Source organism: Diachasmimorpha longicaudata, chromosome 20, assembly GCF_034640455.1.
Source record: "Diachasmimorpha longicaudata isolate KC_UGA_2023 chromosome 20, iyDiaLong2, whole genome shotgun sequence".
Taxonomy (NCBI): Eukaryota; Metazoa; Arthropoda; class Insecta; order Hymenoptera; family Braconidae; genus Diachasmimorpha; species Diachasmimorpha longicaudata.
Genome location: NC_087244.1, coordinates 177,131 through 247,373, shown reverse-complemented (window position 1 = coordinate 247,373; position 70,243 = coordinate 177,131). Strand labels below are relative to the sequence as shown.

Here is a 70,243-nt window from a genome sequence, read left to right as displayed (position 1 = left end):
AAGATTCTGGCCAAGTTGTTCGTGGCCAGATCTGAGATTCCTACTCAGTAAAACCCTAACTCCTCTACTCTCCTCGTCCCCGGGTCCCCGCGGGACCGCTGTCAGGCATTACTTCGCGGGGGGGGACTTCAGTGACTATCCTCGTCACACCGTCTATATTCGGGCACTCAGTGCGGCCTCCATGGCTCCTGTTACTCCCACTCCCGACCGGCGAGCTCCCTCCGGCATCGCTCCTCCTTTCTCAGGTCCAACATCACCGCTGCCGCGAAGTCGTTAGCTGCCTCCCATGTAGCCTTCGATGCCAGCATAGTTTTCACGAACTCCTCCGGCATGATACGGCCCCCCGCCACTCTTTCCCATTGGTCCCGGTAGCTCCCAAACCGTGGGCAAGCAAAGAAGACGTGCTCAGCATCTTCTGCTGAGCCTGAACAGGCTGGGCAGTCCGGGGAAAGTAGTAAGTGGGCACGATTGGCGAATTTTCTTCCAGGAATCGCCCCCCTTCCCCCCTTTTTCCAGACGTGTCCGAACACGTTTTCCCCATTGTTCTTTGAGGAGGACGTCGCCGCTCTAGGGCCCCTTGGGGTGAGGGTCCCCAAAAAATGTCATTGTTCGACAGGAAGTGTGTGGTGGGTGGGGGGTAACGGTCACGTGATCCAAACGGGAGGGTGGGTGGAAAATGGGTGGTAAGGGTCACGTGATCCAAACGGGAGAGTGGGTGGGAAATGGGTGGTAAGGGTCACGTGATTCAAAAGGGCGGGGAGTGGGGGGAAAGTGGATGGCGTGGGAAATGTGGGTATATATGGGAAAATGAAATAAATATGTAATACATAATTTATTGAGTATATAAATCATTTATTCAGAAATTATATTTGTATGAGGGGTGGTACATAATATTAGGGATTTAAAAAATAGTAGTAATCAAAATTATTATTATTATTATTATTATTAAATTAATGCAAATGGAATATATTTTTTTTTAAAGACCGCTGGTTACAATGCAAACTACCTTTACCAGACAAGTTCTGAAAAGGCTTACTTAAATTTCTACGATTACAATTGCGTTTTTGAATAATTTTGTTGAACATTTTCATAACAATGCGATCGTTACGTTTTGTGTCTGAAGTAAATAGTTTATGAAAGGACTGTAAAGACCGATCATTGAACAACCAGTGAAGCACAACAATGCAGTACTGCCCACAAACATCAGACGATATATCTTGGAGTCTCTTCTGGCTCCATTCATAAACATTGCAATTTCGCTTAAGGCGCTGAGAGATTCTTGTATCGAAGGGTGGCATTCCGAAGCTGTCGAAATAGATTCCTCGCCTATTTGAACCGAGGTAAACGGCAACCCAGTGACTTCCTGCCTGATTGTGGTTGTCGGTGTTGATGATGATAGCACAGGGCCGGGGCCATGTCCAGGGGACACGGTCGGCAGGGTAGACACCTCCAATGCATGCATCTGTATGCGGTAATATCTCCAGGAGCTCAAGGGTATTCATAGAACGTCGGTAATCCGGGAAATGAGCGTTGGTCTCGTTCAGCAGGTTGAATGCAACTAATGCAATCTTATGCTGCGCTCCCATTAAGTAGCCCTCCATTTTCATCCACTGTAGTCGACAATAACCTGCCTTGTGGAATCAATTTCTAGCAAATTGTCATATTCGGCGTACAACAGACAATTTACATTCTGCTCTGTTGCTCTATTGAAGCGAACTTCAATGCGAATACTTCCACTTTTCACCAGATTCCAATGGCCAGCGGAACTTGCAGATAAATCAGGAGTCAGATCGAACGCGAACAAGCAAAATCCATCGGAATAGGCCGGACGAGAGATGCTATTTCCATGGTCGCTGAAATGTGTTCCAGTACCAGCAAATAGGGTGTTGAATGCCTCCACATCTAGGCAGGCACCAGAGGTGAAACTTGGCTGCAGAGGTTTTGTAGGTACTTGGCGTCCATCAACATTCAGGCATAAAAAGTTTATCCCAAAATTTTGAAAGTTGAAGGGGTTCTTCTTTCTCGATCCGTTGAAACTGACATTGTCAACAAATCCCAGTATGATTCTTTTAGGTAGTTGACCCAAAATGGCATTGTCTATTGTCTCCCCCATAATCCCCCGATGGAGAACAAAAGATTTGACCTCCACCCGTGTCAAAGGATATTTCGCAGTTGTCTTTGCAAGCGTTTTAGCGTGAGCTATCAAAATTCCAGGGCTGAGTTTCACACGGCGAACTATCAAGGAGGCTTCTTCTATATGCACCTTATAATGCAGGGGAGTGGAGTCCATAAGGCAAAAGTCGTCCTTTGCACGGATAAGACGAACGCGTAGCTCTACGCCATTCATCAAAAACTTGTCTTGATTGAACACGTCACAATGTAAATGTCCCAGTAGATCAAATGCTTTTCCACCTTTAGTAATTGCCTGACGTACGGCTAGTCCATCGTTGTTTCTTGCATCAGCCGCCGTTACAGCAATAGAATCCATTGCACCATAGCTATCCGTAGCCCAAAGAGACATTCCAAGATGTGAGGACTTTGCATCGGTTCCATAGTTTAGTAATGTTTCAATGTATGCTCTATAAGCGTACAGGTTATTTGGAGGCGTAACAACTTTTTGGTTGAAATATACATCCACTTGGTTAAACATTGAATGTAAAAAGTTATTCACAGGCCCAACAGAGTCGTCTATACCAGCAGAGCCATCGGGTATCAGGATTCTGGCGCGAACTTTGATCATGGTATGTGCCAAATCAATATATTCTTCTCCATGGCCTGGTACGATGAATTCAATTGGGGCATCGTCCGACAGCGTAGATACAGGATTATAATAAACAAATTGAGAATTTTCAATACTTGTTTGGGTAGGTGGTATGGTAAATAGGTCCAGCTCCGACTTCACACACTCAGAAGAGTGCGAATGTAAAAACGACATGATGATTAGTTGAAAATATCGTACAAATCACGAGTCTTCCGCTTTGATTTATGTCTCGGTACTTTTTTCACTTTCTTGCTTCTTTTGTTTGCAACGGGTCTTTTCTTTTTATTCTTCCGAGTTTTGGATGTCTTGGCAGATCCACGGCCAGTGAGCTTATGAGAGGCGAGGCGTTTACGCTTCCTCTTATAGCCTGAGCCACGCATCATGGTCCCAATTTTGTCCTGGGCCCTCCTTTTCAATTTCAGCCCAGACTCGGCTAATCGGTTTTCCAGCGCCATCTTTAAGGGCTTGCCATTTGTCACTACATCCCCAACAACGTTAATACCCGCATTGAGAGCTTCTTTACCGACAGCTCGGGCTGCGCTTCCCAGATAGGGCAGAATGCGTCGAAACAGACCTCCAAGGAAAGCACCAATTCCATGACCTCGTTGATAAGGACTTCCAACGAATATCCTTCCAAAATCATTATATCGGTCCACTGTTCCTCCACCAGCTTGGTTTGCGTAATATGCAATGTACGGGCTCATTTTTTAGGCAATCAATCCTCTTGAAATGAAGTGTCACGTTCAAAGGACCATACTCGAATGGAATCATATCACCCTGATTGCATCTTATATCTATTTCAATTGTGCGAAATGAATACCTCATCAACGGAATATAATGAGGAGTGGAAAACGTAGTACAGTGCATGGCCCCATAGGTATACGTAGAAGCGCTGAATGGTATCACTCGTAACAGAGATGACTGCACGTCACCTGTTACGGAGGGTACACAAAGATCGCTGTAGATGAACAAATTCGCAGGTAAACCTCTGGCCAAACTTGCTGGTGAAGATCCTTGACAATACGGCCTGGCGTTTGTGAGGCTGTGTATACCTCTCTCAAATCCCAACATATCGGATACTTTATCGGAAAAGTCTATTGTATGAACTGTGCTAGTGCAGTTCCTGGAGTTGCAGTGTTTTACAATTTTCACAAAACCTTGTTGCGCTAAATATTCAAATCGGATATGAGTACTCAAAGACGGAAAAGTATTCATGAACCCCACTAAATCTGTTATATCTTTGAAAACTGCAGTAGGTAGAAAAAATGTTTGTACCGAGTTTGTCTTGGTCTTTTTGGGGATTGGATTACTAATGAAATTGATTGGAGAATCTTTTCCATTACGTATATGTAAAAAATTGCAAGGAAACTGTATTTCACTCAGACCCACTACCCATTCTCCTTCCAGTTCAACTTGTTTTGGAAGCAAGGTCGTGAATTTCGATGCTGTATTATCAGGATGATAGCTCATGCTGCTGTTGCTGGGGAGCACCATATAAAATTCGTTTCTCTTCATTTTTTCCCAATTGCATGCAGTTCTGCAGCAGGTATCCAAGAATCAAACTTATCAGGATATCCTTCCCAATGAACAAGAACCTGCTTATTTTTTCCTTTTCCCTTGGAGCGTATGACACGTTCCACTATGAACTCGTCCTTGTCCGTTGGTTTATTGACAAGCACCAATTCTGGTTCGTAGAAAAATCCCTCAATTGGTTCGTCAGCAAAATCCATCAACTCGTATATCGGCAATGATTGTTTGAAAACGGCTTTCGTTATTTTGAATATTTCTTTACTCCAATTAGTTTCATATCCTTTCTCAAAGATGTCTTTCGTTCGACTGATGCGTACATAGTCACCAACTTTATATTTAAAGGATTCTTTACGTGGTTTCTCCGTCTTGAATCGACTTTGTATATTACGCCATACGTATGGTGCATTATCTATAGTCACAGCCGCAGGCGCCATCTTTATTGAAGAATGTCGCGAGTTGTTATAAGACTCGACAATTTGTTTCAAAACATCTGTATACTTATATGTTCGACTATGTGTAAAGTAACGCCACATACGTTCCTTCAATGTCCGATTGAAGCGCTCCACAACTGCAGCTTTTATGTCGGGATTACGTGCAACACGAAATTTTATTTTCTTATCAGAAAAAAATTTTTGGACACTGTTGGCCATAAATTCTTTTCCCTTGTCCGTTTGTATCGAAACAGGAATGCGCCCTCCATTTGAATCCATTATACGTTTGAAAGCTTCAAGAACCTGTGATGCTGATTTGTCTTTCAATGGCTCTACCCAGGCAAATTTACTCAAGACATCAATAACTACAAGTAAATATGAAACCCCATCATTATATGTTTTTAATGATCTCAATTCAACTAAGTCAGCCTCCCACACATCATCAATGTTGGTTACTGTATAATGAAGACGCGGAAATTTACGCTTAATGGGTCTATGAAGGGTATAAGTGTTCTGAGCATTAAGCCAATTTTTTATTTCACTTTCAGGTATTTCTTTCTTATATTTTGACAAAATATTTCGAGCCCCTGTGTATGCCTCAGGCTCTGGAAGGTCAAAATATGTCCTCGAGAGTTTTTCATTGTTCAAAACGGAAGCCATGATGTAACTTTGTCGGTTTTCGCAGTGTAGGGAGAACAAAGCCGGGGTTTTTTCGAGTTTTTACGGGGGCGATGAACAGGAGGAGTGCGTGATCTATAGCTTTTCCTTCTTCTATCTTCGTCTACGGAACTCTCGTCCTCTGAAATTTCAGGTTCTCTTCGATTCCTAATGTCTGGCAATGCTGGTGGAGACTGATGAAACTTGGGATTACCCAGAAACTCCCGAGGGGTGTTCAGGCTTTGGAGATAAACGGCAAAATGCTCCCATCCTTTAGCTGAATATGTTTTCCGTGCTCTGACAACATCTTGTATGAGATCCACAATATTGACACCAGGAAATGTCTGTCCATCCAAAGTCACTTGTCCTTTTGAATTCCATTTGAGTCTGTTAGCAGTATCAATGGCGTCAATGTATTCTAGTATACCAGCGGCTTTCCGCTGATATACTTTAGGTACAGTAGCAACAATAGCTTTTGGGTCGTATCGTTCAGCGGTTTCAGTTTCGACGTGGGCCTCCGTTTCTAACACCGGCGTTTTAGTTTGTTCTGTATAAAACAAATATCGCCTCAGAACGTCGTTATACAACTTCCATTTTTCATGGTCATCTCTAGGGCTTTTCGAATTTAAAATTTCCAATAGCTGGGTATCTAATCTGCTTGTAACAGTGCCTGGAGTTTGCGCTGATGGCTGAATTTCTTTAGCCAATTCCGTTAAAACATGGTGAGCATCAGCATGTGAAGAATTTTTTTTTTTTAGACGCTCCACACTCTCCTCTGGTTCAAGAATCATTTTACGTGCATGTTCCATCCTTATACAATGGCTGAGATAAGTGCGCTTATCAGAGGACCCAGTAGCATCGGCAAAATTGAACCACCTTTCTGATTAATGATTTTTTTCTTGCTGCTTAAACTTTGTTTTTTATCGGCAAGTTTTCTCAATAGTTTTTTATGTTTGCACAGTTTTGATTTCTCACAATTTTTCAAAGGAATATTTCCGTGTAATAAATTCAAAGCACACTCGCAAATGCAGCGAATTAAATCTTTATTAGCGTGTTGTATTATTACCCGGCGTAGCCTGGGTGGTGCGTAGATGAGAGCGTGTAATAAGGCTGTATTCTTTTCCCCAAGCGACTTGCGAACAGAGCCGCTTTCAGAACGACTTCTCGTTGCCATCACACATGAACGACTGGTACACTCCGTGATGCCCCTCCTCCTTTTATATTGCGATCCTTGCGCGGAATATAAACATAATGATGGGGATCACTGGGGAATACATTGGTTCGAAACCTACAGTTTTCAGGAGTCGATTGTTTCAAATCTAACAACAAATAGCCATGAGCTGCCGACGTTGCATCAAAATAGGCTTCTTGCAGAAATTTTGGATCTTCTGGATATATTTGACGAGCCAAATGGGCAATTTGTGCACGATCTCTGGGATTTTTAAATACGACGATGTAATTTGTATTCAATGAAATGTCTCTCTGTCCTTTTCCTTGGTGGAATAAATTTTGAGATAGAAACATTACACTGAGATTTTTATGATGGCTTCCTTTTGTAAATAAATCAACTATTGCACCATTCGAAGATTCCCGCATCAAATCGTCCACGACAACCAATTTTGGCTTATTATCATCAAAATCTCCAGATCTTGGTAGGCCTTCACGAAATTCGACAAAATTATTATCATAATCCGAATATCCATTCTGCCACTCAGCGTAATAAAAGATCACTTTTTCAATTTGTGTATCGCACATTTGCTTAATTTCCTTCAAAAACCTTTTAACAAAAAATGTTTTTCCACAACCCGTGGGACCACAAATCATTGCAGTAAAGGGATGTTTCCACCTCGTGTCCATATTGCCTTCTGATTAATCATGCCTAAAATCTCATCATTTTATACAATTTTACGATATCCGAAAATATGGATTTGAAAATGCTAGAGAGGGGCGTGACGTAATGCACCTGTATTGGGGTCAAGTGGGCTTGCCTATGACTAGGACAAGGACAATGCGCGTAGGCGGGGGCAGGTAAAAAAGGCGAAGAAGTGCAGTAGCCCCCCTGTGGCGCCAACAGTAAAACCCCTGACTTTTCCCAATATAGCCCGAATTTTCTCGCACTAACTGCAGTCGTCCAAGGGACATTCACAATGTCGGACCCAAACGATTTAGCGGGGCCCAGTGACCCGACCGAAGAAATTACTACACCTCCACAGGGAGATTTTGATTGGATAAATAATTTTGATCTTGAGTTATTCGGTGATTTTGCCATTGAAAATAATTTTGATGGAGATTTATTCGAAAATTTTAATTCTGCGCTCTTTGATATTCAATGTGGTGGTGGTGAAAATGTTGTGAGTGACCCTAAGGTTTTGGAAGCTGTTGAAGAGTTTAATCTAGATTTACTAGATCAGCAGAATGGTAAGTATCTAGCTTCATACCTTTTTATAATACCGAGAAAAAATTTTAGGCATATTTTTTTATTGAAAAATACTAAACCCAATTTCAGATCAACAAAATGGCCGCGAAGAAGAGATTGAAAATCGATTGCCGGCCTTAAGGACAATACGACGATCACGCCAGAGACTTCCACGTTTCAAACTCGACACACATGTGATGGAGTTTGCAATCAACCCTTTACCTGAAAGTCGTGACCCTGCCGACTGGGTTGAAGAAGCTTTTCGTGATGTCTATAATAAAATTATTGAGGCTGGAGGGCGTGGTATGAATCGAATGTGCCTTACATTCAATTTTGCAAATATGCAAAGAGACAATGCCTGGATAAGTCCACGTGCGATCAAAGGATATGAGTTTCAAGATCTATGGAATCTTGTCAGCTCTATCGCGCAGAGCGCAAACGGTTTCGGATGTGCCGATAAGTTTTGGATCAAACTTCACGTGGCTGAAGCCCCGGTAGGTCAAGGTTTCCTTGAAAACGGCATGAAAAGAGGGTTTAGTAGAAAATGTATCCTTCAGATTTCGAATGAAGATGGCTTGTGTCTAGCCCGATCACTTGTTGTGGCCAAAGCACATGCAGAAAAATTAAAAACCAGAGCTGATAAGGGCAAGATCCACGAGGTATGGCAGGCAATCCGGCAATGCAAGGGAAAAATGCAACGTAAGGAGGCCGAAAGACTAACTCGAAGGGCAGGAGTCATTGCTCCTGACGAAGGCTGTGGTCTACAGGAAGTTGCTCAATATCAGCGATACTTGGCTGAAGAAGGATGCCTTATCAAGGTCTATTCCCTCATGAGAAACGGAAAAGATCACCCTGTGCTCTACGATGGTACACCTGAATTGATTAGCAGAAAGATGACCGTCCGATATACCTTACCGATTGTGTATTATCCTGAAGAGAACCACTATGAGCCAATCCAAAATTTACCTTCATTCTTTGGCGTGAAGTATTATTGCGAGCATTGTAACAAACCTTACACTACGCAAGGACATGTTTGTGATAGGACTTGTGATAGGTGTTTGAAGAATCCTCCGTGTGACTCTACGATTGTTGATAAAATAGTGTGTGACGACTGTAATCGGGAGTTTCACGGGCAATTGTGCTTCGATCAACATAAGAAACCAGGATCGTTCAGCGGAAATAACCCCACCGTCTGTGACTATATAAAATTGTGTGGTCAATGTAATACGAAAATTGATCATCGCAAAATTCAGAATCATGTGTGCCATGAATATTATTGCAACGTATGTCAAAAGGACGAAGATATTTCTCATCTCTGCTATATGCCCACCTTAAAAAGCAAGAAAAAATTGACTTTGAAACGCGTGGCGTTTGTTTTCTACGACTTTGAAACCAGACAGGATGAGCTTCTGCAAGGAACTACAGACGTCAACGTACACATTCCTAATCTTTGCGTTGCCCAAACTGTGTGTGATCGTTGTGCAGATATGACCGACGATGACATTGTGAACGCCAACGATAATCACGGAAATCCGTGTGGCGTGTGTAAACATCGGGAAAATGTTTTCGATGGTGAGGATCCTGTGCGAGGATTTGTTGATTACATCACGTCGATGGGTAAGACGTATAAAAAAGTAGTTTGTATTGCACATAACGCGAAAGGCTATGATTCACAATTCGTTTTGAGAGACGTCATGAAACGCATTAACAGTCAAATTAAAGCGATAATTAACGGAACAAACATTATCTTGATGGATTTTGGGGATAATAAATTTATAGACAGTTTAAATTATTTTCACATGGCTCTTGCAAGTTTACCGAAAGCTTTTGGATTGGGGAATATAGCGAAAGGCTATTTTCCACATTTTTTCAATACAAAAGACAATCAAAACTACGTAGGGCCTATACCTGATAGAAAATATTATGGTGCTGACACTATGGGAGTACAAGATCGTGAAAAATTCTTATCGTGGTATAATGATCGTGTCGAAGAAGATTATGAATTTGATTTTCGTAAAGAAATTCTTCATTATTGCAGACTTGATGTTACAATTTTGAGACGAGCCTGTGTTGAATTTCGAAAACTGATTATGAATGCTGGAAATGTCTGTCCTTTTACTGAATGTGTAACGATTGCTTCTACATGCATGCGTATTTTTCAAACAAATTTCTTAAAAGACAAGCAGATAGGCATTATACCTCAGGGAGGTTATCGGTTAGGGAAAACGCAGTCGAAAATCGCAATTGAATGGCTCTTGTGGCGCGAACATTGCGAGAATCATCGAATAATACATGCCGGACGAACTCGTGAACACAGAACAACTTCAGGCCTGCGTCTAGATGGTTTTTGGGAGGATACCGCGAATAATAATAAGAAATATGCATATCAGTTCCACGGATGTTATTGGCACGGATGCCCACGGTGTTTCAAATTCAATAGAGATAAAGAGTTAAGTCACAAGTATACACTAGAGAGCCGATATGAGAGAACAGGGGCGATTACACGGGAATTGCGACACTCGGGTTATGAAGTCGTTGAAATGTGGGAATGCGATTTTATTCGTCAAAAAAAGACAGATCATGTGTTGGCGAATTTTGTAGAAAACGTTGATCAGCAAATGTTTATAGCGCTGGATCCGCGTGATGCATTTTTCGGGGGACGAACAGGAAATACCGTAACACATTATGACGTAAAAGATAATGAGAAAATTCGCTATGTTGATGTTTGTTCGTTATACCCATACGTTTTAAAGACAGGGGTTTTCCCGATTGGCCATCCCACTGTCCATGTGGGGCGTGATTGTCAGCTTATATGCCCTAATAATAATATTTCGCGGATAGAAGGTCTCGTGAAATGTCGCGTTTTACCCCCTCGTCAATTATTTCACCCTGTTTTACCAGTGAAAGCCCATGGAAAGTTACTGTTCCCTCTCTGTCGATCATGCTGCGATGATCTTGTACAAGACAATTGCCCTCATGATGATCCCGCTGATCGCGAATTTTTGGGAACTTGGGTCGCTCCAGAACTTCGTAAAGCCGTAGAAATGGGGTACAAAATATTAGAAATCAGTGAGCTTTGGGAGTATAAGAGTACTACGCGTTATAATCCTGTGACGCGAACAGGTGGATTATTTGCCGAATACATTAACACTTTTTTGAAAATAAAACAAGAGGCTTCGGATTGGCCTGCTGAGTGTGTAGATGATGAATCAAAGAATAGATATATTGCTGAATATGAGACGCGAGAAGGTATAAAACTTGACAAAGATAAAATTCAAAAGAATGCCGGATTAAGAGCCGTAGCAAAACTTTGTTTAAACTGTCTCTGGGGTAAATTTGGGGAGAGGGAGAACTTGACAAAAAAAGCTATTATTCGAACACATGAGGAATTTGCAAATATAATGTTTAATCCTGAAATTGAAGTAACAGGACTTGTTCCTGTCGATAACGACACTCTCTTCATGTCCTGGAAACATTTAAACGAAGCCGCGGAAATGTCCACTAAGGCTAATGTCGTTATTGCGGCTTATACAACCGCTCACGCGCGTCTAAAGCTATATTCTTATCTAGAAAAACAACAAGAACGTGTTTTATATTATGATACAGATTCGGTAATTTACGTCAGCGATGGATCAAATGAATTACCGCTAGGGAATTTTCTAGGGGATTTGACCGACGAAGTAGAGGGCTACGGAGAAGGAAGTTTCATTACTTCTTTTGTCTCTGGGGGGCCTAAATTTTACACTTATCGCGTAAAAAAACCGGACGGCAGTATCGCGGAAGTTAGTAAAATAAAAGGGGTTAGACTGAATTATGAATCGCGTAAACAAATTCATTACGACTCGATACGCGCGCTCGTTGTCGATAAAGCAGATCCCTACCAGATCGACTATCATGGTATTCGTCGGACAGTGTATCATGACGTCATCACGAAACCTGAGAGTAAGATCGTACGTGCGACAGGCCCAAAACGGCGGCTTGATGGTTTCGCGACACTGCCCTATGGTTTCAAAAAACCGCGATTGAACCGCTGCTAGTTGGCGCACTGTTTTTTAAAAATTAAGTATTTTATGCATTTAGATTGATTGTTGTAGTTTTGTATAATATTGTTATGCACTAAAAACGTTTGTAGGTCTTCATTATTTAATAATTAATTAAACAATTTAATGAGTAGGGGCTATTCCTCCACTCGCTTAATATTTATTTGTAGACTCGAATAGTTATTATTAAGGGATAGGGAATCGTTTGTTGATAATTAATATCCAAATTACATATTTTTAAGTTTATTTGTTCATTAGATATTAATTTTTAAAAAATGGGCCCTACAGTGTTTACATTTGCGCAGAGCCTCCTGGTGTCAGGAGGCGGCCCTACGGTTTTACCGACACTGTGGAATTCTGGGAATGTACGTTTGTGGGAGGGGTTACCGACTGTCAGGGGGGCGCCACCGTCAACTTTGACGGGGCGGGTTTTCAGCCGTTCGTATTTCGAATTGAAATACGAAGTTTCAAAAACCCGCGGCCCGCGAAAATGAAAATTAACTATAAGACAAATGTATGATATATAAAGAAAAAAATAAATAAATAAATAAAATTAAAGATTCCCTTTGATTTTTCCCACCCAATTCCTATTTAATAATAATTTAAAATTAAAAAGAAGTAAATGTTTAAAAAAAAAAAAAGGTACACAAATATTCATTTTAAAATTTTTTTATTAAAAACTTAAAACTAAACTACAAGTTTTTAAAAAATAATAATCTTAAATCTGTGACGTTTTGAGGTTTGGCTACCCCCTCTTTTGGTGCTTTGGATAGCCAAACTGATTCCTATTATTCCCAGTGTACTCACAAAGGGGTTATATATATATTTCTGGATGCTACTAGCGGTTACTAGTAGCTGGTGTATATATATATCCCCTCTTGGGACTGATGGTGATGGGACACTCCTGTGTCTTGTCCCCTTCTGCTGGGCCGTCGTGCCCCGTCCGGCTAGATCTCGGTGAGCCCTTCGGGTTCACTCTTCTAGGAGGGGTGTCTTGGTGACGGGTTGGGAACAACACTTAATAATCTCACTCGCGGAATGTATTAAATGTATATATATATATATTTGATCTTAATGGTATACACTCCTTGCGCGAGTGGGTCGGTATCGCGTTATTAGGTGGTTATGAGTTGGACTTGGAGCGCGGTTACGAGCAGTGGAAGACCCCGTCTGGTCTGCTCCTGGAAGGTATCTGTCTCTCTGCGAGTCTCTAAATCTCCTCCAAGTCCAAATCGCTGATCTAAGCAGTTCCACGGCTTTTTGCACCAATATTGTCTTGTGTCATCATTGACGCAAGACTCATACAGTCACACAGTATACTGGACGTGCCAAAAGCCCTGAAACTGCTTTATTTAAATCCCTGCTGTGGCGTCATTTGGGTGCTGACAATGGTCTAAACATCCGTTGGATTGTTCAGTCCCTTGTCCAAATGGCGTTGCAGGGAGCAAACCGATCCTCCAAACACTGGGGCAGCTGACCACAGCGTCTCCAAGACATCGTGGGACTGCTGACCCATGTCTGGGCATCGATTTTCAAAAACGACGCATTGGCGGAGGCCAATACGTCACACTCCCCTGATAAAACTATTGCTACCCTGGTTCACAATCAGGTGGCAATAGTACTAAACTAAAAGAAACGAATTTTAATATAGTCTGTGCCTTAAGGGCCTCGGCTTATGCCAAAAGGGCTATCAACTTCCCTGCCATAAGGGCCAAAATCCCTGCTATATGAGCAGATTTAAAACTATCCCTATCGACCGGACCCTTACAGTTTTCTTATTGCTAAAGTCCTTATCAAGAACAGTATTTAACTCCTTTCGGATAAGCGTAAGAATAAGTTAGCGAGGTCGTTGATAGGTGCTTTCGGGGTTGGTTCTGCTGGTTACCATCCTCCCAGGTCGTGTTGGAGGGGTGGTCTGGAGTAAGACGTCTCCCCGTTCCAGTATGGGCTGACGATCTGCCAGCCCTGGGCTCCTGTTCGTTCCGGCGGCCCGATGATCATCGGAAGGGCCTGATATTGTTGGGTGTGCGTGACTCGATTTTGGGGAATCAGCGCAAGCTGAGTGGTGAGGGGGGCGGCTGTCTCGACTGGGCGACTTGGTTCGACAGGCTCCAAGTGTTCGTCCAGCTCCACAATCTCCGTGATGGTGGCTGTAGGCCCCGGTCGTACTCCTCGAGCGAGCGTGTTCATCGGAAGGTGTACTTCTTGGTTTGTTTTTCTCGTGCGTGATCGTCGTGGTGGCCCCTGCGGCGATGGGGTCCTGGTTCTCGGTTGGTGGGGCTCGTTCTCCCTGTTTCGAGTACCTGAACAAAACCTAACTCCCCCACATAGCGTCGCGACCTTCGACCATAGGGAGAATTTCCAACATGCCGCGGCAATCACCCCAAGAATTCCTAGCGAAATCCCCGCGTATCCTAACCCGTGTTCAACCCTCCTCAGTCTTCTGTTTGTATCCCCTTGTCTGGACAGCGCTCGGGCTTTATCGATAATGACTTGCAGCCCGAGACTGTCCCTTGTGACGCTGTCCTCGTCGTTCTGTCCAACCTGTACCGTTTGTAGTAGGCCTATATCGCCTAAGATTTCCGTCAAATTGTTCGGTCCGAGTCCGCGTATTGTCTTGTTTAGTAGGGTCGGTATGTCGAAGACGGCTCGGTCCACGAATTTTAGGTCGAACTTCGACGTCAGTTCTTGGAATGGGGTGAGGGTGACGGATCGCGATCGAATCTCGCAGTCCGGCGCTAGGGTGACTGTTCCGGTTCCCGTAATGATGATCGTGGCGGGTTCGCGTCTTGTGCATTTTACCCGTATTTCGTCTTCCGTGACGACGGAAAAAACCCATGTGTTGGAATTTCCTATTCGGGCCCAATATGTTCGGTCCATTGATTTTACCCGTACATCGCATATTTCGGAGCTCGAAAAACGGGGATTGGAGATCATTTGTACCTCACAATCCTTGTTCCCATTGACCTCGTATAGGGGTCGTGCGGTCTTGCATATAAGGCCGATCATTCCCGTTTTACAGTGGTTGATGTCTTCACTGTCAAGCTTGAGATACGTATTGGCTTCCTCCGAAATAGCGGTGTAGGGATAACTTGGCGTTATAAAGGCCACTAGAGACGTTGAGGTATTGTTAATTTTGGTCGGCACTGTCAAGTGTCTATACACGATATATTTTGTTAGCTCAAGTATCGGTATCGTGATGACGAATACGACCTTTTCCTTATGAAAATAGGCCGTCAGATCCGCGAGTTTCAATAATTCGGTGATATATGGGATTTCTAGGGGGACCGGGAACTCCGCCCCCCGATTATGTTGAATTACTTCGTTAGCCGCGTCCAGGATATTTTCTGGCGACATAATTGACGGGTGCAATTGTCCTCTTTTCGCGAATAGGATGGCGTTAATCAGCATTTGGGTGTCGAGCTCATATTCGCTCAGTTCCGCATCGAAAGCTGATATAAGGCTCGCCATTTTCCCATTAATCCCTATAGTGTCGATACGTTCGAGGATGTTTCCGATGGCTACGTAGACTGTCGCGTTCAAGGTCTTAATTTCTTTAGTTAGACCTTGAATAGTTTGGTGGATTGATTCGAATTCGGATCGAATAATGTGCGTTTGATTCGCCAGAAGGGCTAGGGTTTCCCTAGTTGTGTTCTGTAGGGATTCTATGTATTGGTCGTAATAGTCCGCGTCATCTTCGTCCATTGTCCCGAAAAGAATCTTGCTTATTTTCCCGACAAATCCGAGGACCGCTCGTTTCGATCTCTCCGGTGTTTCTGCTAACAATTCTCTCATGTGTCGATGAGTACCGTCTAATATATCGAGCCGATTAATTACCTGGTCTAATTGGTCTTCAAAATTACAATTGCCTCGTAGTTGGGTACAGATCCCTTTCATTCCCAACCAGTGTCGTGTGAGGATTTGTTTTTTCTCTAGGAATTTTGTTATGTCGATATGTGTAATCATATTCCACACCGTGTGATAGATTCGCAGGTTCGCATATTTAGTGGTTAGGATTCCGTTTCCTCCCTCTAATCGTGTGATCTCCACGCCTGGAGTTTCCGGGCTCCCTGCGAGCCTGAAACATCCAATCATACGCGGCTATTTTGTTGTTTACGTTTCGTCCTTCACTCCCCTTCTTATTCCTGGCTGATTGTACTCTACAGTTCATCAGTCAGAAATAAGAATATTTTTCGGGCGAAATGTGAAAACATTAAAATATATTCCTGACAGAGGTAGAGATCATGCGGGATCCTCTATTCAATTTCCTGGTAACATATTTATATAGCATTTTACAACTAATGGAGCTGTGATCAGTTCGAAATAATTATTTCATTATCCCAAAAACTATAATTTATTATTCTCAATCCAATGAAGTAAGTATTTTTTTTTTTTTTTGATAAATTTTAATTTTTTCTTTTTAAATTTTTAACAAGTTCAGGTGATCAAATTTTCAGGTGCAATAGTTACTAGAACTATTGATCCATTAAAAATATCCTGAGAGTGATAATTAATATTCTCAAAGCCCCTTTATTTTAAAAAAAAATGAGTCTCAGATATCTCCGTAATCACCAAAGTGAATTAAAAAATTTCTAACATCCCACGCATATATTCACCCCATCTCTTTATTCCCTCTAATTTCTGGAATTATATTTCAGTAAAATACGCAATATTTCTCATGCATCAATGTATAACCTTTACCCCAAAACCGTAAAATTTCTCTCAGCACCCCATAATCATCCGTATTATCATTTCTGGGCCCAATTCCATTCATCTTCTCGCTACCCTAATTCACAATTCTAAATAGATTAATGTTTACAAATTAGTGTAAATTTACAATGAACGAGGGTGTCCCTAGGGAATTTCGAAATTTAAATAATCGTCGTTGGTGCGCCAGCGAGATTGATTGGTCATTTTTCTCGGTATCAATATCGGTCGTCGCCCGACGTCTTTCTTGGTGCCCAAGAGTATGCTCTTCCGGTGGGGGGGTGTCAGATTATCGGGTCGCAATTGCGGGGCGTATGTCACCAGTCGTTTGACATTTGACGAACAGTGAAGTTTTTGTGAATATTTTTGTGAGTGCGTGTATAAATATTTTTGTGAGGGTTTTTCTCTTTCGATTGGTGAAGGATGTCTCAGCACGGATTACTAAGCAAGGTGTCCCGATCACCAAATGGGGATGAGCCTATTTCCACCGGCGGTGCTTTTACCGGTAAGTCCCTTTTTTTTTATTATTAAATTGCATTAAATATATATAATTTTTGAGGGGTCCATTTATAATAAGACTGGCGAACAGGGGACTGCGGGGGGGGGGCGCTACGTCATTTACTTCTTTCCTTAAGCGGGAGCGTGGTGAGTAGGGGACCGCGGGAAGGAGGGGGACGGCCTACGTCACCCGCTTCTTCCTCCTTCAGTGGTGCTTCTTGGGGAAGGCTTTATGTCTTTAATTTATTATTCACGATAATTTTATTCCCCTTCGTTTTTAATTTATTTTTTGTTTTCTTAGGGATTCGCCCCGAATCGGGGTATGGATCGGGTCGACAGACGGCTCGTCGGTCCCGTCGATTCACGCCCGGGGACTGGATAAGTCGATTATCCATTTGTCCTGATCTCGCCCAGGTGCCGGGCGTCCTTGAGGTTCCGGTCGTCGACGAGGATCCGGACGTCGTCGTGGATCCGGACGTCGTCTCCCAGAATCCCGACAGTCGTCGGTGATTCCGTCTGACTCAGGTGTTGCTCCATAGTTGGTAAGTTGATCCCCCTTTTTTTTATCATTACCCTCTATGCTGTGTGGGGTGTTTATAATCTCTTTTCTAGGAATCTTTTCTTTTCTTCTCCCTTTTTGTTCTTCGTTGACGTGTGGTCATTCAGTCGTTGTCCGTCTGTCACGTCGATCGTTTGTGGTTTGTTTTATTGTTATAAAATGGTGTTATCCGCTGGTGACCCGATTGTGCGAGTGTTGGAGGACCTTATAGAGACGGTTCCCTTCGTTGGGTCCCTGATTCGTGGTGGTTCGCGATTCTATGATTTCCACGAGTTGTTGTTAGAGCCTCTTCCCTCTTGGGCTCCACGGGAAATTTTTGAGTACCGTATAGCTCTTACTCTTCCCGCCATCCGGTCTGGCCAATATTTTGGGTTGGGGTTGGTCGATCTCCTCAATAGCCAGCGAGATTCTAGTGAGATGACGGGCCATCCTTTCTGGATTCCGGGTTTTGAGGTTGGGGATTTTGACGTAGTTCTCCCGGCATCTTTGGTAAGTTTTTTTCTTTTTGTTTTTTTTTATGTTTAATATATATTCCCCTTTGTTTTTCAGGAGTCCTTTCCCTGGGAAACCGTGCAAGAGGTCACTGAACTCTGGCTTACCCGGACGGTGGAGAATTATTATCGCGTCCCTCTGTTCTCCCATTCTGCCCCGTGTCTCCTGTTTGACCTTCTTTACGATGCTTGTTGGGATCGTGTGGAGACTATCCTCAGGATGGGGATTACTCGTGAGGTTCGGCGACAGGAGAATCTGCGCCTGTGGCTATCGGGTGATTTTTGTCTCCCCCGTCTCTTTATTGAGGGTCCCTGTCCGGTGGTGAGTTATCCTCCCCCCTTTTTTTTTTTGATGCTAAATTTGTGTTATATATATATATTTTTTTTTTTTTCAGGCTCCCCGTATGTATCAATACGGGGATGATCCTCTGGAATATCTACGATATTTGTCCGGGGATCCTACTCTCGGGGAGGAGATCGTCGACGAGTACGACTGGTTTGCCTTCTTCGAGCATGTTCGTGGGGATGCCTTTGTATGTGTTTATTTTCCTTTTCTATTTGTCTCTCCTGATCATGATCCTCGTTTTTTTTTTTTTTTTTTTTTTTTTTGCCAATCTTTTTATACTTTGTTTTTTTTTTCTAGGATCGTCTTCGCGGTGTGTAAGGCTGAGGGAATCCTCTTTTCTCCTGATGCGGCCATCGTACCCGGTTTTACCGCGTCCAGGATCTACATTTTTTCTTTAATTTTTTTTTCTAAAAATATTTTTAATATATGTTTTTTTTATTTTCTGAAAATTTCATTGTTGTTTTTTCTTTTTCCATCCAGCTCGTCTCCAGTTCGGTTTCCGGAGTCAACTGCTGCCAAATTAGATGATGCCCGTTCTTCAATTTTGGTGAGTTATTATTTTATTTTATATCCCCCTTTTTTTTTTTATATACCGGAAATTTTCGAAAAACGGGTAATATTTCGTCGTTTCGTTTTTTTTTTCTAATTTCGGTTATCGGGGCGGTTTTCGGTTTCCCTGAGACGCGCTTTCTTTAGTTTGTCGCGGTGTACAATTTTTGATCTTCTTTCCATTTGGATATTCACGTTGTTGTGATCTAAAATTTCCAGAATACGGTATGGTCCTTTCCAATCATCGTCCCTTTTTCCCGTTCTGGGCTCTTTTAAGAGCCAAACATATTCTCCTACTTGAAGCGATATTTCCCTCACTTTTCGGTCATAATATTTTTTTGATCTTTGTTTCGATTTTATGAGGTTTATCCGGGCTTGGTCGCGTACTCTTTTTAATCCTTCGGTTAATTCTTGGAATAATACGCGATAGGGTTTGCCTCCGATTCCCTCGATCGATCTTGCTGAGGGTACGCGTGGTTTTACTCCGAAAACTAGCTCGTGAGGGGTGAATCCCGTGCTTTCGTGTACGCTCGTATTATACGCAAACATCGCCATATCTATCCATTTATCCCAGTCTCCGCTATCTCCGATTTGGGTTTTTAGAAATTCGGTTAGGACATGGTGACTGCGTTCGAGGGATCCGTTTGATTGGGGGTGGTACGCGGTAGTCAGACAGTGGCGAATTCTAAATAATTTACAAAATTCCGCGGTGATCTGACTTGTAAAATTTGGGCCTCTGTCCGACAAGAGGGCCTGTGGCGCGCCGAATGTACATATTAATCTGCGTGCGAGAGCCCGTGCTACGTCTTCCGCTCGTTCCGTTCTCAATGGCACGGCTAAGGCGTATTTCGTTAGACAATCCTGCATTGTCAATAGGTATGCATGTCCCCTGTGGCTCCTGCCGGAGGGCTCATAGATGTCCATAGACACCTTCTCGAACGCGTCGATTGGTGTATCAGTAATGATCATGGGATGGCGGGCCTTCTCCCTCGTTAGTTTCTTGCGTTGGCAGGTTTGGCAGAGGTTCACGTATTCTCGGACCGTTTGGGACATGTTTTTCCAATAGTATTGGAGTTTCACTCCGTGTAGGGTTTTGGTGATACCTTTATGTCCTCCTATCGTTGATGTATGTTTTTCTTCAACGATGGAAATGCGATCTTCCGTAGTCGGTACTTCGAGTAATCTTGCGCATAATATTACTTGTATGTTGGTTCCGCGTAATTTTTCCTTCAGGGTCGTTCTGATTGTTCTTCGTGATCGTCCCGATAGGCAATCATAGTCGTGTGCCATTCTTATTATTTCTATATTTTCGGCTGTTATTAGTTCGAGAAATATTTCTAGGGTTCGTTCAATGTTATCCTCGAGGACTTCTGCCTCTGAGTCATCTTTAATGACCAGGCCAAATCCCCATTTGTCGGATTTCCTTATTTTAATTACCTCTCCCGTTTGACACCGTTGTGACGTCAGTTCTTCCGCCTGTATCCATTCCTTTTCGATTAATACCCTAAGGCATGCGTTATCCGGCTCTCCGGATGCTGGGAGAAAAAATGCGAAGTTTTGTTTTTCTTCCGTCACGTGCATTCGAGAGTGTCGGACATTCTCGTTGTCTTCTTCTTCAGACAGTTGATACTCTGGTGCCTCTTCGTTGTCGACGAAAGGGGGGTCTTCTCCCTCGCTGTTATCAGCGTCCGTCGGCGGCTCCCATGCATCGTAATTTGCGTCATCCAGTGGTTCTCTGTTTTGACTATTGTCGATCTCGTTTCGGTTGTCAAGTGTCGTCTCGTTTCCCTCGTCAGCTGTTGCGTTATCTTCTTGGTAGTTTTGTCGACCCATATCTTCATCTGACGTTGGTATTGGCTCTTGTGTGGGGTCGAATACACTTCCGGGTTCGCTTCCGGGGTTAGAGCTCTCTCTTTCTGTTTCCGGTTCTTCATTAGGCTGAGGGGGTTGCGTGTTTCTTTTTGGGCGTTTTGCAATATTTTCCTCTTCTGTAGATATTTCTTCAAGTGGGATTTTTCGCGGTCGTCCTCTTTTTCTTTTAACTGCTGGTAATTTCGAGGGTCGTTTTCGTATCCCTGATTTAACAGGAATTTTCCGTGGGCGTCCTCGCTTCCTTTTTGTCGGGCGGTTTTCTTGGGTTTCTATTGGTTGACCGGCGTCTTGGCTTCCGTGTGAAGTCGTTCTAGGACCCTTATTTGGTTCTTCGTTTACTGAGACGACTCGGCATTTTGACACGTGTGTATCGACATTCCCTGTTCTGACTTTAATTACGTCGGGCGAAAGGAGTGCGATAACTTCGTGTGGTCCCACCGTGTGATATGGTGAGAATTTCTTGTGCCATACCATATCACCGACCTTTATGTCGACGTAAGCTGAGACCGCTTCAATCCCGGTCTCGCTTGTGTTCCAGTCTGTCGGGGGGGTATTCACTGCTACAATGTTTTCCCCCCGAGCGATATCTGGTCTATCGCCGCGCATGACCAGTACTTTGTTATCTGACCATATTTCTTCGATCACACATGGTCCTATTCTTTGGCCACTTGGTCTGATAGTGTACCATATCGCGTCCCCGACCTCTACGTTCCAAATTTGCGCGTTCATTCCGGCTATGATTGCGACGGTTTTCTCCTGAGTGACTTCTTCTGTCTCCTCAGGTATCGGGTTTCGTGATAGTGCGTCCGCGTTTAAATTTAACTTTCCCGGTTTATATTTGATTTCATAATCGTATTCTTCTAATTCATTTGCCCAACGACGTAATTGGGCCCCTGGGTCTTTTGTTGACCTCAGCCACACTAGTGGTTGGTGATCGGTTATCAGGGTGAATTTTCTTCCGTATAAATATGGTCGGAATTGCCTAATCGCGAATATTATCGCTAGGAGTTCCTTTTTTGTAGTTGTATAGTTTTTTTCTGGTTTTGTCATTACTCGCGAGGCATAGCTTATAGGCAGATCTTCGCCTATCTTGCCTTGGCTGAGGATTGCCCCGACCGCATAATCTGATGCGTCGGTCGTGACGATGAACGGTCGAGAAAAATCTGGGTGTCGTAGTATGGGGTATGACGTTATTTCTCGGGCTATTCCTGTGAATGCATTTTCTTGTTTTTCTCCCCATTCAAAGGGGACCTCTTCTTTTAAGAGTTCCGTTAGGGGGCGTGCTTTTGTCGCAAAATTTTCCATGAATTTCCGATAGTACCCCGCCAATCCGATAAATTGTCTAATTCCCTTCCTATCCTTAGGTTTTCGATATTTTAGGATGGGTTCTATTGTTTTGGGGTTAGGTTTTATTCCCTCGTGGCTGACGCAATGCCCCAAAAAGGCTACCTCTTCCCTTAAAAATTCACATTTAGAGGGCTGTAGGCTCATTTGTGCATCATGGAGTCTGTCCACGAACGATTTATATTTTTCTCTATGATCTTCTAAAGTTTTTCCATAGACGACTATATCATCCATGTAGAGAAATAACCCTGCCCCCTGTAGTCCGGATAATACTACGTCCATTGACCTCTGGAAGGCTGGTGGACCGTTCGCAATGCCCATTGGTATTCGGGTATAATGATAGTGTCCTCCCGTGGTTGAGAAGGCTGTTTTGGGGCGACTCTCCGGGGCTAGAGGGATTTGGTGGAATCCGGATACCAAATCGAATGTTGAGAAGTATCTCATGCCCCCTAATTGGTCGAGTATATCCGTGATATTGGGTAGTGGGTATGCGTCCGCGACCATTTTTTCGTTTAGTCGACGAAAATCGACTACCATACGCCACCGTTTCTCTCCGTCGGGGCCTGGTTTTTTCGCAACCATCCACGCTGGCGAGTTATACGGTGAGTCAGAGGGTTCGATGATACCGGCTTTCAGCATGGTATCTATTTCTTCTTTAGATTTGTCTCTGATGTGGAAGGGCAGGCGGAATTGTCGGACTACGACGGGTTCGTCGTCTTTTAGTTTAAATTGATATCCCGGTATTTTGGCTTCTTTTAGTTTTTCGTGATCAAGTTTATATACCCAAGGATTATATCTTATTAAATTTTCTGCCTCTTCCTGCTCTTCCTCATCCAGACCCTCCAGCCGGAGCATTTCCATTATTTTGTTGGTTCTCTCCGACCGGTTTTCCGAACTCTCTGATTCGCTGAATGCTTTAATTTCCGCTTCCGTTGCAATTGTCTCTATTTCTTCTAAGTCGACAAATGGAATTTTAAATCGTTCTTCGGTTTCCCGGGTATTGTACGCGTATGAAAAAGCTACACCTTCCCTAGGTTTCACTATCGCATCCCCGAAGTACACCCCTGATTTGATGTCCCTTCGCGGGAGGTAACCGACTTCTGCGTCGAATTTACCTACTCTGACGTAGACTAATTTAATTGTCGTAGGCGGAAGGGAAATTGATTCCGTATTTAAAAATGTGTGTATCCCCTCCCCTATTGTAAGGGTGTCTTCCCCGTAGTTAATTTTGACTGCCCTGCTTTTCAGAAATGGCCTGCCCAGCATTCCATCTTCTGAAAGGGGAAAACTCGAATCGACGACATGGAATTTGTCTTCGATTCCTTCTACGTTCAGAGTTACGTACCCTATCGTTCTCGATTTCCCCGGTGTAACCCCTTTGATAATTATTATTTCTTCACGATTTATCCTTAATTCCGGACTGAGTTTGTCTGATCGTACTAGATTGACATCAGCTCCCGTGTCTACAAAGAATTTCCCCTCCCTTCCCTTCATTCGATCTACCTTCAGATGTACTTGGGTGGGAGGTATGTCCATTACGCGGAAATTTACATGGGCCGTTTTATATATTGTTTTTTTCTGCGCTTTTGACTCGCCCATGTCTTCGAGTCCTAGATCGCGCAGCTCTTCTGGACTCGTTTTTAGTTTAAATTTTGGCTGGTACTAGCGACCGCCTCTTGGTCGTTCTTTGGGTCTTCTCTTTTTCCTTCAGTCGCGATTTTATTCGTTGGACGTTGTTGTTTTTTTATTAGGTGAGCGGGGGTTCTACAATCCCGTGCATAGTGCCCCGGTTTGGCACATCTGTAGCAAACGTTATCGTTGGTGTTAGGTTTCGTCACCCGTTTGTCTGACTGTTTCCCCCCTCGGTACTCGGGTTTGTTCTTTTCGTTTCGGACTACACGTTTCTGTCCGTCGGATTTTGTGGAGTTTGTGAACCTGATGTTCATTGCTCTCATATCAGCCTCAATCGCGTCATCATCGATTGATTCGATCCTTCGAATCTTCCCTTGCCCTTGAGACTGTTTTGGTTTTGCATGCAGCCTCCGTAGCTGTTCGAAATCCTCGGTTTCTTTTATTTTCGACTCGATCGTGACCGCGAGTCCGACGGCCTCGTCAAAAGATGCTGGAGTCAGGGGAAACATCATACTCTTGATGTCTCTTCTGAGTCCGGCGAGAAAGGCTTCCCTCATATTTAATTTAATACCGTGGATCGTGATCCCGTAATCTGCCGTCGGATCCGTGTCAAGTCGACTTTGTGCTTTTAATTGCAGAGCCCTGAATCGCGCTTCGTAATCTGTGACCGATTCTCCGTATTGTTGATACAGACGCGACATTTTTCCCAGAATTTGACGTAGGTTTTCCCTAGTTCCGAATGATAAGCGAAGCTTTGTGACAAGGTCATCGAGCGAGTTTATGCTTGTTAGCGCGCTTTCTACCGCCAATCTTGCTTTCGGACCGAATTTTGGCAGGCACTGGTGCAGAAAATTTAGCTCATCTCCCGGCCTCAAAAGTCTTCGTGACATATTCAGGCTGGTGATGAATCTCTCTACTTCATCCCCTACCTCATATTTCGGCAATGGTCTTATTGCATTCCTCACTCGTTGATCTTCTCCGTAGCCGTGATCTGCCCATGGATTGTATCCCAAGCCCAATCCGTGAGCTTGTGGTGCGTGACCTGAGAAAGCTCCCTGTCCTACATTCCCGTCTTCGAAGGTATTTTGAGGGACCGTATTCGGTCCTCCGAGACCGAAATTGGCCCTTCCAAATATCGCACTCAATTCCGACATAGGGCTTCCGGGTACCCTTTCCGATCTACCGATTCCATTGCCCCTGTGAAATTGTTGTCCCAACTCTTGTCTCCCCATCGCGTAATTCATTCCTAGCATAGGGCTAAATGGTCCTAATCCCAAATCCGATCGATTATTTCTGTAGGGCGGACCCATCTGTCCCATTTCTGGTCTAATGTTCCCTGGTATTGGGGAACTGAACGCGAAAGGTTGGGGAATACCGACTGATGTTGGTGCAACCGTACTTGCTGTTATTCTCGACTGTAAGGTTGTGAATGTGGTTGTCGTGTTTGCTACGCATGATATTGCCGTCGGATTACTTGTTGTCGTCTCGCGGTTGACCGGTTCCGTCGGTCCTCCCGTGGTGGTTTCGTTTGACGCGCCGTCCATGTCTATTGTATTTAATTCTGTGTGTGTTAAATATGGTCGCGAGTCTCGGTTCCGTCGGTCGCGTCGTTGGGTCCGACTGGCCAAAGATCGCGGTGTGCGAATAGGAGGAATTTTTAAGCTTGTTCAGTACTTACGCGAGTCCCATGACGATTGTCAGTAGTCCGATATTCATCCTGTTGTCCCGGATCTCGTTTGTTGTCTCTGCTAATGATGATTTTATTTTTCAGGTTTGGCGCTGAGTTGTCTCCGGTACCGCTGTTGGCGAGTTGTCCTGTCCCAAATTTCTCCTGCTGCTCCTGGCTTGGCGTTGGGTGGTTCCTGGTGTTGGTGTCAAGCGTTGTCACTGCTATACTTCCCGTCTCGGCTATCGGTCTGCGTTGTCGGTTTAATTTTCTCTGGTGTTGGTTGGGGTTCTGTGTTTTTATTTATTAATCTCCTTCCTTCGTCGACCGTCGGCTACGTACGCGTAATTCAGTGTGTTCCCACTTCTAGTGTCACAGAATTCTTCTGCACTATCTCCTGATGAGTGCCAAAAACTAGTTGGGCGCCAATGTGACGTTTTGAGGTTTGGCTACCCCCTCTTTTGGTGCTTTGGATAGCCAAACTGATTCCTATTATTCCCAGTGTACTCACAAAGGGGTTATATATATATTTCTGGATGCTACTAGCGGTTACTAGTAGCTGGTGTATATATATATCCCCTCTTGGGACTGATGGTGATGGGACACTCCTGTGTCTTGTCCCCTTCTGCTGGGCCGTCGTGCCCCGTCCGGCTAGATCTCGGTGAGCCCTTCGGGTTCACTCTTCTAGGAGGGGCGTCTTGGTGACGGGTTGGGAACAACACTTAATAATCTCACTCGCGGAATGTATTAAATGTATATATATATATATTTGATCTTAATGGTATACACTCCTTGCGCGAGTGGGTCGGTATCGCGTTATTAGGTGGTTATGAGTTGGACTTGGAGCGCGGTGACGAGCAGTGGAAGACCCCGTCTGGTCTGCTCCTGGAAGGTATCTGTCTCTCTGCGAGTCTCTAAATCTCCTCCAAGTCCAAATCGCTGATCTAAGCAGTTCCACGGCTTTTTGCACCAATATTGTCTTGTGTCATCATTGACGCAAGACTCATACAGTCACACAGTATACTGGACGTGCCAAAAGCCCTGAAACTGCTTTATTTGATCCCTGCTGTGGCGTCATTTGGGTGCTGACAATGGTCTAAACATCCGTTGGATTGTTCAGTCCCTTGTCCAAATGGCGTTGCAGGGAGCAAACCGATCCTCCAAACACTGGGGCAGCTGACCACAGCGTCTCCAAGACATCGTGGGACTGCTGACCCATGTCTGGGCATCGATTTTCAAAAACGACGCATTGGCGGAGGCCAATACGTCACACTCCCCTGATAAAACTATTGCTACCCTGGTTCACAATCAGGTGGCAATAGTACTAAACTAAAAGAAACGAATTTTAATATAGTCTGTGCCTTAAGGGCCTCGGCTTATGCCAAAAGGGCTATCAACTTCCCTGCCATAAGGGCCAAAATCCCTGCTATATGAGCAGATTTAAAACTATCCCTATCGACCGGACCCTTACAGTTTTCTTATTGCTAAAGTCCTCATCAAGAACAGTATTTAACTCCTTTCGGATAAGCGTAAGAATAAGTTAGCGAGGTCGTTGATAGGTGCTTTCGGGGTTGGTTCTGCTGGTTACCATCCTCCCAGGTCGTGTTGGAGGGGTGGTCTGGAGTAAGACGTCTCCCCGTTCCAGTATGGGCTGACGATCTGCCAGCCCTGGGCTCCTGTTCGTTCCGGCGGCCCGATGATCATCGGAAGGGCCTGATATTGTTGGGTGTGCGTGACTCGATTTTGGGGAATCAGCGCAAGCTGAGTGGTGAGGGGGGCGGCTGTCTCGACTGGGCGACTTGGTTCGACAGGCTCCAAGTGTTCGTCCAGCTCCACAATCTCCGTGATGGTGGCTGTAGGCCCCGGTCGTACTCCTCGAGCGAGCGTGTTCATCGGAAGGTGTACTTCTTGGTTTGTTTTTCTCGTGCGTGATCGTCGTGGTGGCGCCTGCGGCGATGGGGTCCTGGTTCTCGGTTGGTGGGGCTCGTTCTCCCTGTTTCGAGTACCTGAAGAAAACCTAACTCCCCCACATAGCGTCGCGACCTTCGACCATAGGGAGAATTTCCAACATGCCGCGGCAATCACCCAAGAATTCCTAGCGAAATCCCCGCGTATCCTAACCCGTGTTCAACCCTCCTCAGTCTTCTGTTTGTATCCCCTTGTCTGGACAGCGCTCGGGCTTTATCGATAATGACTTGCAGCCCGAGACTGTCCCTTGTGACGCTGTCCTCGTCGTTCTGTCCAACCTGTACCGTTTGTAGCAGGCCTATATCGCCTAAGATTTCCGTCAAATTGTTCGGTCCGAGTCCGCGTATTGTCTTGTTTAGTAGGGTCGGTATGTCGAAGACGGCTCGGTCCACGAATTTTAGGTCGAACTTCGACGTCAGTTCTTGGAATGGGGTGAGGGTGACGGATCGCGATCGAATCTCGCAGTCCGGCGCTAGGGTGACTGTTCCGGTTCCCGTAATGATGATCGTGGCGGGTTCGCGTCTTGTGCATTTTACCCGTATTTCGTCTTCCGTGACGACGGAAAAAACCCATGTGTTGGAATTTCCTACTCGGGCCCAATATGTTCGGTCCATTGATTTTACCCGTACATCGCATATTTCGGAGCTCGAAAAACGGGGATTGGAGATCATTTGTACCTCACAATCCTTGTTCCCATTGACCTCGTATAGGGGTCGTGCGGTCTTGCATATAAGGCCGATCATTCCCGTTTTACAGTGGTTGATGTCTTCACTGTCAAGCTTGAGATACGTATTGGCTTCCTCCGAAATAGCGGTGTAGGGATAACTTGGCGTTATAAAGGCCACTAGAGACGTTGAGGTATTGTTAATTTTGGTCGGCACTGTCAAGTGTCTATACACGATATATTTTGTTAGCTCAAGTATCGGTATCGTGATGACGAATACGACCTTTTCCTTATGAAAATAGGCCGTCAGATCCGCGAGTTTCAATAATTCGGTGATATATGGGATTTCTAGGGGGACCGGGAACTCCGCCCCCCGATTATGTTGAATTACTTCGTTAGCCGCGTCCAGGATATTTTCTGGCGACATAATTGACGGGTGCAATTATCCTCTTTTCGCGAATAGGATGGCGTTAATCAGCATTTGGGTGTCGAGCTCATATTCGCTCAGTTCCGCATCGAAGGCTGATATAAGGCTCGCCATTTTCCCATTAATCCCTATAGTGTCGATACGTTCGAGGATGTTTCCGATGGCTACGTAGACTGTCGCGTTCAAGGTCTTAATTTCTTTAGTTAGACCTTGAATAGTTTGGTGGATTGATTCGCATTCGGATCGAATAATGTGCGTTTGATTCGCCAGAAGGGCTAGGGTTTCCCTAGTTGTGTTCTGTAGGGATTCTATGTATTGGTCGTAATAGTCCGCGTCATCTTCGTCCATTGTCCCGAAAAGAATCTTGCTTATTTTCCCGATAAATCCGAGGACCGCTCGTTTCGATCTCTCCGGTGTTTCTGCTAACAATTCTCTCATGTGTCGATGAGTACCGTCTAATATATCGAGCCGATTAATTACCTGGTCTAATTGGTCTTCAAAATTACAATTGCCTCGTAGTTGGGTACAGATCCCTTTCATTCCCAACCAGTGTCGTGTGAGGATTTGTTTTTTCTCTAGGAATTTTGTTATGTCGATATGTGTAATCATATTCCACACCGTGTGATAGATTCGCAGGTTCGCATATTTAGTGGTTAGGATTCCGTTTCCTCCCTCTAATCGTGTGATCTCCACGCCTGGAGTTTCCGGGCTCCCTGCGAGCCTGAAACATCCAATCATACGCGGCTATTTTGTTGTTTACGTTTCGTCCTTCACTCCCCTTCTTATTCCTGGCTGATTGTACTCTACAGTTCATCAGTCAGAAATAAGAATATTTTTCGGGCGAAATGTGAAAACATTAAAATATATTCCTGACAGAGGTAGAGATCATGCGGGATCCTCTATTCAATTTCCTGGTAACATATTTATATAGCATTTTACAACTAATGGAGCTGTGATCAGTTCGAAATAATTATTTCATTATCCCAAAAACTATAATTTATTATTCTCAATCCAATGAAGTAAGTATTTTTTTTTTTTTTGATAAATTTTAATTTTTTCTTTTTAAATTTTTAACAAGTTCAGGTGATCAAATTTTCAGGTGCAATAGTTACTAGAACTATTGATCCATTAAAAATATCCTGAGAGTGATAATTAATATTCTCAAAGCCCCTTTATTTTAAAAAAAAATGAGTCTCAGATATCTCCGTAATCACCAAAGTGAATTAAAAAATTTCTAACATCCCACGCATATATTCACCCCATCTCTTTATTCCCTCTAATTTCTGGAATTATATTTCAGTAAAATACGCAATATTTCTCATGCATCAATGTATAACCTTTACCCCAAAACCGTAAAATTTCTCTCAGCACCCGATAATCATCCGTATTATCATTTCTGGGCCCAATTCCATTCATCTTCTCGCTACCCTAATTCACAATTCTAAATAGATTAATGTTTACAAATTAGTGTAAATTTACAATGAGCGAGGGTGTCCCTAGGGAATTTCGAAATTTAAATAATCGTCGTTGGTGCGCCAGCGAGATTGATTGGTCATTTTTCTCGGTATCAATATCGGTCGTCGCCCGACGTCTTTCTTGGTGCCCAAGAGTATGCTCTTCCGGAGGGGGGGTGTCAGATTATCGGGTCGCAATTGCGGGGCGTATGTCACCAGTCGTTTGACATTTGACGAACAGTGAAGTTTTTGTGAATATTTTTGTGAGTGCGTGTATAAATATTTTTGTGAGGGTTTTTCTCTTTCGATTGGTGAAGGATGTCTCAGCACGGATTACTAAGCAAGGTGTCCCGATCACCAAATGGGGATGAGCCTATTTCCACCGGCGGTGCTTTTACCGGTAAGTCCCTTTTTTTTTATTATTAAATTGCATTAAATATATATAATTTTTGAGCGGTCCATTTATAATAAGACTGGCGAACAGGGGACTGCGGGGGGGGCGCTACGTCATTTACTTCTTTCCTTAAGCGGGAGCGTGGCGAGTAGGGGACCGCGGGAAGGAGGGGGGCGGCCTACGTCACCCGCTTCTTCCTTCAAGTGGGAACGTCGTGAGTAGGGGACCGCGGGAAGGAGGGGGACGGCCTACGTCACCCGCTTCTTCCTTCAAGTGGGAGCGTCGCGAGTAGGGGACCGCGGGAAGGAGGGGGACGGCCTACGTCACCCGCTTCTTCCTCCTTCAGTGGTGCTTCTTGGGGAAGGCTTTATGTCTTTAATTTATTATTCACGATAATTTTATTCCCCTTCGTTTTTAATTTATTTTTTGTTTTCTTAGGGATTCGCCCCGAATCGGGGTATGGATCGGGTCGACAGACGGCTCGTCGGTCCCGTCGATTCACGCCCGGGGACTGGATCAAGTCGATTATCCATTTGTCCTGATCTCGCCCAGGTGCCGGGCGTCCTTGAGGTTCCGGTCGTCGACGAGGATCCGGACGTCGTCGTGGATCCGGACGTCGTCTCCCAGAATCCCGACAGTCGTCGGTGATTCCGTCTGACTCAGGTGTTGCTCCATAGTTGGTAAGTTGATCCCCCTTTTTTTTTATCATTACCCTCTATGCTGTGTGGGGTGTTTATAATCTCTTTTCTAGGAATCTTTCCTTTTCTTCTCCCTTTTTGTTCTTCGTTGACGTGTGGTCATTCAGTCGTTGTTCGTCTGTCACGTCGATCGTTTGTGGTTTGTTTTATTGTTATAAAATGGTGTTATCCGCTGGTGACCCGATTGTGCGAGTGTTGGAGGACCTTATAGAGACGGTTCCCTTCGTTGGGTCCCTGATTCGTGGTGGTTCGCGATTCTATGATTTCCACGAGTTGTTGTTAGAGCCTCTTCCCTCTTGGGCTCCACGGGAAATTTTTGAGTACCGTATAGCTCTTACTCTTCCCGCCATCCGGTCTGGCCAATATTTTGGGTTGGGGTTGGTCGATCTCCTCAATAGCCAGCGAGATTCTAGTGAGATGACGGGCCATCCTTTCTGGATTCCGGGTTTTGAGGTTGGGGATTTTGACGTAGTTCTCCCGGCATCTTTGGTAAGTTTTTTTTTCTTTTTGTTTTTTTTTTATGTTTAATATATATTCCCCTTTGTTTTTCAGGAGTCCTTTCCCTGGGAAACCGTGCAAGAGGTCACTGAACTCTGGCTTACCCTGACGGTGGAGAATTATTATCGCGTCCCTCTGTTCTCCCATTCTGCCCCGTGTCTCCTGTTTGACCTTCTTTACGAAGCTTGTTGGGATCGTGTGGAGACTATCCTCAGGATGGGGATTACTCGTGAGGTTCGGCGACAGGAGAATCTGCGCCTGTGGCTATCGGGTGATTTTTGTCTCCCCCGTCTCTTTATTGAGGGTCCCTGTCCGGTGGTGAGTTATCCTCCCCCCTTTTTTTTTTTTTTTTTTTTTTTTGATGCTAAATTTGTGTTATATATATATTTTTTTTTTTTTTTTTCAGGCTCCCCGTATGTATCAATACGGGGATGATCCTCTGGAATATCTACGATATTTGTCCGGGGATCCTACTCTCGGGGAGGAGATCGTCGACGAGTACGACTGGTTTGCCTTCTTCGAGCATGTTCGTGGGGATGCCTTTGTATGTGTTTATTTTCCTTTTCTATTTGTCTCTCCTGATCATGATCCTCGTTTTTTTTTTTTTTTTTTTTTTTTTGCCAATCTTTTTATACTTTGTTTTTTTTTTCTAGGATCGTCTTCGCGGTGTGTAAGGCTGAGGGAATCCTCTTTTCTCCTGATGCGGCCATCGTACCCGGTTTTACCGCGTCCAGGATCTACATTTTTTCTTTAATTTTTTTTTCTAAAAATATTTTTAATATATGTTTTTTTTATTTTCTGAAAATTTCATTGTTGTTTTTTCTTTTTCCATCCAGCTCGTCTCCAGTTCGGTTTCCGGAGTCAACTGCTGCCAAATTAGATGATGCCCGTTCTTCAATTTTGGTGAGTTATTATTTTATTTTATATCCCCCTTTTTTTTTTTATATACCGGAAATTTTCGAAAAACGGGTAATATTTCGTCGTTTCGTTTTTTTTTTCTAATTTCGGTTATCGGGGCGGTTTTCGGTTTCCCTGAGACGCGCTTTCTTTAGTTTGTCGCGGTGTACAATTTTTGATCTTCTTTCCATTTGGATATTCACGTTGTTGTGATCTAAAATTTCCAGAATACGGTATGGTCCTTTCCAATCATCGTCCCTTTTTCCCGTTCTGGGCTCTTTTAAGAGCCAAACATATTCTCCTACTTGAAGCGATATTTCCCTCACTTTTCGGTCATAATATTTTTTTGATCTTTGTTTCGATTTTATGAGGTTTATCCGGGCTTGGTCGCGTACTCTTTTTAATCCTTCGGTTAATTCTTGGAATAATACGCGATAGGGTTTGCCTCCGATTCCCTCGATCGATCTTGCTGAGGGTACGCGTGGTTTTACTCCGAAAAGTAGCTCGTGAGGGGTGAATCCCGTGCTTTCGTGTACGCTCGTATTATACGCAAACATCGCCATATCTATCCATTTATCCCAGTCTCCGCTATCTCCGATTTGGGTTTTTAGAAATTCGGTTAGGACATGGTGACTGCGTTCGAGGGATCCGTTTGATTGGGGGTGGTACGCGGTAGTCAGACAGTGGCGAATTCTAAATAATTTACAAAATTCCGCGGTGATCTGACTTGTAAAATTTGGGCCTCTGTCCGACAAGAGGGCCTGTGGCGCGCCGAATGTACATATTAATCTGCGTGCGAGAGCCCGTGCTACGTCTTCCGCTCGTTCCGTTCTCAATGGCACGGCTAAGGCGTATTTCGTTAGACAATCCTGCATTGTCAATAGGTATGCATGTCCCCTGTGGCTCCTGCCGGAGGGCTCATAGATGTCCATAGACACCTTCTCGAACGCGTCGATTGGTGTATCAGTAATGATCATGGGATGGCGGGCCTTCTCCCTCGTTAGTTTCTTGCGTTGGCAGGTTTGGCAGAGGTTCACGTATTCTCGGACCGTTTGGGACATGTTTTTCCAATAGTATTGGAGTTTCACTCCGTGTAGGGTTTTGGTGATACCTTTATGTCCTCCTATCGTTGATGTATGTTTTTCTTCAACGATGGAAATGCGATCTTCCGTAGTCGGTACTTCGAGTAATCTTGCGCATAATATTACTTGTATGTTGGTTCCGCGTAATTTTTCCTTCAGGGTCGTTCTGATTGTTCTTCGTGATCGTCCCGATAGGCAATCATAGTCGTGTGCCATTCTTATTATTTCTATATTTTCGGCTGTTATTAGTTCGAGAAATATTTCTAGGGTTCGTTCAATGTTATCCTCGAGGACTTCTGCCTCTGAGTCATCTTTAATGACCAGGCCAAATCCCCATTTGTCGGATTTCCTTATTTTAATTACCTCTCCCGTTTGACACCGTTGTGACGTCAGTTCTTCCGCCTGTATCCATTCCTTTTCGATTAATACCCTAAGGCATGCGTTATCCGGCTCTCCGGATGCTGGGAGAAAAAATGCGAAGTTTTGTTTTTCTTCGGTCACGTGCATTCGAGAGTGTCGGACATTCTCGTTGTCTTCTTCTTCAGACAGTTGATACTCTGGTGCCTCTTCGTTGTCGACGAAAGGGGGGTCTTCTCCCTCGCTGTTATCAGCGTCCGTCGGCGGCTCCCATGCATCGTAATTTGCGTCATCCAGTGGTTCTCTGTTTTGACTATTGTCGATCTCGTTTCGGTTGTCAAGTGTCGTCTCGTTTCCCTCGTCAGCTGTTGCGTTATCTTCTTGGTAGTTTTGTCGACCCATATCTTCATCTGACGTTGGTATTGGCTCTTGTGTGGGGTCGAATACACTTCCGGGTTCGCTTCCGGGGTTAGAGCTCTCTCTTTCTGTTTCCGGTTCTTCATTAGGCTGAGGAGGTTGCGTGTTTCTTTTTGGGCGTTTTGCAATATTTTCCTCTTCTGTAGATATTTCTTCAAGTGGGATTTTTCGCGGTCGTCCTCTTTTTCTTTTAACTGCTGGTAATTTCGAGGGTCGTTTTCGTATCCCTGATTTAACAGGAATTTTCCGTGGGCGTCCTCGCTTCCTTTTTGTCGGGCGGTTTTCTTGGGTTTCTATTGGTTGACCGGCGTCTTGGCTTCCGTGTGAAGTCGTTCTAGGACCCTTATTTGGTTCTTCGTTTACTGAGACGACTCGGCATTTTGACACGTGTGTATCGACATTCCCTGTTCTGACTTTAATTACGTCGGGCGAAAGGAGTGCGATAACTTCGTGTGGTCCCACCGTGTGATATGGTGAGAATTTCTTGTGCCATACCATATCACAGACCTTTATGTCGACGTAAGCTGAGACCGCTTCAATCCCGGTCTCGCTTGTGTTCCAGTCTGTCGGGGGGGTATTCACTGCTACAATGTTTTCCCCCCGAGCGATATCTGGTCTATCGCCGCGCATGACCAGTACTTTGTTATCTGACCATATTTCTTCGATCACACATGGTCCTATTCTTTGGCCACTTGGTCTGATAGTGTACCATATCGCGTCCCCGACCTCTACGTTCCAAATTTGCGCGTTCATTCCGGCTATGATTGCGACGGTTTTCTCCTGAGTGACTTCTTCTGTCTCCTCAGGTATCGGGTTTCGTGATAGTGCGTCCGCGTTTAAATTTAACTTTCCCGGTTTATATTTGATTTCATAATCGTATTCTTCTAATTCATTTGCCCAACGACGTAATTGGGCCCCTGGGTCTTTTGTTGACCTCAGCCACACTAGTGGTTGGTGATCGGTTATCAGGGTGAATTTTCTTCCGTATAAATATGGTCGGAATTGCCTAATCGCGAATATTATCGCTAGGAGTTCCTTTTTTGTAGTTGTATAGTTTTTTTCTGGTTTTGTCATTACTCGCGAGGCATAGCTTATAGGCAGATCTTCGCCTATCTTGCCTTGGCTGAGGATTGCCCCGACCGCATAATCTGATGCGTCGGTCGTGACGATGAACGGTCGAGAAAAATCTGGGTGTCGTAGTATGGGGTATGACGTTATTTCTCGGGCTATTCCTGTGAATGCATTTTCTTGTTTTTCTCCCCATTCAAAGGGGACCTCTTCTTTTAAGAGTTCCGTTAGGGGGCGTGCTTTTGTCGCAAAATTTTCCATGAATTTCCGATAGTACCCCGCCAATCCGATAAATTGTCTAATTCCCTTCCTATCCCTAGGTTTTCGATATTTTAGGATGGGTTCTATTGTTTTGGGGTTAGGTTTTATTCCCTCGTGGCTGACGCAATGCCCCAAAAAGGCTACCTCTTCCCTTAAAAATTCACATTTAGAGGGCTGCAGGCTCATTTGTGCATCATGGAGTCTGTCCACGAACGATTTATATTTTTCTCTATGATCTTCTAAAGTTTTTCCATAGACGACTATATCATCCATGTAGACAAATAACCCTGCCCCCTGTAGTCCGGATAATACTACGTCCATTGACCTCTGGAAGGCTGGTGGACCGTTCGCAATGCCCATTGGTATTCGGGTATAATGATAGTGTCCTCCCGTGGTTGAGAAGGCTGTTTTGGGGCGACTCTCCGGGGCTAGAGGGATTTGGTGGAATCCGGATACCAAATCGAATGTTGAGAAGTATCTCATGCCCCCTAATTGGTCGAGTATATCCGTGATATTGGGTAGTGGGTATGCGTCCGCGACCATTTTTTCGTTTAGTCGACGAAAATCGACTACCATACGCCACCGTTTCTCTCCGTCGGGGCCTGGTTTTTTCGCAACCATCCACGCTGGCGAGTTATACGGTGAGTCAGAGGGTTCGATGATACCGGCTTTCAGCATGGTATCTATTTCTTCTTTAGATTTGTCTCTGATGTGGAAGGGCAGGCGGAATTGTCGGACTACGACGGGTTCGTCGTCTTTTAGTTTAAATTGATATCCCGGTATTTTGGCTTCTTTTAGTTTTTCGTGATCAAGTTTATATACCCAAGGATTATATCTTATTAAATTTTCTGCCTCTTCCTGCTCTTCCTCATCCAGACCCTCCAGCCGGAGCATTTCCATTATTTTGTTGGTTCTCTCCGATCGGTTTTCCGAACTCTCTGATTCGCTGAATGCTTTAATTTCCGCTTCCGTTGCAATTGACTCTATTTCTTCTAAGTCGACAAATGGAATTTTAAATCGTTCATCGGTTTCCCGGGTATTGTACGCGTATGAAAAAGCTACACCTTCCCTAGGTTTCACTATCGCATCCCCGAAGTACACCCCTGATTTGATGTCCCTTCGCGGGAGGTAACTGACTTCTGCGTCGAATTTACCTACTCTGACGTAGACTAATTTAATTGTCCTAGGCGGAAGGGAAATTGATTCCGTATTTAAAAATGTGTGTATCCCCTCCCCTATTGTAAGGGTGTCTTCCCCGTAGTCAATTTTGACTGCCCTGCTTTTCAGAAATGGCCTGCCCAGCATTCCATCTTCTGAAAGGGGAAAACTCGAATCGACGACATGGAATTTGTCTTCGATTCCTTCTACGTTCAGAGTTACGTACCCTATCGTTCTCGATTTCCCCGGTGTAACCCCTTTGATAATTATTATTTCTTCACGATTTATCCTTAATTCCGGACTGCGTTTGTCTGATCGTACTAGATTGACATCAGCTCCCGTGTCTACAAAAAATTTCCCCTCCCTTCCCTTCATTCGATCTACCTTTAGATGTACTTGGGTGGGAGGTATGTCCATTACGCGGAAATTTACATGGGCCGTTTTATATATTGTTTTTTTCTGCGCTTTTGACTCGCCCATGTCTTCGAGTCCTAGATCGCGCAGCTCTTCTGGACTCGTTTTTAGTTTAAATTTTGGCTGGTACTAGCGACCGCCTCTTGGTCGTTCTTTGTGTCTTCTCTTTTTTCTTCAGTCGCGATTTTATTCGTTGGACGTTGTTTTTTTATTAGGTGAGCGGGGGTTCTCCAATCCCGTGCATAGTGCCCCGGTTTGGCACATCTGTAGCAAACGTTATCGTTGGTGTTAGGTTTCGTCACCCGTTTGTCTGACTGTTTCCCCCCTCGGTACTCGGGTTTGTTCTTTTCGTTTCGGACTACACGTTTCTGTCCGTCGGATTTTGTGGAGTTTGTGAACCTGATGTTCATTGCTCTCATATCAGCCTCAATCGCGTCATCATCGATTGATTCGATCCTTCGAATCTTCCCTTGCCCTTGAGACTGTTTTGGTTTTGCATGCAGCCTCCGTAGCTGTTCGAAATCCTCGGTTTCTTTTATTTTCGACTCGATCGTGACCGCGAGTCCGACGGGCTCGTCAAAAGATGCTGGAGTCAGGGGAAACATCATACTCTTGATGTCTCTTCTGAGTCCGGCGAGAAAGGCTTCCCTCATATTTAATTTAATACCGTGGATCGTGATCCCGTAATCTGCCGTCGGATCCGTGTCAAGTCGACTTTGTGCTTTTAATTGCAGAGCCCTGAATCGCGCTTCGTAATCTGTGACCGATTCTCCGTATTGTTGATACAGACGCGACATTTTCCCCAGAATTTGACGTAGGTTTTCCCTAGTTCCGAATGATAAGCGAAGCTTTGTGACAAGGTCATCGAGCGAGTTTATGCTTGTTAGCGCGCTTTCTACCGCCAATCTTGCTTTCGGACCGAATTTTGGCAGGCACTGGTGCAGAAAATTTAGCTCATCTCCCGGCCTCAAAAGTCTTCGTGACATATTCAGGCTGGTGATGAATCTCTCTACATCATCCCCTACCTCATATTTCGGCAATGGTCTTATTGCATTCCTCACTCGTTGATCTTCTCCGTAGCCGTGATCTGCCCATGGATTGTATCCCAAGCCCAATCCGTGAGCTTGTGGTGCGTGACCTGAGAAAGCTCCCTGTCCTACATTCCCGTCTTCGAAGGTATTTTGAGGGACCGTATTCGGTCCTCCGAGACCGAAATTGGCCCTTCCAAATCTCGCACTCAATTCCGACATAGGGCTTCCGGGTACCCTTTCCGATCTACCGATTCCATTGCCCCTGTGAAATTGTTGTCCCAACTCTTGTCTCCCCATCGCGTAATTCATTCCTAGCATAGGGCTAAATGGTCCTAATCCCAAATCCGATCGATTATTTCTGTAGGGCGGACCCATCTGTCCCATTTCTGGTCTAATGTTCCCTGGTATTGGGGAACTGAACGCGAAAGGTTGGGGAATACCGACTGATGTTGGTGCGACCGTACTTGCTGTTATTCTCGACTGTAAGGTTGTGAATGTGGTTGTCGTGTTTGCTACGCATGATATTGCCGTCGGGTTACTTGTTGTCGTCTCGCGGTTGACCGGTTCCGTCGGTCCTCCCGTGGTGGTTTCGTTTGACGCGCCGTCCATGTCTATTGTATTTAATTCTGTGTGTGTTAAATATGGTCGCGAGTCTCGGTTCCGTCGGTCGCGTCGTTGGGTCCGACTGGCCAAAGATCGCGGTGTGCGAATAGGAGGAATTTTTAAGCTTGTTCAGTACTTACGCGAGTCCCATGACGATTGTCAGTAGTCCGATATTCATCCTGTTGTCCCGGATCTCGTTTGTTGTCTCTGCTAATGATGATTTTATTTTTCAGGTTTGGCGCTGAGTTGTCTCCGGTACCGCTGTTGGCGAGTTGTCCTGTCCCAAATTTCTCCTGCTGCTCCTGGCTTGGCGTTGGGTGGTTCCTGGTGTTGGTGTCAAGCGTTGTCACTGCTATACTTCCCGTCTCGGCTATCGGTCTGCGTTGTCGGTTTAATTTTCTCTGGTGTTGTTTGGGGTTCTGTGTTTTTATTTATTAATCTCCTTCCTTCGTCGACCGTCGGCTCCGTACGCGTAATTCAGTGTGTTCCCACTTCTAGTGTCACATAATTCTTCTGCACTATCTCCTGATGAGTGCCAAAAACTAGTTGGGCGCCAATGTGACGTTTTGAGGTTTCGCTACCCCCTCTTTTGGTGCAATGGATAGCCAAACTGATTCCTCTTCAATTTTTCCCAGTGTACTCACTAAGGGGTTATATATATATTTCTGGATGCTACTAGCGGTTACTAGTAGCTGGTGTATATATATATATCCCCTCTTGGGACTGATGGTGATGGGACACTCCTGTGTCTTGTCCCCTTCTGCTGGGCCGTCGTGCCCCGTCCGGCTAGATCTCGGTGAGCCCTTCGGGTTCACTCTTCTAGGAGGGGTATCTTGGTGACGGGTTGGGAACAACACTTAATAATCTCACTCGCGGAATGTATTAAATATATATATATATATTTGATCTTAATGGTATACACTCCTTGCGCGAGTGGGTCGGTATCGCGTTATTAGGTGGTTATGAGTTGGACTTGGAGCGCGGTTACGAGCAGTGGAAGACCCTGTCTGGTCTGCTCCTGGAAGGTATCTGTCTCTCTGCGAGTCTCTAAATCTCCTCCAAGTCCAAATCGCTGATCTAAGCAGTTCCACGGCTTTTTGCACCAATATTGTCTTGTGTCATCATTGACGTAAGACTCATACAGTCACACAGTATACTGGACGTGCCAAAAGCCCTGAAACTGCTTTATTTGATCCCTGCTGTGGCGTCATTTGGGTGCTGACAATGGTCTAAACATCCGTTGGATTGTTCAGTCCCTTGTCCAAATGGCGTTGCAGGGAGCAAACCGATCCTCCAAACACTGGGGCAGCTGACCACAGCGTCTCCAAGACCTCGTGGGACTGCTGACCCATGTCTGGGCATCGATTTTCAAAAACGACGCATTGGCGGAGGCCAATACGTCACAATTATTTAAATGATTAGATAAAATTATTTCTGAATGATGATTTTCCCTTCCATGTTTCACTGATTTTGTTGCTTATATTATTTTGCAAGTGATTGTTATGCTTTGCAAAAATGAGTGAAATCCTATAAAAAAATCACAAAAAAACTTTTGTGAAAAAATTTCGCCAAGTTGACGTTTTATTGGCTGATCCTATTTTCCAAAAAAAAATGGTTACTTTTGTTTACAAAAAAAACTTGAAATAAAAAATACGCCAAGCACATCGTTCACAATTCATATTGGTTAGAGAAACCTGATATCTCAAGTGAATGAATCCAGGAACATTTATGAATAGCAAATCGCCATTCTAAACGCTAAATAACAAAACGCCCTCTGCAAATTGTCGGCTCAAGTCTGATCAATGAGTCTGAAACACATAAATGATACATACGCTCATATGTCCATGTGTGAGCAGACTTTAATACATCTGTGATTGCTAAACTGGCCATCTTGAAAAAACTAGCGCCACCAACGGTAACTAGCGTCGCCAATTGCCAATTCGATTTTCAGAAAAAAGTCCACTTGGCGCGCCCGGCATTTTATGTATACTTCAGAAAATAAAAATTGTATGTAAGTGAGTAGTTGCTAGATAGATGGGTGTCGAACTTCATTTCTAGAAAGCAATAAACAAATTTCGGAGAAAATATTGTACAATCTCCGAAATTAAGTCAATCGTTGGTGATATAGTTACTGGAAAAACATTCGATTGTAGATTATCCCAATTCAACGGTCGATCGAGGAATCAAGTGGAAATGATCTTAATCGTGAATACCATATTCAGTTGAATCAATTGAGAAGGTTAAATACTCCGGTTGAGTAATGTTGCAATCCACTGATGAAGTACTGAGGCGTTCTCTCGTAATGAATTGACCGGTAACAATCGGTACTTTCCATCAAGGGACATAGAGTGACGCAGTGTTAACTAACATGTCTTGTTGTGTTGTTTTGATCAATCGTAGTTCTCCTTTTTAATACTGTGTTAGGCAGTACCCTACGATGGAAAGCGCCCAGTGTTATTGACTTACAAATAAAGCGGCGCGCCAAGTGGACTTTTTTCTGAAAATCGAATTGGCAATTGGCGACGCTAGTTACCGTTGGTGGCGCTAGTTTTTTCAAGATGGCCAGTTTAGCAATCACAGATGTATTAAAGTCTGCTCACACATGGACATATGAGCGTATGTATCATTTATGTGTTTCAGACTCATTGATCAGACTTGAGCCGACAATTTGCAGGGGGCGTTTTGCTATTTAGCGTTTAGAATGGCGATTTGCTATTCATAAATGTTCCTGGATTCATTCACTTGAGATATCAGGTTCCTCTAACCAATATGAATTGTGAACGATGTGCTTGGCGTATTTTTTATTTCAAGTTTTTTTTGTAAACAAAAGTAACCATTTTTTTTTGGAAAATAGGATCAGCCAATAAAACGTCAACTTGGCGAAATTTTTTCACAAAAGTTTTTTTGTGATAAAATATACGGGCTCCGAGAGCATAACACATAGCAGCTAAAACGACGGACGCGGGATACACACTATCCAGAGGCGCGACCTTGGCGAGAGAAAATACGCGGGAGATTCTCGCGGAGGCGCGTAACGTAAACAAACGTAAACTCGTATTCGAAACGACGAATCGTTAGACACTTTTTGTTAGCGATGTGTAATTCGCTATGGCCTAAGGCACAATAAAAAAAAAGAACAAATCTCTAGGCGATAAACGCAAACACAGCTTTCCAGAAAATATATCTGTAAAAGGCAATAATCTACAAATAATCCACACGACTAACACGTATCCAAATTCAGATTTTGGATTATAAAATAAACCAAAAGGGCCAAAGGCACAAAAATGGAATAAATCCATAGGCGATAAACGCAGACACAATATTTCATATAAATATCGGAAAAAGGCAAAACTTGCAAATTCTTCCAAATTAATTTGGAATATACGGATAATCCATAATGAAGCGTAATTTTGGAATATATAAAATAAACCAAAAGGCACAAATGTACAAAAGAACTCAAAATTTCAAGAAGGCAGTAACGTAAAATCAAATATTTTGACGACTCGCGCAAAGTATTTCCTCAATACGAGAATGTTCTCCCAAATTCCACAACAGGTGTGACCTCATCAAGGTCATGAGTATTGCGTCACCCTGGCATGGCTTGCAATTGCTAGGCAATTGTTAAGCAATATATAAGACGTTAATCGTAAAAGACGTAACTGCATGGTTTTGGCGTTATTTAGGCTCTACCGCACAGAGCAATAATCTCAATAAATTAACTGGAACAATGACTATTACCCTGAGATGAGAATCAGGATTAGCTATTTTAATCTTCAATAATCATTGTTAATAACGAATAAAAACTCACGGTCACCCTCAAACGGTACCAACGGTGTTCCGAGAGTCAGTTGGAATTCCTCCTCGATGGATCCTTAACGGTGTATTCTGACGATTGGATGTCCTTTGGGCGATGGTCCGATTACAACTTTTCTCGATGAACAACTATTTTTCACTATATTACCTATTAATTTTATCGGTGCTCCTACAACACGTGGTGATGTCGGCGACGTCTACGTAGAAACTGTTGCTACGCGACAGGTCGGCGCATGGCGACCGACGGGAGCGTAGCGCTCCGGGCGTTATGGCAACGCAGGGTTGGCTTGACAGGTCTCGGCGCGAAAGTTCAAATGTTCGCGTAACTCAAATTCTATCTCCGCGGTCGTATTCTCGGGATCTCCGAGGTTAGAAGAAACGTAACTATATAACTAAAACAAAATAACATTTTCGCGATTTGTTTTTATTTTCTATCGCTCTAAATTTTAACGTAAACGTAACCTAAATCGACCTTTTGGCAATCCACGCGATGGTAATGGTCGTGATTACTCGCGTCGCCTTCCACCCTAAAACTAAACTTAAAACCCATCCTACCCCGTAAATCCACTTATCTGAGCGGCAGTATTTCACCTGCACCTACACGTTTCCGCGAAAAGAATAGAAGGGTTTCAAATCAAATAAATTACGTGGCTCGGTAATATTTTGGCCTAAAAACGTAATAATTCTCCTTGAACCCAATAGCCAAAATCGTAAAACCGCGAGGCGCGTCAATTATCCGCAAAATTTAATAACATAAATTCTTAATGCTATTGACTCCTCTAACTCTCAAAAAACGCAAACCTCAATTTTTACATAAACTAAAAATTTTATTATCCCCGAAATTTAACTAAACTAAAAGCGCAGAAACATATGTATTGGATTCGCTAAAAATAATTAGTTTAATCCCTTATTCCCAATTTTGAATGGGTTAGGTTCTCTCTCTCTCTCTCTCTCTCTCTCTCTCTCTCTCTCTCTCTCTCTCTCTCTCTTTTACTGACAAAAACCATATTACAAACCATATATTATTCCTGATGGAAACTATAGATAGTAAGTTAATGTTCTGAAGTTTATTTTTGAGGTATTAAATTTATCTTTCATTGCGGAGCTTTATTAAAAAAGTGATAGCTGACACAGTATCTGTATTCTACTTGAGACAAGTGAATATTCTGTATTTGTCCAATAGAGTTTATTTTCAAGTTTGATATCAATGCTTATCTGTGATATAGCTATAAGTCAATTTTCTAGTTTATCCTGGTATTTCATACATTTTATACTCACGAAAAGTCTTTTCTAACCGCAAAACATCGTCAAATATTGCTTTAATATTAATGCAACCGTGATGTAAAGCGGCCCATAAATCTCACGTGAGAATGGAAATTAGCATTCCTAATTTATGGTATTAAATTTATCTTTCGTTACAGAACTCTATTGTTATTCTATTGTCATTTTTATCTAGAGCTACATACGTTCTGTGATATAATAATATCTGTGATTTGTCATTGAGTAGAATTCAAATTACATTTACTCTCTCATGATTGTAACGATGTCACTGAGAGACTGTTTTTGCTACTAATTTCGTTCAATCCCGAGTCGTTTGGAACTCTTCTAAAAGGGGTTTAAATATTCACATAATATTGTTTCATCTATTTACGTATGTCAATTTCATTTGGCTAAAAGTGTTTAAGATGAGAATAACAACAAATTTGACAAATTATGAATTCGTTTCCCTGTCAATGCTTCAAAGTGGAGGATATGAATTGGAGCATTCATTAGTGACGCTCTATTTCAGTTTTCCTTAATTTCACGGTCAAGAATGCGACCAAATAAACCGAAATTATTGCCTGTATTTGTTAGTAATATTGATGTATATCAACGTTGGACTCAATAAAGTGATACTGTTGGGAAATTGCATGCATTTGATTGAATTGCCTATGTAACCTGATTGGTCAATGATTTATGATTACGGCTAATCAGTAATCACCTCAACATAACAACTGGTCAATTTTGATCACATCAGATTAGTATTGTATGGTATCCAAATAGAATCAGCGGTTTTAGATGTAAAATGTTGCAATCAAAATTACAATGGTCGGTCCGTGTTTTTGAATAAGAAGTATCTTTCGGAAACCATTTTATATGGAATGCACATTTTTATCGCTATTTTGCCTTAATCCAATTTTATTCCAGTTTTCATTGAATATTATGTTCATATAGAAAAGAGACTTCTTCAAATGGTGGGACATGAAATATTTCATCAGTACTTGTTACCCGTTACCGAAATTTGTGAAAGAGAAATTGAAAAGTAAGAACAAAAGTCGTATGAAAAAGCGAGAAAAACAGACTACGTATGATCCGGTAGAAGTAATATTGACCAGATTTGCACGCTGAGCTTTACTGCGACGATAATGATAATACGCATGTTTTTCATACATCTCATGAACACATTGTAATGGCGTCATGGAAGAGGCCATCGAATGTCAAATGGATATTTTCATGACTATTTTTTATGAAATTTGTTTTATTTCTGTAATTTATAAAATACTATGCTCCCGAAGCTAGGAATGGTCTTCCCACCATGTAAAATTGGATATTCTAGCTATTCTTGTTTGATTGACAGAAGTTTCAGAAAATATTGAGATATAATATTATCACTTCAACAAAATGAGCATGGGAAATGGAATAAATATTATGACGTCAATGCCATAATTGAGTCTACTACATGTAGGCAGTAGATGACAGTGACAATTTCAACCGTTCCATGCGAACAAGTAATAAATGTATCGCCATAACGATTGTGTTATCGAAGTACGAATTTAAACTGTGAAATGTTGTTGATATTTTTCATATTTCGCGGATGTCATCAAACAGGCCTTCCTATATGAAATGGACTGTTCCATCACTATTTTTATCCGAACATGGTTTATTTTATTCCTTCATCATTATGTTGTTTATGGACGCCAGAAATGTTTTCTCAATAATAGAACAACGATTATTGTAGCAGTGTCAAAAACATATTGAATAGGAATATCAACAGTTCCAGGAAATGAGAGAGAGGATACCGCTTCATATGATCTAATCAAATTAATATTCAGAATATTGTCGATGCGCCTTGATGCAAAGATAATGGTTTCATATAGAGGGTGGCGATCAGGTAGGGGCGAACTCTAAACAGGCATGTTTTGGGGGTGATTCTGAGCAGAAAAGTCCTTTTCTACTTTTCGATCGGACTCACCCCTGCAGAGATATGGGGGTGAAAAGAACGGCCAATGGGGTGCGAGCATTGCGCGGTTCTCCGTCCGTGTGCCGCGGGTAAGCAGTGTGCGTGCTTCCCCTTCTCCTCGGGCGGACGTTCCATTCCGCTAGTGAGTAAGAGAGAGACAGGGGGAAAGATATTTCATGACAATCCTTTCAGGGGGGGGGGGCGCTAGGATGATTAAAAACCGATTATTATTTACCTTAGTATTATTTATTAAAAGACAAGATTCTGAAAACCGCGGGCATCCCCCTTGGCGTTCCAAAGCTAATTATTTAAATGTTAATTATCTCATTATGCAATAGCCCTACAGTGTTTTGTCAAGAGATCTTTTTTATTGTAAATTTAATTTACAACAAGAAAGGTCTGTTGACAAAATGCTGTAGGGCTATTGCATAATGAGATAATTAACATTTAAATAATTAGCTTTGGAACGCCAAGGGGGATGCCCACGATTTTCCGAATTTTTCCAACAAAAAACCCGTTTTGGCAATTATCTTGTAAACAAATGGGTTTACAACATTTTGTCAAGACGGCTTTTTTGCGAGAAATGCAATTGTAAACATTAATGATCTTATCGAAAAATCGCGTAGATGTCTTAATTTGATAATTAATCGCGGATTGTTGTTTAAAATTCAAATCCAATTATTCAATAAACAAATGGATTTACGGGATTCCACCAGGAGACATTTATTGTAGATAATTTTATTCTCTGCAAAAAATGCCTTTGACAAAAGGCCGTAAATCCATTTGTTTACGTGATAATCAAGATAACGCGGTTATTGCTCCGGATTCCGCGAAAATCGCGAGCTATCCGCTCTGAAATTTGCCCGCGATTGTTTATTATTAATTATCTCGATAATAGGCTCTTTTACAGCATTTTGTCAAGAGACCTTTCTTGTTGTAAATTAAATTTACAATAAAAAAGATCTCTTGACAAAACACTGTAGGGCTATTGCATAATGAGATAATTAACATTTAAATAATTAGCTTTGGAACGCCAAGGGGGATGCCCGCGGTTTTCAGAATCTTGTCTTTTAATAAATAATACTAAGGTAAATAATAATCGGTTTTTAATCATCCTAGCGCCTCCCCCCCCCTGAAAGGATTGTCCGCCCGAGGAGAAGGGGAAGCACGCACACTGCTTACCCGCGGCACACGGACGGAGAGCCGCGCAATGCTCGCGCCCCATTGACCGTTCTTTTCACCCCCATATCTCTGCAGGGGTGAGTCCGATCGAAAAGTAGAAAAGGACTTTTCTGCTCAGAATCACCCCCAAAACATGCCTGTTTAGAGTTCGCCCCTACCTGATCGCCACCCTGTATGTAATCATAAATATCCCTAACAGATGAAAATAAGAACTATATGAACAGACGTACGAATTACATCCATGGTATCTCATTGAAATATTTGATCCTATTGGAATATGGGATTGAAATAAGTAACACTTTTAGTTTGCACACTTTATATTTTATTTCTATGTTTGGCTCAACTTATGCCAGGAGGTATGTTCCTCTAAAGATCGTAACGATAGACTGAACTCCGAAAATAATATTTTGGGCCTCATGGACCGAAACATTTCCACCCCCGAAAAAGTTTTTTATTTTATGGCTCCATGGCCACTTCTGGTCGCCAAATGTTACTACGTAAAACGGGCACTAAAAACATTTCCCTCTTTTTCTACATTTGGGGGCCACCATAAAGTTCTAGACAATTTTTAGCAGAGGAGAAAGAGTGAATTTTGTATTTGGGGAAGTCCCCAAAAATTCAACAGATCCCTCAAGGATGTCACGGAACTGGTGAATTAGAAGAATGCATGAACTGTCATCAAAGGAGGACTCTAACTCAAGTCCACGATTTCCACAAATATCAACTTGACTCATCTTCCACTCTGAAACACCCCACTACCACGGTCGAGTCCAGAACTTTCCACCCGTCAGCCGGCCACATCCTCCCAACGGCTGTCCCAGGACAGGAGCGCGGCACCTTTGCAATAATTCAAAACTGCGTTTCCAACTGCTGATGCCTTCAGCCTGGTCTACATCCTCCAAACAGGTCTCCATCACCACCAACTCCTCTCCAACAGTGAACGAGGACGGAAGGACTCGACAAAATAATGAAAGCAAACAAACAATCCAAAATAATGAAACATCGTGTGTGTACAAGTAATATGCATAAAAGATAATATTATTACAGGAATTAAATATAGCCTAATGAAAAAATGAAGTATTACGAGATTCTTACAGTAAATGGTAACTTTATTTAATAAACATTTATTTACATGATATAAAAATTCGATATTAGTATCAAGTTGCCACAATTTAAATATTTTCATCTGTGGCTTCAATAATAGTTATATTCGATTTTTCCTCTGCCGGTATTACTGTGACGATTGGTCGATGATAACTAAAGTACGTTACAAAAGTATTGGATGAAACACCATCAAGATATCTCACAAATACAGCATCTATTGTTGTTCCATATTTGGTAGTAGATTCTTTTGGATCGTTATTGATTTGCCATTGAAATTCTTTTTGAAGAAATGTCATTAATGGCATTGATTCAGCTCTTGCAAAATTTACATTGAAATATGCAGCTAAAAGTAATGGTAGTTTATGTTTATTCGTTTTAAGAATTATTGAACCTGTTTGACTATAAGGAAATAACCTTTCATGTAAAAATGAAATGAGATGATCCATTTTGTTATTAGGTGAAATCTATATTACAATCATAATTAATTCACTTCCGTCTTGTAGTTTAACATGTGAAGAACACATATCTCCAATAGATGCAATAGTTTAAAATAGTCTGGTACTATTCGATTAATAAAGTCTTACACAACATTGATAGTATGCCTTGTGTTTAACTGATCAGGGTGACGTCCAGTTTCAATAATAATATTTTGTGATCCTTCTGATGATTGTTGGGAACGGAAATATTTAAAACAATATGATATTAAAATACACAAAAAAAAAACAATTTTAAGTGTGGCTTCAATATACTCATGAACTCAAATCTTAGTTAATTATTGCAATATATGACTAAAGATTTGCAAATGTAAATTTTATTAATAAATTTTTCTATATTAATTCCTTCGTGAATAATAAAAGAATACTTAATTGAAGATAATATTAATATAATTTATATGAATTATTAATATTGTGACGTTTTTAGGTTTGGCTACCCCCTCTTTTGGTGCAATGGATAGCCAAACTGATTCTTCTTCAATTTTTCCCAGTGTACTCACTAAGGGGTTATATATATATTTCTGGATGCTACTAGCGGTTACTAGTAGCTGGTGTATATATATATATCCCCTCTTGGGACTGATGGTGATGGGACACTCCTGTGTCTTGTCCCCTTCTGCTGGGCCGTCGTGCCCCGTCCGGCTAGATCTCGGTGAGCCCTTCGGGTTCACTCTTCTAGGAGGGGTATCTTGGTGACGGGTTGGGAACAACACTTAATAATCTCACTCGCGGAATGTATTAAATATATATATGTATTTGATCTTAATGGTATACACTCCTTGCGCGAGTGGGTCGGTATCGCGTTATTAGGTGGTTATGAGTTGGACTTGGAGCGCGGTTACGAGCAGTGGAAGACCCTGTCTGGTCTGCTCCTGGAAGGTATCTGTCTCTCTGCGAGTCTCTAAATCTCCTCCAAGTCCAAATCGCTGATCTAAGCAGTTCCACGGCTTTTTGCACCAATATTGTCTTGTGTCATCATTGACGCAAGACTCATACAGTCACACAGTATACTGGACGTGCCAAAAGCCCTGAAACTGCTTTATTTGATCCCTGCTGTGGCGTCATTTGGGTGCTGACAATGGTCTAAACATCCGTTGGATTGTTCAGTCCCTTGTCCAAATGGCGTTGCAGGGAGCAAACCGATCCTCCAAACACTGGGGCAGCTGACCACAGCGTCTCCAAGACATCGTGGGACTGCTGACCCATGTCTGGGCATCGATTTTCAAAAACGACGCATTGGCGGAGGCCAATACGTCACACTCCCCTGATAAAACTATTGCTACCCTGGTTCACAATCAGGTGGCAATAGTACTAAACTAAAAGAAACGAATTTTAATATAGTCTGTGCCTTAAGGGCCTCGGCTTATGCCAAAAGGGCTATCAACTTCCCTGCCATAAGGGCCAAAATCCCTGCTATATGAGCAAATTTAAAACTATCCCTATCGACCGGACCCTTACAGTTTTCTTATTGCTAAAGTCCTTATCAAGAACAGTATTTAACTCCTTTCGGATAAGCGTAAGAATAAGTTAGCGAGGTCGTTGATAGGTGCTTTCGGGGTTGGTTCTGCTGGTTACCATCCTCCCAGGTCGTGTTGGAGGGGTGGTCTGGAGTAAGACGTCTCCCCGTTCCAGTATGGGCTGACGATCTGCCAGCCCTGGGCTCCTGTTCGTTCCGGCGGCCCGATGATCATCGGAAGGGCCTGATATTGTTGGGTGTGCGTGACTCGATTTTGGGGAATCAGCGCAAGCTGAGTGGTGAGGGGGGCGGCTGTCTCGACTGGGCGACTTGGTTCGACAGGCTCCAAGTGTTCGTCCAGCTCCACAATCTCCGTGATGGTGGCTGTAGGCCCCGGTCGTACTCCTCGAGCGAGCGTCTTCATCGGAAGATGTACTTCTTGGTTTGTTTTTCTCGTGCGTGATCGTCGTGGTGGCGCCTGCGGCGATGGGGTCCTGGTTCTCGGTTGGTGGGGCTCGTTCTCCCTGTTTCGAGTACCTGAACAAAACGTAACTCCCCCACATAGCGTCGCGACCTTCGACCATAGGGAGAATTTCCAACATGCCGCGGCAATCACCCCAAGAATTCCTAGCGAAATCCCCGCGTATCCTAACCCGTGTTCAACCCTCCTCAGTCTTCTGTTTGTATCCCCTTGTCTGGACAGCGCTCGGGCTTTATCGATAATGACTTGCAGCCCGAGACTGTCCCTTGTGACGCTGTCCTCGTCGTTCTGTCCAACCTGTACCGTTTGTAGTAGGCCTATATCGCCTAAGATTTCCGTCAAATTGTTCGGTCCGAGTCCGCGTATTGTCTTGTTTAGTAGGGTCGGTATGTCGAAGACGGCTCGGTCCACGAATTTTAGGTCGAACTTCGACGTCAGTTCTTGGAATGGGGTGAGGGTGACGGATCGCGATCGAATCTCGCAGTCCGGCGCTAGGGTGACTGTTCCGGTTCCCGTAATGATGATCGTGGCGGGTTCGCGTCTTGTGCATTTTACCCGTATTTCGTCTTCCGTGACGACGGAAAAAACCCATGTGTTGGAATTTCCTATTCGGGCCCAATATGTTCGGTCCATTGATTTTACCCGTACATCGCATATTTCGGAGCTCGAAAAACGGGGATTGGAGCTCATTTGTACCTCACAATCCTTGTTCCCATTGACCTCGTATAGGGGTCGTGCGGTCTTGCATATAAGGCCGATCATTCCCGTTTTACAGTGGTTGATCTCTTCACTGTCAAGCTTGAGATACGTATTGGCTTCCTCCGAAATAGCGGTGTAGGGATAACTTGGCGTTATAAAGGCCACTAGAGACGTTGAGGTATTGTTAATTTTTGTCGGCAATGTCAAGTGTCTATACACGATATATTTTGTTAGCTCAAGTATCGGTATCGTGATGACGAATACGACCTTTTCCTTATGAAAATAGGCCGTCAGATCCGCGAGTTTTAATAATTCGGTGATATATGGGATTTCTAGGGGGACCGGGAACTCCGCCCCCCGATTATGTTGAATTACTTCGTTAGCCGCGTCCAGGATATTTTCTGGCGACATAATTGACGGGTGCAATTGTCCTCTTTTCGCGAATAGGATGGCGTTAATCAGCATTTGGGTGTCGAGCTCATATTCGCTCAGTTCCGCATCGAAGGCTGATATAAGGCTCGCCATTTTCCCATTAATCCCTATAGTGTCGATACGTTCGAGGATGTTTCCGATGGCTACGTAGACTGTCGCGTTCAAGGTCTTAATTTCTTTAGTTAGACCTTGAATAGTTTGGTGGATTGATTCGAATTCGGATCGAATAATGTGCGTTTGATTCGCCAGAAGGGCTAGGGTTTCCCTAGTTGTGTTCTGTAGGGATTCTATGTATTGGTCGTAATAGTCCGCGTCATCTTCGTCCATTGTCCCGAAAAGAATCTTGCTTATTTTCCCGATAAATCCGAGGACCGCTCGTTTCGATCTCTCCGGTGTTTCTGCTAACAATTCTCTCATGTGTCGATGAGTACCGTCTAATATATCGAGCCGATTAATTACCTGGTCTAATTGGTCTTCAAAATTACAATTGCCTCGTAGTTGGGTACAGATCCCTTTCATTCCCAACCAGTGTCGTGTGAGGATTTGTTTTTTCTCTAGGAATTTTGTTATGTCGATATGTGTAATCATATTCCACACCGTGTGATAGATTCGCAGGTTCGCATATTTAGTGGTTAGGATTCCGTTTCCTCCCTCTAATCGTGTGATCTCCACGCCTGGAGTTTCCGGGCTCCCTGCGAGCCTGAAACATCCAATCATACGCGGCTATTTTGTTGGTTACGTTTCGTCCTTCACTCCCCTTCTTATTCCTGGCTGATTGTACTCTACAGTTCATCAGTCAGAAATAAGAATATTTTTCGGGCGAAATGTGAAAACATTAAAATATATTCCTGACAGAGGTAGAGATCATGCGGGATCCTCTATTCAATTTCCTGGTAACATATTTATATAGCATTTTACAACTAATGGAGCTGTGATCAGTTCGAAATAATTATTTCATTATCCCAAAAACTATAATTTATTATTCTCAATCCAATGAAGTAAGTATTTTTTTTTTTGATAAATTTTAATTTTTTAAAATTTTTAACAAGTTTAGGTGACCAAATTTTCAGGTGCAATAGTTACTAGAACTATTGATCCATTAAAAATATCCTGAGAGTGATAATTAATATTCTCAAAGCCCCTTTATTTAAAAAAAAATGAGTCTCAGATATCTCCGTAATCACCAAAGTGAATTAAAAAAAAATTTCTAACATCCCACGCATGTATTCACCCCATCTTTTTATTCCCTCTAATTTCTGGAATTATATTCACATATAATACCACAAGTGGTTCAAAATTATCGAATATTTCCCGATAGATTCGTTGCAAACAAATGAAGGAGTCAAGTTTTTCAGGCTAAAAAATCACGAGTGCGAAGCACGAGTGCGAAGCACGAGTGATTTTTCCTGAAAAACTTGACGACTTCATTTGTATGCAGGGAACCTAGAGGGAAATATTCTATAATTTTGAAGCTCGAGTGGTATTCAGGGGATTATTTTTCCTATCCAAATTTCGGCCAAGAGAATTGTGCCATGACATGAAAAGAGGTTTATGTGGTTAAGTGTCGTTTGTTTACCAAAATATTCAAAAAATTATCGCTGATATTCGAGGTAGGCTATACAAAATATCAACAAATGGTGCAATTCTATTGGCTGAAATTTGGGTGGGAAAAATAATCCAGTAAAATACGCAATATTTTTTTCCATGCATCAATATATAACCTTTACCCCAAAACCGTAAAATTTCTCTCAGCACCCGATAATCATCCGTATTATCATTTCTGGGCCCAATTCCATTCATCTTCTCGCTACCCTAATTCACAATTCTAAATAGATTAATGTTTACAAATTAGTGTAAATTTACAATGAACGAGGATGTCCCTAGGGAATTTCGAAATTTAAATAATCGTCGTTGGTGCGCCAGCGAGATTGATTGGTCATTTTTCTCGGTATCAATATCGGTCGTCGCCCGACGTCTTTCTTGGTGCCCAAGAGTATGCTCTTCCGGTGGGGGGGGGGTGTCAGATTATCGGGTCGCAATTGCGGGGCGTATGTCACCAGTCGTTTGACATTTGACGAACAGTGAAGTTTTTGTGAATATTTTTGTGAGTGCGTGTATAAATATTTTTGTGAGGGTTTTTCTCTTTCGATTGGTGAAGGATGTCTCAGCACGGATTACTAAGCAAGGTGTCCCGATCACCAAATGGGGATGAGCCTATTTCCACCGGCGGTGCTTTTACCGGTAAGTCCCTTTTTTTTTATTATTAAATTGCATTAAATATATATAATTTTTGAGGGGTCCATTTATAATAAGACTGGCGAACAGGGGACTGCGGGGGGGGCGCTACGTCATTTACTTCTTTCCTTAAGCGGGAGCGTGGCGAGTAGGGGACCGCGGGAAGGAGGGGGACGGCCTACGTCACCCGCTTCTTCCTTCAAGTGGGAACGTCGCGAGTAGGGGACCGCGGGAAGGAGGGGGACGGCCTACGTCACCCGCTTCTTCCTTCAAGTGGGAGCGTCGTGAGTAGGGGACCGCGGGAAGGAGGGGGACGGCCTACGTCACCCGCTTCTTCCTTCAAGTGGGAGCGTCGTGAGTAGGGGACCGCGGGAAGGAGGGGGACGGCCTACGTCACCCGCTTCTTCCTCCTTCAGTGGTGCTTCTTGGGGAAGGCTTCATGTCTTTAATTTATTACTCACGATAATTTATTCCCCTTTTTTAATTTATGTTTTTGTTTTCTTAGGGATTCGCCCCGAATCGGGGTATGGATCGGGTCGACAGACGGCTCGTCGGTCCCGTCGATTCACGCCCGGGGACTGGATAAGTCGGTTATCCATTTGTCCTGATCTCGCCCAGGTGCCGGGCGTCCTCGAAGTTCCGGTCGTCGACGAGGATCCGGACGTCGTCGTGGATCCGGACGTCGTCTCCCAGAATCCCGACAGTCGTCGGTGATTCCGTCTGACTCAGGTGTTGCTCCATAGTTGGTAAGTTGATCCCCCTTTTTTTTATCATTACCCTCTATGCTGTGTGGCGTGTTTATAATCTCTTTTCTAGGATCGTCTTCGCGGTGTCTAAGGCTGAGGGAATCCTTTTTTTCTCCTGATGCGGCCATCGTACCCGGTTTTACCGCGTCCAGGATCTATATTTTTTCTTTAATTTTTTTTTAAAAATATTTTAATATATTTTTTTTTTATTTTCTGAAAATTTCATTGTTGTTTTTTTTCTTTTTCCATCCAGCTCGTCTCCAGTTCGGTTTCCGGAGTCAACTGCTGCCAAATTAGATGATGCCCCTTCTTCAATTTTGGTGAGTTATTATTTTATTTTATATCCCCTCTTTTTTTTTTTTTTTTTTTTTTCATATACCGGAAATTTTCGAAAAACGGGTAATATTTCGTCGTTTTGTTTTTTTTCTAATTTCGGTTATCGGGGCGGTTTTCGGTTTCCCTGAGACGCGCTTTCTTTAGTTTGTCGCGGTGTACAATTTTTGATCTTCTTTCCATTTGGATATTCACGTTGTTGTGATCTAAAATTTCCAGAATACGGTATGGTCCTTTCCAATCATCGTCCCTTTTTCCCGTTCTGGGCTCTTTTAAGAGCCAAACATATTCTCCTACTTGAAGCGATATTTCCCTCACTTTTCGGTCATAATATTTTTTTGATCTTTGTTTCGATTTTATGAGGTTTATCCGGGCTTGGTCGCGTACTCTTTTTAATCCTTCGGTTAATTCTTGGAATAATACGCGATAGGGTTTGCCTCCGATTCCCTCGATCGATCTTGCTGAGGGTACGCGTGGTTTTACTCCGAAAACTAGCTCGTGAGGGGTGAATCCCGTGCTTTCGTGTACGCTCGTATTATACGCAAACATCGCCATATCTATCCATTTATCCCAGTCTCCGCTATCTCCGATTTGGGTTTTTAGAAATTCGGTTAGGACATGGTGACTGCGTTCGAGGGATCCGTTTGATTGGGGGTGGTACGCGGTAGTCAGACAGTGGCGAATTCTAAATAATTTACAAAATTCCGCGGTGATCTGACTTGTAAAATTTGGGCCTCTGTCCGACAAGAGGGCCTGTGGCGCGCCGAATGTACATATTAATCTGCGTGCGAGAGCCCGTGCTACGTCTTCCGCTCGTTCCGTTCTCAATGGCACGGCTAAGGCGTATTTCGTTAGACAATCCTGCATTGTCAATAGGTATGCATGTCCCCTGTGGCTCCTGCCGGAGGGCTCATAGATGTCCATAGACACCTTCTCGAACGCGTCGATTGGTGTATCAGTAATGATCATGGGATGGCGGGCCTTCTCCCTCGTTAGTTTCTTGCGTTGGCAGGTTTGGCAGAGGTTCACGTATTCTCGGACCGTTTGGGACATGTTTTTCCAATAGTATTGGAGTTTCACTCCGTGTAGGGTTTTGGTGATACCTTTATGTCCTCCTATCGTTGATGTATGTTTTTCTTCAACGATGGAAATGCGATCTTCCGTAGTCGGTACTTCGAGTAATCTTGCGCATAATATTACTTGTATGTTGGTTCCGCGTAATTTTTCCTTCAGGGTCGTTCTGATTGTTCTTCGTGATCGTCCCGATAGGCAATCATAGTCGTGTGCCATTCTTATTATTTCTATATTTTCGGCTGTTATTAGTTCGAGAAATATTTCTAGGGTTCGTTCAATGTTATCCTCGAGGACTTCTGCCTCTGAGTCATCTTTAATGACCAGGCCAAATCCCCATTTGTCGGATTTCCTTATTTTAATTACCTCTCCCGTTTGACACCGTTGTGACGTCAGTTCTTCCGCCTGTATCCATTCCTTTTCGATTAATACCCTAAGGCATGCGTTATCCGGCTCTCCGGATGCTGGGAGAAAAAATGCGAAGTTTTGTTTTTCTTCCGTCACGTGCATTCGAGAGTGTCGGACATTCTCGTTGTCTTCTTCTTCAGACAGTTGATACTCTGGTGCCTCTTCGTTGTCGACGAAAGGGGGGTCTTCTCCCTCGCTGTTATCAGCGTCCGTCGGCGGCTCCCATGCATCGTAATTTGCGTCATCCAGTGGTTCTCTGTTTTGACTATTGTCGATCTCGTTTCGGTTGTCAAGTGTCGTCTCGTTTCCCTCGTCAGCTGTTGCGTTATCTTCTTGGTAGTTTTGTCGACCCATATCTTCATCTGACGTTGGTATTGGCTCTTGTGTGGGGTCGAATACACTTCCGGGTTCGCTTCCGGGGTTAGAGCTCTCTCTTTCTGTTTCCGGTTCTTCATTAGGCTGAGGGGGTTGCGTGTTTCTTTTTGGGCGTTTTGCAATATTTTCCTCTTCTGTAGATATTTCTTCAAGTGGGATTTTTCGCGGTCGTCCTCTTTTTCTTTTAACTGCTGGTAATTTCGAGGGTCGTTTTCGTATCCCTGATTTAACAGGAATTTTCCGTGGGCGTCCTCGCTTCCTTTTTGTCGGGCGGTTTTCTTGGGTTTCTATTGGTTGACCGGCGTCTTGGCTTCCGTGTGAAGTCGTTCTAGGACCCTTATTTGGTTCTTCGTTTACTGAGACGACTCGGCATTTTGACACGTGTGTATCGACATTCCCTGTTCTGACTTTAATTACGTCGGGCGAAAGGAGTGCGATAACTTCGTGTGGTCCCACCGTGTGATATGGTGAGAATTTCTTGTGCCATACCATATCACCGACCTTTATGTCGACGTAAGCTGAGACCGCTTCAATCCCGGTCTCGCTTGTGTTCCAGTCTGTCGGGGGGGTATTCACTGCTACAATGTTTTCCCCCCGAGCGATATCTGGTCTATCGCCGCGCATGACCAGTACTTTGTTATCTGACCATATTTCTTCGATCACACATGGTCCTATTCTTTGGCCACTTGGTCTGATAGTGTACCATATCGCGTCCCCGACCTCTACGTTCCAAATTTGCGCGTTCATTCCGGCTATGATTGCGACGGTTTTCTCCTGAGTGACTTCTTCTGTCTCCTCAGGTATCGGGTTTCGTGATAGTGCGTCCGCGTTTAAATTTAACTTTCCCGGTTTATATTTGATTTCATAATCGTATTCTTCTAATTCATTTGCCCAACGACGTAATTGGGCCCCTGGGTCTTTTGTTGACCTCAGCCACACTAGTGGTTGGTGATCGGTTATCAGGGTGAATTTTCTTCCGTATAAATATGGTCGGAATTGCCTAATCGCGAATATTATCGCTAGGAGTTCCTTTTTTGTAGTTGTATAGTTTTTTTCTGGTTTTGTCATTACTCGCGAGGCATAGCTTATAGGCAGATCTTCGCCTATCTTGCCTTGGCTGAGGATTGCCCCGACCGCATAATCTGATGCGTCGGTCGTGACGATGAACGGTCGAGAAAAATCTGGGTGTCGTAGTATGGGGTATGACGTTATTTCTCGGGCTATTCCTGTGAATGCATTTTCTTGTTTTTCTCCCCATTCAAAGGGGACCTCTTCTTTTAAGAGTTCCGTTAGGGGGCGTGCTTTTGTCGCAAAATTCTCCATGAATTTCCGATAGTACCCCGCCAATCCGATAAATTGTCTAATTCCCTTCCTATCCTTAGGTTTTCGATATTTTAGGATGGGTTCTATTGTTTTGGGGTTAGGTTTTATTCCCTCGTGGCTGACGCAATGCCCCAAAAAGGCTACCTCTTCCCTTAAAAATTCACATTTAGAGGGCTGTAGGCTCATTTGTGCATCATGGAGTCTGTCCACGAACGATTTATATTTTTCTCTATGATCTTCTAAAGTTTTTCCATAGACGACTATATCATCCATGTAGAGAAATAACCCTGCCCCCTGTAGTCCGGATAATACTACGTCCATTGACCTCTGGAAGGCTGGTGGACCGTTCGCAATGCCCATTGGTATTCGGGTATAATGATAGTGTCCTCCCGTGGTTGAGAAGGCTGTTTTGGGGCGACTCTCCGGGGCTAGAGGGATTTGGTGGAATCCGGATACCAAATCGAATGTTGAGAAGTATCTCATGCCCCCTAATTGGTCGAGTATATCCGTGATATTGGGTAGTGGGTATGCGTCCGCGACCATTTTTTCGTTTAGTCGACGAAAATCGACTACCATACGCCACCGTTTCTCTCCGTCGGGGCCTGGTTTTTTCGCAACCATCCACGCTGGCGAGTTATACGGTGAGTCAGAGGGTTCGATGATACCGGCTTTCAGCATGGTATCTATTTCTTCTTTAGATTTGTCTCTGATGTGGAAGGGCAGGCGGAATTGTCGGACTACGACGGGTTCGTCGTCTTTTAGTTTAAATTGATATCCCGGTATTTTGGCTTCTTTTAGTTTTTCGTGATCAAGTTTATATACCCAAGGATTATATCTTATTAAATTTTCTGCCTCTTCCTGCTCTTCCTCATCCAGACCCTCCAGCCGGAGCATTTCCATTATTTTGTTGGTTCTCTCCGACCGGTTTTCCGAACTCTCTGATTCGCTGAATGCTTTAATTTCCGCTTCCGTTGCAATTGTCTCTATTTCTTCTAAGTCGACAAATGGAATTTTAAATCGTTCTTCGGTTTCCCGGGTATTGTACGCGTATGAAAAAGCTACACCTTCCCTAGGTTTCACTATCGCATCCCCGAAGTACACCCCTGATTTGATGTCCCTTCGCGGGAGGTAACCGACTTCTGCGTCGAATTTACCTACTCTGACGTAGACTAATTTAATTGTCGTAGGCGGAAGGGAAATTGATTCCGTATTTAAAAATGTGTGTATCCCCTCCCCTATTGTAAGGGTGTCTTCCCCGTAGTCAATTTTGACTGCCCTGCTTTTCAGAAATGGCCTGCCCAGCATTCCATCTTCTGAAAGGGGAAAACTCGAATCGACGACATGGAATTTGTCTTCGATTCCTTCTACGTTCAGAGTTACGTACCCTATCGTTCTCGATTTCCCCGGTGTAACCCCTTTGATAATTATTATTTCTTCACGATTTATCCTTAATTCCGGACTGAGTTTGTCTGATCGTACTAGATTGACATCAGCTCCCGTGTCTACAAAGAATTTCCCCTCCCTTCCCTTCATTCGATCTACCTTCAGATGTACTTGGGTGGGAGGTATGTCCATTACGCGGAAATTTACATGGGCCGTTTTATATATTGTTTTTTTCTGCGCTTTTGACTCGCCCATGTCTTCGAGTCCTAGATCGCGCAGCTCTTCTGGACTCGTTTTTAGTTTAAATTTTGGCTGGTACTAGCGACCGCCTCTTGGTCGTTCTTTGGGTCTTCTCTTTTTCCTTCAGTCGCGATTTTATTCGTTGGACGTTGTTGTTTTTTTATTAGGTGAGCGGGGGTTCTACAATCCCGTGCATAGTGCCCCGGTTTGGCACATCTGTAGCAAACGTTATCGTTGGTGTTAGGTTTCGTCACCCGTTTGTCTGACTGTTTCCCCCCTCGGTACTCGGGTTTGTTCTTTTCGTTTCGGACTACACGTTTCTGTCCGTCGGATTTTGTGGAGTTTGTGAACCTGATGTTCATTGCTCTCATATCAGCCTCAATCGCGTCATCATCGATTGATTCGATCCTTCGAATCTTCCCTTGCCCTTGAGACTGTTTTGGTTTTGCATGCAGCCTCCGTAGCTGTTCGAAATCCTCGGTTTCTTTTATTTTCGACTCGATCGTGACCGCGAGTCCGACGGCCTCGTCAAAAGATGCTGGAGTCAGGGGAAACATCATACTCTTGATGTCTCTTCTGAGTCCGGCGAGAAAGGCTTCCCTCATATTTAATTTAATACCGTGGATCGTGATCCCGTAATCTGCCGTCGGATCCGTGTCAAGTCGACTTTGTGCTTTTAATTGCAGAGCCCTGAATCGCGCTTCGTAATCTGTGACCGATTCTCCGTATTGTTGATACAGACGCGACATTTTTCCCAGAATTTGACGTAGGTTTTCCCTAGTTCCGAATGATAAGCGAAGCTTTGTGACAAGGTCATCGAGCGAGTTTATGCTTGTTAGCGCGCTTTCTACCGCCAATCTTGCTTTCGGACCGAATTTTGGCAGGCACTGGTGCAGAAAATTTAGCTCATCTCCCGGCCTCAAAAGTCTTCGTGACATATTCAGGCTGGTGATGAATCTCTCTACATCATCCCCTACCTCATATTTCGGCAATGGTCTTATTGCATTCCTCACTCGTTGATCTTCTCCGTAGCCGTGATCTGCCCATGGATTGTATCCCAAGCCCAATCCGTGAGCTTGTGGTGCGTGACCTGAGAAAGCTCCCTGTCCTACATTCCCGTCTTCGAAGGTATTTTGAGGGACCGTATTCGGTCCTCCGAGACCGAAATTGGCCCTTCCAAATATCGCACTCAATTCCGACATAGGGCTTCCGGGTACCCTTTCCGATCTACCGATTCCATTGCCCCTGTGAAATTGTTGTCCCAACTCTTGTCTCCCCATCGCGTAATTCATTCCTAGCATAGGGCTAAATGGTCCTAATCCCAAATCCGATCGATTATTTCTGTAGGGCGGACCCATCTGTCCCATTTCTGGTCTAATGTTCCCTGGTATTGGGGAACTGAACGCGAAAGGTTGGGGAATACCGACTGATGTTGGTGCAACCGTACTTGCTGTTATTCTCGACTGTAAGGTTGTGAATGTGGTTGTCGTGTTTGCTACGCATGATATTGCCGTCGGATTACTTGTTGTCGTCTCGCGGTTGACCGGTTCCGTCGGTCCTCCCGTGGTGGTTTCGTTTGACGCGCCGTCCATGTCTATTGTATTTAATTCTGTGTGTGTTAAATATGGTCGCGAGTCTCGGTTCCGTCGGTCGCGTCGTTGGGTCCGACTGGCCAAAGATCGCGGTGTGCGAATAGGAGGAATTTTTAAGCTTGTTCAGTACTTACGCGAGTCCCATGACGATTGTCAGTAGTCCGATATTCATCCTGTTGTCCCGGATCTCGTTTGTTGTCTCTGCTAATGATGATTTTATTTTTCAGGTTTGGCGCTGAGTTGTCTCCGGTACCGCTGTTGGCGAGTTGTCCTGTCCCAAATTTCTCCTGCTGCTCCTGGCTTGGCGTTGGGTGGTTCCTGGTGTTGGTGTCAAGCGTTGTCACTGCTATACTTCCCGTCTCGGCTATCGGTCTGCGTTGTCGGTTTAATTTTCTCTGGTGTTGGTTGGGGTTCTGTGTTTTTATTTATTAATCTCCTTCCTTCGTCGACCGTCGGCTACGTACGCGCAATTCAGTGTGTTCCCACTTCTAGTGTCACAGAATTCTTCTGCACTATCTCCTGATGAGTGCCAAAAACTAGTTGGGCGCCAATGTGACGTTTTGAGGTTTGGCTACCCCCTCTTTTGGTGCTTTGGATAGCCAAACTGATTCCTATTATTCCCAGTGTACTCACAAAGGGGTTATATATATATTTCTGGATGCTACTAGCGGTTACTAGTAGCTGGTGTATATATATATCCCCTCTTGGGACTGATGGTGATGGGACACTCCTGTGTCTTGTCCCCTTCTGCTGGGCCGTCGTGCCCCGTCCGGCTAGATCTCGGTGAGCCCTTCGGGTTCACTCTTCTAGGAGGGGCGTCTTGGTGACGGGTTGGGAACAACACTTAATAATCTCACTCGCGGAATGTATTAAATGTATATATATATATATTTGATCTTAATGGTATACACTCCTTGCGCGAGTGGGTCGGTATCGCGTTATTAGGTGGTTATGAGTTGGACTTGGAGCGCGGTGACGAGCAGTGGAAGACCCCGTCTGGTCTGCTCCTGGAAGGTATCTGTCTCTCTGCGAGTCTCTAAATCTCCTCCAAGTCCAAATCGCTGATCTAAGCAGTTCCACGGCTTTTTGCACCAATATTGTCTTGTGTCATCATTGACGCAAGACTCATACAGTCACACAGTATACTGGACGTGCCAAAAGCCCTGAAACTGCTTTATTTGATCCCTGCTGTGGCGTCATTTGGGTGCTGACAATGGTCTAAACATCCGTTGGATTGTTCAGTCCCTTGTCCAAATGGCGTTGCAGGGAGCAAACCGATCCTCCAAACACTGGGGCAGCTGACCACAGCGTCTCCAAGACATCGTGGGACTGCTGACCCATGTCTGGGCATCGATTTTCAAAAACGACGCATTGGCGGAGGCCAATACGTCACACTCCCCTGATAAAACTATTGCTACCCTGGTTCACAATCAGGTGGCAATAGTACTAAACTAAAAGAAACGAATTTTAATATAGTCTGTGCCTTAAGGGCCTCGGCTTATGCCAAAAGGGCTATCAACTTCCCTGCCATAAGGGCCAAAATCCCTGCTATATGAGCAGATTTAAAACTATCCCTATCGACCGGACCCTTACAGTTTTCTTATTGCTAAAGTCCTTATCAAGAACAGTATTTAACTCCTTTCGGATAAGCGTAAGAATAAGTTAGCGAGGTCGTTGATAGGTGCTTTCGGGGTTGGTTCTGCTGGTTACCATCCTCCCAGGTCGTGTTGGAGGGGTGGTCTGGAGTAAGACGTCTCCCCGTTCCAGTATGGGCTGACGATCTGCCAGCCCTGGGCTCCTGTTCGTTCCGGCGGCCCGATGATCATCGGAAGGGCCTGATATTGTTGGGTGTGCGTGACTCGATTTTGGGGAATCAGCGCAAGCTGAGTGGTGAGGGGGGCGGCTGTCTCGACTGGGCGACTTGGTTCGACAGGCTCCAAGTGTTCGTCCAGCTCCACAATCTCCGTGATGGTGGCTGTAGGCCCCGGTCGTACTCCTCGAGCGAGCGTGTTCATCGGAAGGTGTACTTCTTGGTTTGTTTTTCTCGTGCGTGATCGTCGTGGTGGCGCCTGCGGCGATGGGGTCCTGGTTCTCGGTTGGTGGGGCTCGTTCTCCCTGTTTCGAGTACCTGAAGAAAACCTAACTCCCCCACATAGCGTCGCGACCTTCGACCATAGGGAGAATTTCCAACATGCCGCGGCAATCACCCAAGAATTCCTAGCGAAATCCCCGCGTATCCTAACCCGTGTTCAACCCTCCTCAGTCTTCTGTTTGTATCCCCTTGTCTGGACAGCGCTCGGGCTTTATCGATAATGACTTGCAGCCCGAGACTGTCCCTTGTGACGCTGTCCTCGTCGTTCTGTCCAACCTGTACCGTTTGTAGCAGGCCTATATCGCCTAAGATTTCCGTCAAATTGTTCGGTCCGAGTCCGCGTATTGTCTTGTTTAGTAGGGTCGGTATGTCGAAGACGGCTCGGTCCACGAATTTTAGGTCGAACTTCGACGTCAGTTCTTGGAATGGGGTGAGGGTGACGGATCGCGATCGAATCTCGCAGTCCGGCGCTAGGGTGACTGTTCCGGTTCCCGTAATGATGATCGTGGCGGGTTCGCGTCTTGTGCATTTTACCCGTATTTCGTCTTCCGTGACGACGGAAAAAACCCATGTGTTGGAATTTCCTACTCGGGCCCAATATGTTCGGTCCATTGATTTTACCCGTACATCGCATATTTCGGAGCTCGAAAAACGGGGATTGGAGATCATTTGTACCTCACAATCCTTGTTCCCATTGACCTCGTATAGGGGTCGTGCGGTCTTGCATATAAGGCCGATCATTCCCATTTTACAGTGGTTGATGTCTTCACTGTCAAGCTTGAGATACGTATTGGCTTCCTCCGAAATAGCGGTGTAGGGATAACTTGGCGTTATAAAGGCCACTAGAGACGTTGAGGTATTGTTAATTTTGGTCGGCACTGTCAAGTGTCTATACACGATATATTTTGTTAGCTCAAGTATCGGTATCGTGATGACGAATACGACCTTTTCCTTATGAAAATAGGCCGTCAGATCCGCGAGTTTCAATAATTCGGTGATATATGGGATTTCTAGGGGGACCGGGAACTCCGCCCCCCGATTATGTTGAATTACTTCGTTAGCCGCGTCCAGGATATTTTCTGGCGACATAATTGACGGGTGCAATTATCCTCTTTTCGCGAATAGGATGGCGTTAATCAGCATTTGGGTGTCGAGCTCATATTCGCTCAGTTCCGCATCGAAGGCTGATATAAGGCTCGCCATTTTCCCATTAATCCCTATAGTGTCGATACGTTCGAGGATGTTTCCGATGGCTACGTAGACTGTCGCGTTCAAGGTCTTAATTTCTTTAGTTAGACCTTGAATAGTTTGGTGGATTGATTCGCATTCGGATCGAATAATGTGCGTTTGATTCGCCAGAAGGGCTAGGGTTTCCCTAGTTGTGTTCTGTAGGGATTCTATGTATTGGTCGTAATAGTCCGCGTCATCTTCGTCCATTGTCCCGAAAAGAATCTTGCTTATTTTCCCGATAAATCCGAGGACCGCTCGTTTCGATCTCTCCGGTGTTTCTGCTAACAATTCTCTCATGTGTCGATGAGTACCGTCTAATATATCGAGCCGATTAATTACCTGGTCTAATTGGTCTTCAAAATTACAATTGCCTCGTAGTTGGGTACAGATCCCTTTCATTCCCAACCAGTGTCGTGTGAGGATTTGTTTTTTCTCTAGGAATTTTGTTATGTCGATATGTGTAATCATATTCCACACCGTGTGATAGATTCGCAGGTTCGCATATTTAGTGGTTAGGATTCCGTTTCCTCCCTCTAATCGTGTGATCTCCACGCCTGGAGTTTCCGGGCTCCCTGCGAGCCTGAAACATCCAATCATACGCGGCTATTTTGTTGTTTACGTTTCGTCCTTCACTCCCCTTCTTATTCCTGGCTGATTGTACTCTACAGTTCATCAGTCAGAAATAAGAATATTTTTCGGGCGAAATGTGAAAACATTAAAATATATTCCTGACAGAGGTAGAGATCATGCGGGATCCTCTATTCAATTTCCTGGTAACATATTTATATAGCATTTTACAACTAATGGAGCTGTGATCAGTTCGAAATAATTATTTCATTATCCCAAAAACTATAATTTATTATTCTCAATCCAATGAAGTAAGTATTTTTTTTTTTTTTGATAAATTTTAATTTTTTCTTTTTAAATTTTTAACAAGTTCAGGTGATCAAATTTTCAGGTGCAATAGTTACTAGAACTATTGATCCATTAAAAATATCCTGAGAGTGATAATTAATATTCTCAAAGCCCCTTTATTTAAAAAAAAAATGAGTCTCAGATATCTCCGTAATCACCAAAGTGAATTAAAAAATTTCTAACATCCCACGCATATATTCACCCCATCTCTTTATTCCCTCTAATTTCTGGAATTATATTTCAGTAAAATACGCAATATTTCTCATGCATCAATGTATAACCTTTACCCCAAAACCGTAAAATTTCTCTCAGCACCCGATAATCATCCGTATTATCATTTCTGGGCCCAATTCCATTCATCTTCTCGCTACCCTAATTCACAATTCTAAATAGATTAATGTTTACAAATTAGTGTAAATTTACAATGAGCGAGGGTGTCCCTAGGGAATTTCGAAATTTAAATAATCGTCGTTGGTGCGCCAGCGAGATTGATTGGTCATTTTTCTCGGTATCAATATCGGTCGTCGCCCGACGTCTTTCTTGGTGCCCAAGAGTATGCTCTTCCGGTGGGGGGGTGTCAGATTATCGGGTCGCAATTGCGGGGCGTATGTCACCAGTCGTTTGACATTTGACGAACAGTGAAGTTTTTGTGAATATTTTTGTGAGTGCGTGTATAAATATTTTTGTGAGGGTTTTTCTCTTTCGATTGGTGAAGGATGTCTCAGCACGGATTACTAAGCAAGGTGTCCCGATCACCAAATGGGGATGAGCCTATTTCCACCGGCGGTGCTTTTACCGGTAAGTCCCTTTTTTTTTATTATTAAATTGCATTAAATATATATAATTTTTGAGCGGTCCATTTATAATAAGACTGGCGAACAGGGGACTGCGGGGGGGCGCTACGTCATTTACTTCTTTCCTTAAGCGGGAGCGTGGTGAGTAGGGGACCGCGGGAAGGAGGGGGGCGGCCTACGTCACCCGCTTCTTCCTTCAAGTGGGAACGTCGCGAGTAGGGGACCGCGGGAAGGAGGGGGACGGCCTACGTCACCCGCTTCTTCCTTCAAGTGGGAGCGTCGCGAGTAGGGGACCGCGGGAAGGAGGGGGACGGCCTACGTCACCCGCTTCTTCCTCCTTCAGTGGTGCTTCTTGGGGAAGGCTTTATGTCTTTAATTTATTATTCACGATAATTTTATTCCCCTTCGTTTTTAATTTATTTTTTGTTTTCTTAGGGATTCGCCCCGAATCGGGGTATGGATCGGGTCGACAGACGGCTCGTCGGTCCCGTCGATTCACGCCCGGGGACTGGATCAAGTCGATTATCCATTTGTCCTGATCTCGCCCAGGTGCCGGGCGTCCTTGAGGTTCCGGTCGTCGACGAGGATCCGGACGTCGTCGTGGATCCGGACGTCGTCTCCCAGAATCCCGACAGTCGTCGGTGATTCCGTCTGACTCAGGTGTTGCTCCATAGTTGGTAAGTTGATCCCCCTTTTTTTTTATCATTACCCTCTATGCTGTGTGGGGTGTTTATAATCTCTTTTCTAGGAATCTTTCCTTTTCTTCTCCCTTTTTGTTCTTCGTTGACGTGTGGTCATTCAGTCGTTGTTCGTCTGTCACGTCGATCGTTTGTGGTTTGTTTTATTGTTATAAAATGGTGTTATCCGCTGGTGACCCGATTGTGCGAGTGTTGGAGGACCTTATAGAGACGGTTCCCTTCGTTGGGTCCCTGATTCGTGGTGGTTCGCGATTCTATGATTTCCACGAGTTGTTGTTAGAGCCTCTTCCCTCTTGGGCTCCACGGGAAATTTTTGAGTACCGTATAGCTCTTACTCTTCCCGCCATCCGGTCTGGCCAATATTTTGGGTTGGGGTTGGTCGATCTCCTCAATAGCCAGCGAGATTCTAGTGAGATGACGGGCCATCCTTTCTGGATTCCGGGTTTTGAGGTTGGGGATTTTGACGTAGTTCTCCCGGCATCTTTGGTAAGTTTTTTTTTCTTTTTGTTTTTTTTTTATGTTTAATATATATTCCCCTTTGTTTTTCAGGAGTCCTTTCCCTGGGAAACCGTGCAAGAGGTCACTGAACTCTGGCTTACCCTGACGGTGGAGAATTATTATCGCGTCCCTCTGTTCTCCCATTCTGCCCCGTGTCTCCTGTTTGACCTTCTTTACGAAGCTTGTTGGGATCGTGTGGAGACTATCCTCAGGATGGGGATTACTCGTGAGGTTCGGCGACAGGAGAATCTGCGCCTGTGGCTATCGGGTGATTTTTGTCTCCCCCGTCTCTTTATTGAGGGTCCCTGTCCGGTGGTGAGTTATCCTCCCCCCTTTTTTTTTTTTTTTTTTTTTTTTGATGCTAAATTTGTGTTATATATATATTTTTTTTTTTTTTTTTCAGGCTCCCCGTATGTATCAATACGGGGATGATCCTCTGGAATATCTACGATATTTGTCCGGGGATCCTACTCTCGGGGAGGAGATCGTCGACGAGTACGACTGGTTTGCCTTCTTCGAGCATGTTCGTGGGGATGCCTTTGTATGTGTTTATTTTCCTTTTCTATTTGTCTCTCCTGATCATGATCCTCGTTTTTTTTTTTTTTTTTTTTTTTTTTGCCAATCTTTTTATACTTTGTTTTTTTTTTCTAGGATCGTCTTCGCGGTGTGTAAGGCTGAGGGAATCCTCTTTTCTCCTGATGCGGCCATCGTACCCGGTTTTACCGCGTCCAGGATCTACATTTTTTCTTTAATTTTTTTTTCTAAAAATATTTTTAATATATGTTTTTTTTATTTTCTGAAAATTTCATTGTTGTTTTTTCTTTTTCCATCCAGCTCGTCTCCAGTTCGGTTTCCGGAGTCAACTGCTGCCAAATTAGATGATGCCCGTTCTTCAATTTTGGTGAGTTATTATTTTATTTTATATCCCCCTTTTTTTTTTTATATACCGGAAATTTTCGAAAAACGGGTAATATTTCGTCGTTTCGTTTTTTTTTTCTAATTTCGGTTATCGGGGCGGTTTTCGGTTTCCCTGAGACGCGCTTTCTTTAGTTTGTCGCGGTGTACAATTTTTGATCTTCTTTCCATTTGGATATTCACGTTGTTGTGATCTAAAATTTCCAGAATACGGTATGGTCCTTTCCAATCATCGTCCCTTTTTCCCGTTCTGGGCTCTTTTAAGAGCCAAACATATTCTCCTACTTGAAGCGATATTTCCCTCACTTTTCGGTCATAATATTTTTTTGATCTTTGTTTCGATTTTATGAGGTTTATCCGGGCTTGGTCGCGTACTCTTTTTAATCCTTCGGTTAATTCTTGGAATAATACGCGATAGGGTTTGCCTCCGATTCCCTCGATCGATCTTGCTGAGGGTACGCGTGGTTTTACTCCGAAAAGTAGCTCGTGAGGGGTGAATCCCGTGCTTTCGTGTACGCTCGTATTATACGCAAACATCGCCATATCTATCCATTTATCCCAGTCTCCGCTATCTCCGATTTGGGTTTTTAGAAATTCGGTTAGGACATGGTGACTGCGTTCGAGGGATCCGTTTGATTGGGGGTGGTACGCGGTAGTCAGACAGTGGCGAATTCTAAATAATTTACAAAATTCCGCGGTGATCTGACTTGTAAAATTTGGGCCTCTGTCCGACAAGAGGGCCTGTGGCGCGCCGAATGTACATATTAATCTGCGTGCGAGAGCCCGTGCTACGTCTTCCGCTCGTTCCGTTCTCAATGGCACGGCTAAGGCGTATTTCGTTAGACAATCCTGCATTGTCAATAGGTATGCATGTCCCCTGTGGCTCCTGCCGGAGGGCTCATAGATGTCCATAGACACCTTCTCGAACGCGTCGATTGGTGTATCAGTAATGATCATGGGATGGCGGGCCTTCTCCCTCGTTAGTTTCTTGCGTTGGCAGGTTTGGCAGAGGTTCACGTATTCTCGGACCGTTTGGGACATGTTTTTCCAATAGTATTGGAGTTTCACTCCGTGTAGGGTTTTGGTGATACCTTTATGTCCTCCTATCGTTGATGTATGTTTTTCTTCAACGATGGAAATGCGATCTTCCGTAGTCGGTACTTCGAGTAATCTTGCGCATAATATTACTTGTATGTTGGTTCCGCGTAATTTTTCCTTCAGGGTCGTTCTGATTGTTCTTCGTGATCGTCCCGATAGGCAATCATAGTCGTGTGCCATTCTTATTATTTCTATATTTTCGGCTGTTATTAGTTCGAGAAATATTTCTAGGGTTCGTTCAATGTTATCCTCGAGGACTTCTGCCTCTGAGTCATCTTTAATGACCAGGCCAAATCCCCATTTGTCGGATTTCCTTATTTTAATTACCTCTCCCGTTTGACACCGTTGTGACGTCAGTTCTTCCGCCTGTATCCATTCCTTTTCGATTAATACCCTAAGGCATGCGTTATCCGGCTCTCCGGATGCTGGGAGAAAAAATGCGAAGTTTTGTTTTTCTTCGGTCACGTGCATTCGAGAGTGTCGGACATTCTCGTTGTCTTCTTCTTCAGACAGTTGATACTCTGGT

At 43.8% G+C, this 70,243-nt stretch overlaps 6 protein-coding genes across 6 annotated transcripts in view; 2 read left to right on the top strand and 4 right to left on the bottom strand.

Moving 5' to 3' along the window:
* Positions 1–13,424: 13,424 nt before the first annotated feature.
* LOC135171566 (uncharacterized) lies at positions 13,425–25,749 on the bottom strand. Its single transcript, XM_064138194.1, has 4 exons — positions 25,512–25,749; positions 13,721–15,913; positions 13,604–13,624; positions 13,425–13,461 (listed from the first exon to the last, which is right to left on the bottom strand). The coding sequence occupies exons 1-4, from the start codon at positions 25,547–25,549 to the stop codon at positions 13,425–13,427; spliced, it is 2,289 nt and encodes a 762-aa protein (XP_063994264.1). The 5' UTR covers positions 25,550–25,749.
* Positions 25,750–28,558: 2,809 nt separating this feature from the next.
* Positions 28,559–39,136, bottom strand: LOC135171430 (uncharacterized). The gene is made up of 2 exons (XM_064137959.1): positions 39,031–39,136; positions 28,559–29,279 (listed from the first exon to the last, which is right to left on the bottom strand). The coding sequence occupies exons 1-2, from the start codon at positions 39,066–39,068 to the stop codon at positions 28,574–28,576; spliced, it is 744 nt and encodes a 247-aa protein (XP_063994029.1). The 5' UTR covers positions 39,069–39,136; the 3' UTR covers positions 28,559–28,573.
* LOC135171429 (uncharacterized) lies at positions 31,264–32,331 on the top strand. The gene is made up of 4 exons (XM_064137958.1): positions 31,264–31,593; positions 31,657–31,920; positions 32,009–32,146; positions 32,256–32,331. Exons 1-4 carry the CDS (start codon positions 31,264–31,266, stop codon positions 32,274–32,276), a joined length of 753 nt encoding a protein of 250 aa, XP_063994028.1. The 3' UTR covers positions 32,277–32,331.
* A 9,921-nt stretch (positions 39,137–49,057) lies between the features above and the next one.
* On the bottom strand, positions 49,058–61,717 carry LOC135171432 (uncharacterized). The gene is made up of 2 exons (XM_064137961.1): positions 61,612–61,717; positions 49,058–52,471 (listed from the first exon to the last, which is right to left on the bottom strand). The coding sequence occupies exons 1-2, from the start codon at positions 61,647–61,649 to the stop codon at positions 50,275–50,277; spliced, it is 2,235 nt and encodes a 744-aa protein (XP_063994031.1). The 5' UTR covers positions 61,650–61,717; the 3' UTR covers positions 49,058–50,274.
* A 2,630-nt stretch (positions 61,718–64,347) lies between these two features.
* The window catches only part of LOC135171434 (uncharacterized), a 10,889-nt gene continuing 4,993 nt past the window's right edge, over positions 64,348–70,243 (bottom strand). Inside the window, exon 2 of the mRNA XM_064137964.1 lies at positions 64,348–65,379. Within this exon, the coding sequence (XP_063994034.1) occupies positions 64,674–65,379 (706 nt within the window). The 3' untranslated portion in view covers positions 64,348–64,673. The remainder of the gene's footprint in view (positions 65,380–70,243) is intronic.
* LOC135171433 (uncharacterized) lies at positions 67,363–68,431 on the top strand. The gene is made up of 4 exons (XM_064137963.1): positions 67,363–67,692; positions 67,756–68,019; positions 68,108–68,245; positions 68,356–68,431. The coding sequence occupies exons 1-4, from the start codon at positions 67,363–67,365 to the stop codon at positions 68,374–68,376; spliced, it is 753 nt and encodes a 250-aa protein (XP_063994033.1). The 3' UTR covers positions 68,377–68,431.

Excerpts from the sequence above, each read along its gene's own strand:
- LOC135171429 (XM_064137958.1), top strand. The coding sequence starts at position 31,264 with ATGGTGTTATCCGCTGGTGACCCGATTGTGCGAGTGTTGGAGGACCTT. Across the intron at positions 31,594-31,656 it reads TAGTTCTCCCGGCATCTTTG|GAGTCCTTTCCCTGGGAAAC; the intron begins GTAAGTTTTTTT and ends TTTGTTTTTCAG. Across the intron at positions 32,147-32,255 it reads ATGTTCGTGGGGATGCCTTT|GATCGTCTTCGCGGTGTGTA; the intron begins GTATGTGTTTAT and ends TTTTTTTTCTAG.
- LOC135171566 (XM_064138194.1), bottom strand. The coding sequence starts at position 25,549 with ATGAATATCGGACTACTGACAATCGTCATGGGACTCGC. Across the intron at positions 15,914-25,511 it reads ACAATCGTCATGGGACTCGC|GCTCGCAGGGAGCCCGGAAA; the intron begins GTAAGTACTGAA and ends TGGATGTTTCAG. Across the intron at positions 13,462-13,603 it reads ACTTTAGCAATAAGAAAACT|TTTAGTACTATTGCCACCTG; the intron begins GTAAGGGTCCGG and ends CGTTTCTTTTAG.
- LOC135171433 (XM_064137963.1), top strand. The coding sequence starts at position 67,363 with ATGGTGTTATCCGCTGGTGACCCGATTGTGCGAGTGTTGGAGGACCTT. Across the intron at positions 67,693-67,755 it reads TAGTTCTCCCGGCATCTTTG|GAGTCCTTTCCCTGGGAAAC; the intron begins GTAAGTTTTTTT and ends TTTGTTTTTCAG. Across the intron at positions 68,246-68,355 it reads ATGTTCGTGGGGATGCCTTT|GATCGTCTTCGCGGTGTGTA; the intron begins GTATGTGTTTAT and ends TTTTTTTTCTAG.
- LOC135171432 (XM_064137961.1), bottom strand. The coding sequence starts at position 61,649 with ATGAATATCGGACTACTGACAATCGTCATGGGACTCGC. Across the intron at positions 52,472-61,611 it reads ACAATCGTCATGGGACTCGC|GCTCGCAGGGAGCCCGGAAA; the intron begins GTAAGTACTGAA and ends TGGATGTTTCAG.
- LOC135171430 (XM_064137959.1), bottom strand. The coding sequence starts at position 39,068 with ATGAATATCGGACTACTGACAATCGTCATGGGACTCGC. Across the intron at positions 29,280-39,030 it reads ACAATCGTCATGGGACTCGC|GCTCGCAGGGAGCCCGGAAA; the intron begins GTAAGTACTGAA and ends TGGATGTTTCAG.